Raw genomic sequence first — 72089 nt, 5'->3', positions numbered from 1 at the left:
CTCAGCAAAATGCTATCGAATTGGTTTTAAGATGACGAGGAATGTGATTGTTGTACAAGGTACATCTTTGCTGAGTGTGAATGCATCAATTCTTTATAATAGCATTGGTTTTGTTCTTTTTAACCATTCAATTTATTTCATCTTGTTGAACTGCTCGAGAATCAAAAGCGAGGATTTTTCTTTCCAGGTCCTCTTCTTGGTTGTACAATAACAGGAGTATAGTCAAAAGTTTAAGAATGAGGATATAAGATTAAACAAATACTTCTCAGTTTGTATAATTGTGTGACTGTTCCAATGGTGATAAAATAAGACCACGAAGTTAGTTTGTTATGCATGTGCTTCAGTTCTTAATCGCTAAACGGGTTAAGTTGATCTTTATCCTGATTCAATAACGTATTTACTCGTAAATCAATGGTGTTAAAATAAGAGTATGATGTTAGTTTGTCGTGGATGTGCTTAAGTTCTTGAATACTAAACGCGTTAAGTTGATAGTTCGTTAATCTTTATCCTGATACGATAGCGTATTTGATCGTCTTACCCATAAAAAAGCACACACTTGTGACGATAAAGATCTTTATCGTTTGCTCTCCTTATCAGTATTGACCAAACTCTCGTTCATTAATGTTTGATGAATGGAAATATCTTTGCTTGAGCGAAAGAAATATGGATTCACTTGAGCAGCTTTTATGGTCATTTGAAGGAAGTTTAGGTTATCTACTTTTGCATGAAATGTAATTTTTCATGGCTATGATTCTATTTAAATCATACTTAAAATTACCATTCAAAAATAAACACTAAAAAGGAATAGTTTACTGAGGTCAACACAACCTCTACATTCGTCTGAACGACATAAACTGACTAAAACGACTCAGCTTGCATCCCTAACAGTAATATGATTTGCAAGTTCATTATTAATATAATTGCTAATCTTTTTTACGTGTTTCATAAAAAACTAAATAGCGACACTTCTTGAACAAAATGTCAGGACAGGTGGTGATGAAACAGCCATACATCGACTATTTTTTGGGTCATCTCATCTGTCACTATTATATTCGCACGTGGTCTATGTTCTAACTAATTAATTGGTAAGACAGGTATCTAGTCCACAATAAAGGAATGGTAGATTACATAACGGACAATTTTCGTGTCATTTATTTTAGGGATAATTCCTAATATATGGTTTATTTATATGAACAACTTTTGTATTTTATGTAATTATAAAAATTATCTATGAGAGTCAAAAAGTAGGGGAATTTATTTAAAAATTGCCAAAAAAATATAACTATTTAAAAAATTGAACAAACAAATACTTGATGAAATTGAGCAAGATTGGTCTTGTTGGAATCGTCTGGACGACAGGATTCGAACGGCTATGGTCTTAATTTGTGATTCGTCCTCACGGTGGAGAAATGGCAGCAAACAGTTTCAGCGCGAATTCTCGACGGAAAAACTTCAAATTTTCATATTTTAACAAATATTTAATAAAATTGAACTAGGTTGGTCTCGTTAGAACCGTTAGGTCGAGGCGAGTCCAGTGGCGGTGGTTCGTGATCGTTGGAATCGTCTGGACGACAGGATTCGAACGGCTATGGTCTTAATTTGTGATTCGTCCTCACGGTGGAGAAATGGCAGCAAACAGTTTTCAGCGCAATTCTCGACGGAAAAACTTCAAATTTTCATATTTTAACAAATATTTAATAAAATTGAACTAGGTTGGTCTCGTTAGAACCGTTAGGTCGAGGCGAGTCCAGTGGTGGTGGTTTGTGATCGTGGGTCGCTCCGGTGGCGGCGAATCGACGGCCGAAAGGTGCCGTGTTCGTACTAAAAATTCATTATTTACGATTGATAAAACTTGAAATTGTTTGTGGGGAAATGTTCGTCTCATCAAGGGGAGTCGAACGGTATATTTGATGGTTGACAACTCGCCATGAGGAATTTTGTTTTTTTAAATAAAAAATTGTGGCACTGCGGTGCTACTTACTTTTCTAACACATTCAGTTTCACTCTATTTTACTAATTTTTTATTTTTTTGGCATTTTTTTAAATAAATTCCCCTACTTTTTGACTCTCATAGATAATTTTTATAATTACATAAAATACAAAAGTTGTTCATATAAATAAACCATAAATTAGGAATTATCCTAAAATAAATGACACGAAAATTGTCCGTTATGTGATCTACCATTCCTTTATTGTGGACTAGATACCTGTCTTACCAATTAATTAATAATACCATTCCTTTATTATGGACTATAAATAAACCATATATTAGGAATTACCCCTAAAACCGTGGCGCCACTTACTTTTCTAACACTTTCATTTTCACCCTATTTTATTAAATTTTTTTTTTGACATTTTTTTAATAAATTCCCCCAAAAAGTATGGGTGATTTTGGAGAATGATGTTTATATTTTTTAAAATATATATATAATTTTTTAAAAGATGAGAGTGATTAGTGTAAATAGACCAATAGGTCATCTCTATTTACGTACTCAAAAAAATCCATATTTTTCTTTGAAGAATTGTATTTTAATTTCACTTATTTATGTAGGCGATGTTAATGCTACATTTAGTTTTATTACTTTTTGATATGATAAAAGTTCTCAATATTAATACTAATTCATATAATTTATATTTTTCATATATAATATATATATATATATATAGATCTAACTTTCTAAAATATTTTCAATATTCTATTGTTCAGTCTTTGTTATTATTTTATACAATGTGAATTACAATGAGCTCTCCCAAGGTTTGGTATAATTACAAATATTTTATCATTTTTTGTAAATTATCAATACGTTCTGATTTTAGTGATCGTCTAACAATTAACCCAAACCGCTAATTCCTATTAGGTTTTTATCTATTTTTTATGGCGAAGAAATCAAAATGCCCTTGTGTACTAGAATTATAATATTACCTATTTTTTTTAAATTTTTTATAGATTAAGTGGATAGTTTTTTTTATTATAAATTTCCATCCACCTCGTCTATTTTTTTTTAAAAAAGAAAAAAATATAGCAAGACAAGATTTCAGACCTCTATTTAAACAGTATATAACTTTATCAAACATTAAAAGATATTTATAATTTTTAAATAATAAATAAAATATTTATAATGATATCAAATTCATGAAAATTGGATGTAATTTACCCTTCATAATATTTAAAAAGATGTACCCTCGTGGCCTGTGCATAACAATATATGCACGAAAAAAAATGTTAAAAGTCCACCAATGACATCTGAGGTTAAGAACAATTGTAAGCCACATGTCGCAGTGGGACTACTTCTCCCACATTTTCCCGAAATGAGCTGCGAATGATACTCGGCAGGTAGGTCTGTACAATTAAAATTTTATTTATTTAATTATCTAAAAAATATAGTGAATAGTTGATGAAAAGTACTTCTAGAAAGGATTAATTTTAAATATGTATGAATAAAAAATTATTAATAAACTAATAATTTTTATTGGGAAAAGTTAAATGTAGTTAGGGACAATTATTTACTGTACAAGTTTTTTATACTCATATAAAGTGAGATAAATAGACACATATTTAATAAAATTAAAATATTTATATTTCGAATTTATTCATGAGATATCAACTTCAACTTCAATAATAACTAAATTAAGACATTATTCAATGATATGTACTCCATTTATGGTGGGAGAGAGTGGAAAATCGAACGGCCAGGAAGGAGTAGGTTTTCCCTTTCGGGAATCAAAGCCGTCTGTTGGGCGTGAAAGCAGGATGTCCAACTAAGTGTTAAGATATTGTTCCTTTTGTTTGTACATGCAATTCAAATCAAGGTTTTCTTTCACGTGTTCATGTCCAGTGGTTTTTTTTTTGTCCGGTGGTTTATCATCCATTAAAGTTCGCTCCTCTTTTTTTTTTTTTTTAATAAAAATAATTGAAGTCTATTCAAGAAATGAATATTAATCTTTTATTTAAAGAGGGTTTTGAGCTCATGCATTTTTAAGTTCATAAGATATTAAATTTTAATTTTAGGATTAATGTTTAAAATGCTGATAAAATAAAATTATGGGACTTATCAAATGCTAGTTTTGAATATATAAAGTTGGTTAGCATTTATATATTGACATTTCATCTAATTTTGTGTGTTTTTCTTTTTTCTATAAAATTAAATATAGGAATTTAATGGATGGACGAATTAGATATTGTCATGTGTGAATCAAGTAATTTAAGAAAATTCAAATTATATCTCGTCAATAAAGTTTTGAAGAAATGAAGTTATAGTTAAGAAAATTCAAATTATGTGTGTGTTTAAAGAAGTGAATGCAAAGGGTAAATGTTATAGTTAATTACCTAAGTATGTGTTTTGAATAATTTTAGTATTTCAATTTCATTTCTTAATGTTATCATTATTAAACTTTTGTTTTTGTCTCAAATTATGTTTTTTTTTTACCGTTTCTCAACAAAATTATGTAACTGACACATGGCTTATTTTGTAAATTTTGTTTAAAATATGAAACGCGTTCTTATTGTGTTTACTAGACAAGCACATTCTGCATCCAAATAGGGTATTACAAGCCCATGCCATGTTTCGCAACACGATGATGTTCTTTGATTCGGACTTTCAATGCACGAACATATCAAAACACACCCAAGCTGTGTTCTACCTCCAAAATTTTGTTTTCATTCTAAAATCACGCTTTTATCATAATTCCACGTCACAAACACAAACGAAAGCTACTACTAAAAATATTTTAACACGTTTCTATGCTTTTTGAAAATTGTGTGCATAACGCCCCAAATTTTCACTTTTCACAGTAGGCCAAAAGTAATTTGTTTAGCACATTTGTTCATCATCGGGTCATACCATACAAAAGAACACAAAACAATGACAAATTCTATAATTTTACCAATTTGAGAGACTAAAATGACACAATCGAATTTAAATTGGTAATTTTACCTTACAAAAATCATAACCCGGCCATATTTTTGTTGAATAATGGTTAGAGTGATTAATGCGAGACAAAAACTAAAAACTAGAATGTTAATATCGAAAAATGAATTTTAAACACATAATTAATAAACCAACTGTATTTAATTACCGAACACAAATCAAGAAAGAAGATTTGGGAGGTGTCTGAGCTCTCTCGTTCAAGTCCACCAAATCAAATATTCATGGTGTTGCGAAGGTAAAACTATTGAGTGTCGTGCACGAAGCTCAACATAATTCTGCATTTATGGCATGATTGTGGTGCTAAATCCACGAATTACCATTACCGAAGATCAAACATCAACTTCATCGTCAACTTGTCGACTTATAATGAGTTTATTATATTAAAATCCTATATAACTTCTTCATAATGATCTGTTTCGATTTTAGATTATTTTTGTGTGTTTTATGGAGATAAAGAGAGAAAAATAGAAATAAATTAGTATTTGTTAGAAATAGTGTGTATGTTAGAATTTATTTTTGGAGATAACTTAAGATTGTGTAAAATAGGTGTTGTATGTTTTATTTTGTATCTTGAGAACAAAATTTAGTATTTATTGTCAAATCACATCTATTTTATATATATTTGTCATTGTACATATATTATTTTGTTGGTAAGGGGCTGAATTATATGTATATTATTGTGTATATATATATTTGGATGAAATATATTTGCGAGACAAAATTCATTGTTTATCGTCAAATTATATTTTATTCAAATTTTAAAAAACTCAAAACCTACAAAAATACACAATTAAAAGTGAAAAAAAATCCACTCAAATTAAATTTTGATCGCTTTCTTTAGATTATAAATCAATCATATCCGATTAAACTCGAATTGGGTTAGAATTTTCGAATTGAAGTGTTGATTTCTCTTCTTAAAATCTATTGGAGATAGAGTTATTATATACAAATGTATGTCGTAATTAGTTGTAGGATGAGTTTATCTTTCAGATAATCACCAATGCAAGGATAAGGCCTCATCATCCTGATGCAAATTTCTTACCAGCAAACCACATATATTATATAAAAATTATATTCCAGACCACCTGATGGTGATAGAGATTTTCAGCCTACTCCAGAAAAATAGTACTGTAACAGAACAGCCACATTCTTGGAGCTATACTTGGAACTTAATGATGATGATGATCATAAGAGACGTCCTTCAGCGCAGCCACCATCTCTCACTGCTACTTCTTTCACTAACATTGGCGAAATTGAAAACCAAGACTTGTTGATGAAACTGATGATCAGCACCAAATCTCAGGTGATGTCTGCATAGAGGACAAGTCCAGTGCCCGTATCCAATCCACCGGTCGAAGCAAGCTCTGTGGAAAACATGGCCGCACATCAACTCCCTGATTTCCTCCCCTTCACGGATGCTGCACAGACAGACCGTGCATTCGTCTGAGCCGGTTTTGCACGTTGATCGCCTTGTGACGGTGTAGGGTTCAACATTTGGTACTATTGTGTTTGGAGCAGAGGAAGAGTGGAAGAATGATTGGTGGAGGAGGAAATCCCAAGCCCCCTTCATGTGGGAGAAGATGAGAATTATTTTGTTAAGCATGATGAGTGGTTTGTGGAACTGTGGGAGCATGGTTGAGGGTTTGGTGACAGTAGATCGATGAATATGGAGAAGTTCTTGGAATTGTTGCAAATACTCTAGAGTATTTATACACGCAAACGAGTGAAATTAGAATTAAAGTTTGAAAAATTGAAAACGTTATAACGCACATAAAAACAAACATCATGTTTAATGTGTTTTATTCCATCACCTGAGTGGGATCAGGGAGTAGTGGCGGCTGATGTAATAATTATTTTGAACTCCACTGTTATGCGTTGGTAGGCTATCGACTCAATCTAATCACCACCATAAGAAATTCGAACTAATGTCACATCTTCTACTTTAACAAAACAGGTAAGTAGTTGACGAGGTCTCATTTCCTGACTCCCACCGCTGTCCTTCCTTGTGTGTCGGAGATATAAAGCGAGTGCACCGGAAAAGAACGGGAACTGGGAATTGTTGGAGATTTTGTTTTATAACTGAAGTGAAAGGAGCACGTCTTACAATTCTGGATTCTGAGGTTGTTGCTCATCGTAATTACAAATGGGTTTGCTTTGAGGATTCTTGTAGGAAAGATGTAATAGGTTGGGCTACAACATAAATTTCAGCTTTGAAGGGAAAAGTCAAGAGTAGATTAATAGTAGATATTCCTGCAATATGAGCCTCACAATTACACAATAGATGCTGATAGGGAACTGGAAGAGATGGGATAGTTTTAGGAAACAAGAGATGCATCTTTTGGAGAAAATTTTGTCTTTTCATTAATTGTAACTATTAAATTTATGGGTATGGCTAGAATTTCAACCCTAAAAAATCTGTGGATATGAATGGTAAGATTTAATGATCTAAATGCATAATGGTGACAACTCCAAAATAGGTTTATAACAGAATTAAATTGAATGTCATAATACTTTAGAAAATGAAAAAGTACATAAGAAATTTAAATTAGTGAAGCTCACCTAACAGATAGAATTGATAGTTCTTTTTGAATTTGAATTGCGACAGAATCTTCATATGGAGGTTCAACGCAAATTTAAATGGACAAGAAAAAGGAAAACAAGGAACAAAAACATTTTTCGTACAGTAATTTAGGGTCTTTAATTTCATTTTTTGTCCCATTGGTTATGAAATTTTCACTTTTGATCCTGTAATTTATAAAAAGTAGCACTTTTGGTCCTATAATACTGCATTTTCGTTATTTGTTTTAATGAAAAATGCCACATGCTTAGCACTTAAAAAGTAGAGTCTTTACACTTTTGATCCTGTATGTCACAGGATTTTTCACTTTTGGTCCCATATGTTACAGAATTTCCACTTTTGTCCCAAAGCTTTTAAAAAGTAACACTTTTGATCCCAAGCAATTAATGGCCACGTGGCCTTCTCTGTTAAACATCTAATAAAAATGTGTCAGGGGACCAAATTGTTAGAATAGGTGACCAAAAAACCAATTGGATTGATCTTTATGTAGTCTGTTCCGACAATTTCGGTGTAATTGTAACATTTTTTATGAATAAAGTGAGTATTTATTATTTGAAAATTATATTTGTTGTGTTCACTAATTAAGTTTATATGCTTAACATTACAATAATGCCCACAAATCAAATTATACAACCTATGTAGTTGGGCTGCGCATTAGATGGTGACCATGAAACCAACTTCTGATGATTAGATTTGAAACGTTCCAAGTCGAGGACCTCGAGATTGAGAATCGAGAGTCCTATTGAGACTTGCGCTAAAATTACATTCATTGGATGAGTGCCGTATTTTATTAGCGATAGACGTTGGATGTCTATGCAATTTTAGTGGGTGATTGACAAGGTTGTCAAGCCGACTCAACTGACTCGTGGAAAGTCGTCATATGGAAGCCTTGGAGGCTTGGTCAGTATGACTAGATCTTCCTGGCTTCGATAGTACGGGATTAGTTCTCGAACTTGAGAAACCATAGCAGTTGCATACATATAATGGTTGTATCTTGGATCTGACGAAAGATGATTGTATATTGGATATGGTCTTATAAGTCTTGTTCAGTGCAATCAGAATATATAGTGAGGACGGTGGGTTCCAAGATAGAACCCGTCACCTATCAGTATATGACAGTCGAGTCTCCTATGTGCTCTAAGATAGTTCGTGCTCTTAAAGTCTGTGGTCACAACAATTGGTTGAGTAGGGAATGGTTTCCTATGTCAACCAATAGAGCAAATGCATCTCGAGTTCTCGAGCATTGTGTCTAGTCCAGGATGGGAACTTACACCCATTTGCTATTAGTAGTCGTTAAATAATATTTGAGTTAGGCCATTAACATTTTATTTGTAATTAATATGTTCAATTTTCTTTTATATATATATATTTAAAATAAATAAAAAAACAAAAATAATAGAATCCATCGGGTTAGACTCGTCTGGATGGATTTTATACTGAGGCAGAACAGGTTCCGAATCCACCCAAACCGACCTCAAAATCGTCCATTTTCATCCTTAGTTGTGAGGCGTCAATGTTAACGATCAAAAGAAGACATAATTGGCAGAATCTTACACGATTTGATCATTTATTTTGTTGTTTGGAGCAAATCTTGGAGAGTTGGAGGATATCATTTGGTGTGGTCATGGTTGTAGCAGCCGTCCAATGTCCTTTTACGATTGGTAAGCCCACTTTCCATCTGGGAATTGGGCCCCAGAATTTGATGCTATTGTCTCTTGATACTGGACACGGGCGCACATGAAATGCGTTTGCATTATGCATATCTATCTATAATAAAATAATAATAATTTAAAATATATATAATTTTTTATTATAATTAATTGATATAATTAAAAAAATAATAAATATTAATTACTTATAGTTACAAATCTATTAGTCATCGTTTCTACAAGTGTCAAACACATTAGCTACAACTAAAAACTATGATAAATATTATGACTATAGGTAAAAATCCTAATAAATGTTAATTAATCCTTGTCAACATTTAAATTTTCATATTGATTCTGTTCGACTGTTGCAAATAATCTTGATTTGCTATTATTTTTAAATTGTAGTAATTTATAATGTAAAATATATATAGTATAGAGAAAAATCTTTTTTTTTTTTTTGTATAGTGTATATATGTTGCAGATTTTATGTATGCGCATAAATTTGTAAAGACATTAAATATAAAATATTATAATAACTTCTTTATTGGTTTATGAATGTACATGATGTTAGGGATAGATGAATTTTAAAGAGGTTTTGAAATGTGATTTTTCTGTCCTTAAAATGAAATTTGTGTCCACTAAATAGTTGCTGCTGGGTGAAAGCAAACTCATTTTTAGGATACAACAAAATTAATCAAAACTTGCCGAATAATAATTTTGGAAGCATCCTTTCAACGGATACTTTTAAACTAATATGAAGTGAAAGAACTTATGGAAATTGAAGTGTTAAATTGGCACTTGATTTCATATCTTTTTTTTTTTTCTCCAAAAAATATGCATCTCTTCGATTATACCTATTTAATTGAAAAATTGCAACCTTTCAGAAAATATCTTTTCTGATCAGATGCTTCTGAAAAGCAACTTTAAAGTTTTGCATAAACGTTCACATTCTTTCGGCAAATACTATGTATTATTTGCAATGTTTTATAAAAGAATAAAATAAATATAAAACGTATTTTTTGTATATATATATAGATTATATTATTATTATATAAATTCCCTTCTTTCTTACCTATTCCTTCCAATTTTTAATTTGTATTTTAAGTTGGATAATTCTTTATTAAACACTTAAAATTTAATTTTAATTTTTTATGTGGGACATAGAATATATATATATATATATATATAAAAGCTATCCAACACTCAGTTCATGATACATGAAAAAATTATAATTTGATAATTAAAATAAATTAATTTAATTTGACTAAAAAGGAAAAAAGTTTGAAATAAAATACGATGGATCAAAGCGGAGAAAAATAGGAAAATTCGAGTAGTCGAATGTAATATCCAGTTATAGTAAGAGAAATTTTTATAATCAAGATATAGTTGTCCGGGATAATCAATAAGATTCTTTCCAATCTACTTCCTTAAGATTTGATATAGTTATAAATATATTTATATTGTTTAAAAAATTATAATTACCCCATTGATTTAGTGTCTGTCTAACAACGAGCTTATTCCATTAATCTTTATTAGATTTCTATCTAATTTTTGATGAATTGACCAAAGTATCCTTTTGAATTATATAATACGAAAAAAATTGATAAATCAAATTTTGTTAGAGGTAATCAATAAGATCCTTTTTAATCCACCTCTTCTAAGTTTTAATATAAATATAAATATATCCTTGTTGTTAAATGACAACTATCCCATTTATTTAAAGACTGTCTACAACGAGCATATTCTATTAGCATAAGTTAGGTTTTTAGTTTTTATTCATTTTTTATGGTGAATTGATCAAAATGTTATTTTGGATTATGAAATATGATTTTATATATTTTTTTAAATTTCTTAAAATATTTTTATGGACAAATATGTTATGTGGATTAGTTACTTTTCCTACCCTCATTTTTTTTTCTTGTTTTACATTTTTACAAATGTTTTGTAAAAGAAAAATAAAATCAACAAGGGTAAAGTAATAATTTCCACCTCATTATCTAGGGATTACATAACTATTTTTTATTTGAGATGGTATTTATAAAAAGAGAGATTAATAATTATGTCAAATTTTAGGAGAAATAAGTATAATTTTATTTTCTCACTAATTCTTGTTCTAAATAGATTTGCATTTATTTTACCGATAAAAAATCATCGTTTCAACTTTAGTTTTACATACTAAAATTACAAACTTCATGTCCTAAAAACACCCACATACATGCCCATAATTTTACGAACATTATCAACTATAGGTCTAAAACAAGACACAAATATCATCAAACACCTCTACCACGTCGCATACTCAACAATGAACGAACAAGTTAGTTACTCCCCATTATTCTTACATCTAAGTTGCCTCAACGTAGCCACCATCTATCACGACCACCATAACCGGAGGCGTGAAAGTTGATCACCACCAATTCTTGGTGGAGCTCCGCCGCTATAGGTGGCAACTTTAGTCTATTCCGGCACGTTGGACAAGTCATGTGGCCGTACCCCAACCACCTGTCCAAGCAAACTCTATGGAAAAAATGGTCGCATCTAAGCTCTCTAACTTCATCGTCTTGGTCGATCTTGCACAAACAAACAGCACATTCGGCTGACTCCCCCGAGTCAACAACATTTTTATAAAATGTAACGTTAAAATCATCGACATGTTCTGGTAACATGATTCCATAAGGGTATTGGAAGAAGGATTGGCAAAGAAGGTAATCCCATGCCCATTTCAAATACATGAGGACCGAAACAACGTAGTTGAATACGACTGATTGTGGTACGATTTGAATCATAGTTACTATCCAAAGTTGCTGACGGCTTATGAGCGGGCAATTTTTTTTTTTTTTTTTTCGGGGGAGGAATGAAATAGAGAAAGGAAGTAGCTAGAGATTGCTTATAATGTTATTGGTGGAGTAGTGGTGATTTGCAATTGTTTTGGGGGTATATATAAAGAGCATGGAAGAATTTTCCAAGTGGGTGCAAGGTGAAATTTTTCGTCTTCTGTCAAACAATTGTATGGAAAAATTCACCTTTGAACATGTTTTATTTTACTTTGTTCAACAGAGGTTATCTGGGAGAAGTAATATCTTTTTTAAACTAGGATTAAAAATTAATATTTGTCTGCTGGTTGACCACCATGTCTTGCTTAGCCAGGGTTTGGTGATGTAGTTAGAGGAATTCAGGCCTCACGTGCCGATGAATAAGAGATGGCATTCTTAGCACGCAACGAAAACCTAGAAAGACATGGATTAACTAGGGGGAAATACAAACATACCCCTCAAAATATTCAAATAGAATAAGGATTCTTTTACACAACTTGATCCGACATGACCCAATAACCCGACATCTTATGACACATAGACCAACCTATACAAGTACAAATAGTTGTCCAATAAATAGTGTAAAGCCATTTGGGACCGAGGTATATTATTTTTTTAGAGTATTTTTCATACCCAACTAATTTAAATATCAAAGGGTGTTAATTAGAAACCTCCAAGCAAGGCCAACAGTTGCTTGTTGCAATTGAAACTAAAGAATAAAGAGAACATATCTCCAATACTCTTGAAACTCGAGGTTGAAAGAAAAAAAATAGTTTATTGTCGATTAAATCTCTGAACAGAATTATTAGTTAATAAAAAAAAAAGAATCAATCTTAGGTTAGGTAAAACATTTGTGAAATTGACTAAAATTTGGATTATCTCAAAAGCATGTGAGATTCAACCCAAAAATACTTTACTGCTATAGCAATATTTCAAAAAAATATCAAGTCCAAAAGATAACTATAGAAATTAAGAAAAATACACAAAATCGACAGAAAAATAGAAAAATATAGAGAATTATGCCCGTGCAGTTCTCGAAATGATAGAATTTCACGATGAACGACAATCCCTCACGAGAGTTGGATTCTCCTCTCGAAAATGATTAAAACAGTGGGTGCATGGCCTTTCGCGCAACTCCAATCAGATCAAAAGTTATGATCACTCGAATTTTCATCGTCAACCATGCAACCAAAGCGCTAAACCCTCGAATTATGTCTATTCAAACACTACTTCAAAAGTGCATCCGCCTCTTGTTTTACATTACCCAGGTTCCAAGCATCTATCTAGATGGGAATAACTCGAGGTTATTGCAGCCTCGAACCCGAATTATCACAATTACAGGGTCGGAAAAGCATTTTCCCGATTACTTAATTAGTCGAGAACTAATAGAGCTGCGTCAAATTTTATTTGGACCCAGTTTACCTCTTCTAATAATATTCTACAAGTCATCTCAGTCGTTAAGGTTATTCGTTGGGTGCATCCACGTTATGATTAGATTGCTATATAGACATGTTGGACTTGGGGAAAATATGTTTGAAAGTTAAACATCACGTCTGCTAATATTGTTTTAGAATAAGTTTGATGGCGATAGTTGTGATAATTGTCCGTTTGCTAATGCTGAAAATAACATCCGTGAAGAGACACAATTTACATATTCAAAAATTACTATTGGTAGATTCAAACCCAACAAGATATTTGTTGGGTTATTGCCATGTTTGGTTTTGTATTCATTTTCAAGTTTAAATGATAAATGTGATTTTAGTTTTGTATAAATTTTTGTGTGAAAATTAGAATATATATTTGAATTATAGTTGATGATTGTTTATATCGTTAATGGTGTCAAATTAATATACTTTTTTATAAGATGAGAATAATAGTTCTATTTTTTAATTGATTTAGAGTTTTTAGTAATATCAATTATGAAAAAAAGGAGGGTTTGTTATTAGTTTATAAAACTAATGAATATTAAAATTCTTTTACATGTATGTAAATATATATATATATAAACTAATGATTCAAATGGGAATGATGGTAAAATATTTTCAGTGAGAATATGTATAAATAATAACTATATTTTCACATTAATTATTATTTCAAAAACTTAAAATTAAAAATGGAAAGAAAACCAAACAAGGAATTTATTATTATTATTATTATTACTATTTATTTACTACTTTTTTTATGTTTTTGCCCTCCTATCCATTTTTTCATTTTTCTTTGTCTATGCTTAATTCCTTTTTCCTTGTAATAAACCAACAAAATTTAGCATAAGATATATCTTATCCAATGGAAAATTGAAAATCTAGACATTCAAACATGCTTTATTCATCTTACCTAATTAAAATACGGTTAACATCAAACTTTAAAATTTTATCGAGTAAAATTTTTAACTTATATTTAAATAAAGATTTTAATCACAGATGCTGACGAACATTAGAGCACTCGACTTCTATATTTTTTAATTAAATTGGTGTCTAGAACCTTATCCTCCTTAATAAACAAGTAATTGCCCTAGCTATTCTATTATTTCTATGTTTATTTTTTCTTTACTTATGTTCTCTTAATTAAAATATATTCATAAAGTAAAAAAAGAATTATTATAAATAAATAATTTATTCAATATTTTGTTATATTATATATTTAAGAAATATGCACGCGCATAGACTGCAATATTTCATTAATTAGCATCAAATATTGAAGAGTAGTTGCTGACATGACTTGCCCTTCAATATAGCAAATGTACTGACTATCACATTTTTCCACTTAGTTTATAAGTGATTAATGACATGGGGAAAAAAAATGTTAGAAACAACCATACGGTGTTAAATATTAAATATTTAATATTTTTTTTCTAACGACTTAAATTTTTAAATGATATCGTTATTTAACATAATATTAAAATCAAATCAAATATGAGATCGTGGATTGAATTTCGTTGCCACTAATTTATAAAAAATATATCTAACAAATAAAATTTACACATAAAAATATACATTAAAATATTAATTATTAAATAATTTTCATCTCCAACAAGTACGTACTACCGTATGTTATTAGACAAAAGTCCTGTGCCGGTGTTGAAGAGAGAAGAATGAAAAAGCAGGCTGTTTCATCTAGATGCGCGACACTGCTTAGTATTATTTAGCAATTCAAGGAGTAATATTTAGTCCACTGGTTAAAGTTCACTGAGTTTAGTCCACATACGCACAAAAATAATTGAATAGTAATATTTAAACAGTTGGAGGAGTGTTTTACAATTAAGAGCTTACGAGTTCGAATCTTACGAGGTATTTTAGTATATATTTTTAATACTAGTATGTCGTTTTTTATTTATTTTAGATTTGATAATTAATTTAAAAATATCGATCGATTTAGAACTATTTATATATTAAAAAAAAATACATAATTGGAAGGAGGCAGGTAAAAGTCGTTGAGTTTTAGTCAAGTCTGTTGATGTCCAATTTAATTTTCTTCCCACTACACTGATAAATATATATCAGAAGGCAGCTTGACTTGGCTAGAAACAAATTGGGCATAATTACTCGTCTATACATTCAATTCTTTTGGAGGGAAACTTAACGTTGCTATATATATATAGTAGGTTTTAATAGAAAAAATTATTCAAGAAATTTAAAATTTTAGACTAATAAACCATATACAAAAAAAGTCTGAATAAAGTTGGCTGTTCGACATCGATTATTTCCCAAAATCAGGTTGCAGTGTAAAACATGTAAGACGACTGAGAAAAGTTCCGAATAGAAATTCTTTAATGCTTAAATCAGAATCAATGTAATTTTCGAGTCGTTTTCTGCTTCCAGATATTGGATGAATATTAATTTGTCTAAGGAATTAAGAAGGTTTAGAAAGTAAGCATTCATAAAATATAATTACTATATACAGAATCGTAAACGTATCAGAATCTAACATCACAAATATCACGTACGTTTTGTAAACAGGAAAACATTAATTAACAAGTTTGAAATCACGTAGGTTTCTAATTGTCATTTGCGTGGTTCTCAATCACAAAAATTAATTATAAGGTGAGTATAATTAATTTTACTTATAAAGTGTTAAAATTAGTTACGACAAAAATCTATTTTTAACACTAGAACAAATATTGCTTTCAATTATAATTAATTATTATAGTTAAAAGTAAAAAAATTGTAGATGATACTAATTAATCAGGGTTGTGCGACGACTATTAGTTGTTGTTTCTACAAGTAAGGGCAAAATATATATTTACTACAGCTAAAAATTATAACAAATTTTAGCCATGAATAAAACTATAACAAATATTGATTAATTATGATTAAAATTTAAATTTTTGTATTAATTTTTATTTAATCGTATTAGATAAAATTGATTTATTATAATTTTAAGCTGTAGTGATTCAGTGCAGAGAATAATCAATTTTTTTGGCATAATTAGAGATTTTGATGGGATAACTACACATATATGTTGAAATTATTTGCCAAGAAAGCGATTGTTGGTCTTGGGAGACTCGGTTTATTTCTTTTCCATGATAGGAACCCTTTTCTTTAGTTTATTTTCCGGGAAATGAAATGGTAAATTTAACATCATACATTCATCAATTATGTAATTATTCCACTGTACTATTTACTTAGAGATCTACGAGAAGAGGTGATAGATAGGTAGGCATCCCCTTTCAATTCTCTAGAATACGATGGGAGTCTGTGTACTTGTCATGTCCTGAGTTTATGGTTAATTTCCGAACTCACTGAATAACATCTTGAAATTTGGACATGAACAATTTGTTTTTTTGGCTGCCCTCCGATGATTTCCCTCTGGGGATGGTTAGGGGAGAGTGGAGAAATGTCAAAAACTGCATTCAATTCAACGCACATAGTTGAACACCCAACCAAATTCCATCCGAGTTTTTTGAAACTTGAGTTTGCAATTTGCATGCACTTGCACTAGACTAGACCATTTCACAAGGAGAGTCAATGGAGGACAACCTGGTTTTGTTGAAAAGTCATCTTAATTAACAGTCCAAATTTAGAGAAAATGGCTCCCCAATTTGGCATTTTGCACCCCTGTGATATTGCGAATGAACATATTGCAACAAAAATACTCAAATTTTCCCATAATTTTAATATCAAATATTACATGAAACAATAAAAAAATTCAGAAGAATTACAAGTCTGTACGTGCTAGATTACGTAGTTTTGATCATCGCAGCCACCATGCACAGCGATCACTGTATCTAGAGGCGGCGCAGAAGTTGATTAGTATGAGTTCCTGGTGGAGGTCCACCGTGCCTGGCGGCAGCCTGAGGTTGCTCCGGCACAAGGGGCATGTCATGTGGCCGTACCCCAACCACCTATCCAAGCAAGCCCTATGAAACGAATGGTTACACCTCAGCTCTCTGACGTCTTCCCTTTCATCAATTTTGCACAAACAAACAGCGCACTCCTCCGAATCATTTTCGTAGCACTTAACGTTAAGGCCATCGGCATATTCAGGCTGCAGTCTCAGGCCATTAGGGTGGGAAAAGGAGTGGAAAAGAAGGCAATCCCAGGCCCACTTCAGACGCAGGCTGATCGCAACCACATAGTTCAGCACAACCCATTGCGGCACCATTTGCAGCATTCTTGGCAACGGCCTGTTTGGTGTTCCAGAAAAATGAGGGCCCAACTTGGAACTGGAAATGGGTTTTGTCTGGCTGTAGTGATATTTGGCAATCAGCATATAGGGTATTTATAGAGGAAAAATATGGGATATGGATGTAATTTTCCCGTCAGACCAAACTGAATTTTCCACTGGACGTACACACGTAGTTTTTTTTTTTCTTCTTATTGTCCAAAATTCAACCTCTGGTCGTAGATGGATAACATGAACATACATATACTTTTCCAACTTGTCCTTCTTTAATTAATAGGAACCCGTTTACCCAAGTGTATAACTATGTATCTAATAAAAATTGGTGTGGATTTTCACGACTATTTTTCCCCCTATGTAACAGATGAAATGGTGGGATGCTACGTGGTAAGACTTGCTTGGATTTGGGGTCTGCGTCGTCAATGCTTTACGAGGACTTGCATTAATTAGAGCATCATCGGGTGTAAACCTTGTAAGTTAAGGTTTATGAACTGGTCAACTACTATAATACATAATTAGAATGTTCTATGCATGTACGTGCGAGGATTAATTGGAAGTCATGTTTAAGGGATTTGTGGATAAGTAACCGCGTCCTGATTTTCTATTATATCTTATGTTTCACTTTACTTAAAAAATTTTAAGTGCAAAAGGTATTTTTAAAATATACACTTAGGTTGTATTCAGATTTTATAAATTTGAATTTGAACGAAGGATTTGAAAAAAAGATTTCAAATGACTCTATTTGAAAAATAACATTTATATTTATCAAAACTTAATTCAAAATTAGAATGAAAATATCTGAAGTCCTTTAAATTTAAAATTGTCCGAACATATTTCAAGAATTTATTATGAAGAATTAAAATCCATGATTTCAAATGGTTCTATCCAAATACAACTTTATCATTTAATTACAACTTAAACAAAAAAAATTAGGATTACCCAACTTCACAAGTATCATTAACTTCTGATTTAAAAATATATTTTTCTAGCAGTTTGAACAAAAGCAGAAATTAACATTCATAACACCTGAAAAGTATTTCATTTTATTTTGGGTTAAATTCACTTTGATCCTCTGTGACAAATTATTAAAAATCCTCCTATGAAAGTTTTATTATAAAAAATCACTCTTATATTACGAATAAATAATCACACTGCCCTTAGTCAATTTCAATCTAACTTTTAGAGACAATGACTAAAATGCCCTTCTACTTAACTGGTCAAACTAAGCCTATTAATATATAATTATTTTAATTTATAATATATATGATTTATAACTATTAAAATATATTTATAATATCACGGGGGTCTCTAAATTTTTCACATTTTATTTTTTTAAGTCAGAAACTAAAAAGTAGTTATCTAGACTTCTCGTAAACACTCCCTTAATATATGGTGGATTTTTTTCAACTAACAATTGACCAGATATGAGATTTAGAGTTAATTTATAATGAGTAATATTAAGTTTATAAATTGAGGGAAGAAAAAAAATGCTTGCACAATAATGGAATGCATGTACACATACATACATATATATGTGTAGACTAAAATATTGGTGGAAAAATAGAATGGATGAGGTGAAGCAAAGGAAGTAGACAACCTCATCTCCAGACACTCATAAATCAACGAATAAGTTAAAAGGTAGAAATCACAAAAGTATATCGATCAACGCAGCCACCATGTGCAGCCATCATCCCTCGACCTGGTGGCGGCGGTGTAAAAGTTGATGACTACCAACTCATGGTGGAGCTCGGCAGCGAACGGAGGCGGCTTCAAGTTATTCCGGCACAGTGGACATGTCACATGCCCGTATCCAATCCACCTATCCAAGCACACCCTGTGAAACAAATGGCCACACCTCAATTCTCTAACTTCATCTCCTTCCTCGATTCTGCACAAACACACAGCACATTCTTCTAATTCCTCGGACTTGGCATCCTTTGTGTAGTGAGTGACGCGGAAGTTGTCAACATGTTCGTGTAACATGATTCCTGCAGCACGAGGTTGAAAGAAAGATTGGTAAAGAATGTAATCCCATGCCCACTTTAGCTGTGTCGCGATCAGAATCATGTAGTTTAGGACAAGTGATTTAGGCATGATTTGAAGCATTTCTTCGTCTGGATTTTGGATTAAGGCGATGAATAAGCTCAAGAATTGGAGTTGCTTTTTTGGTTTGGCAGCTGAGGTGGGGTATTTATAGGCATATGTTATCATTACATTTGGTGGGGTGGGGTGGGGTGGGGTGGGGTGTAGACGAGAGAATTTTTGGTCCAACATATGTTCAAAGAATTCTTGTTTTGTCTTAGAGATGTCATAGTTTGATGTTGGTTTTGTATTAAGGCTGTAGTCTTTGTGGCAGCGGTCCAAGTACGTCTGGGAATAAGCATAACACAGGAAGGTTCGTCCGACCGTTAACTGCTCCAATTTTCACTAGTTAAGCAATGATGTAAATATGGTCAAATTCGATTTGAGTTCAAAATTTTTATATAAATTTTATAGTAAGTGTAATATATTATTTGTGTAATTAGTATATAATTTAGGTAAAAATGACCAAATCATATAAAAGTGTATCACACTTATTTCGTAATTGATTTAATTCGATTAAACTTGATTTGAATAAAAAAATTTATGGCTATAATTATAAATCATTGATTTGATAATTGATAAATTGATAATTAATTAAAATTTATGATGTAATTATAATGGATTCACTTAAAAAAGACAATTTGTAATATTGGAGAAAGGAACTTGACGGTCCAGATATTGGAGTATTAGAAGTTAGGATTAAGAACGGGAAAGGAAAATTGAGGTATATTGGAAACATATAAATAAGATATCAAATAGTTGTAATAATAAATATGGGTTGTTTTGAATTAAAATCTCAGCACAGGCAAATGAACTAAGATGATGTTAAAATATTGAAATTGATGAACGACAGAGAATGATGGACGGAAGATTGGAATATTAATTAATTAAAATAAAAATAAATGACAACGACTGTTTTTTAAATTTATCATAACTATGAATATTTTATTATTATTTAAAAAATTATTAATATTTATAATATTTGATGTGTAATCCTTGAATGGAGGTCTGATTTATAAATTTTGCCCTTGCTTTATTTTTTTATGAATAGAGAATTTTGAAAAAAAAAATGTCCACTTTCTCCATAATTTTTTTAATTTTAAAAAATAATAAATTTATAATTTATAATTTATAAGAACATTTTGATCAATTTACCACAAGTAGAGACTAACGGACTATGCTAGATGTTGGACGTCCAATTAAATCAAAAGAGTATTATTAATTTTTTATATAACAAGAAATATTTATAATTATATTAAATATATGGAGATTTCATTATAATTTAACCTTAATATTAAGTGGATGATGTTGTAATGGTTTTAATTTACTGGTGGGATGCGTTTCGGGTAGCTAGGAATGCGACTTGTCAAATCGTGAATATTTGAAAACAACAAAAGCGAGCTGTTAAGTGCCCAAATCAAAGTATGTGACTTCATTTAGAAAGGACAATATGATGCAACAAAATTGCTCTAGTGGACCTCAACTTCCACATCTATCTTTCTTTCTCTTGCTCTTTTTCTGACTGATTTCTTATATTTTTTATTTATTCGATTATATAATATAATACTATTTTAAATAATAATTCATTTTTAAAATTTAAAATTATACACACACTATGAATGTACAACATATACTAGTATATAATAAACGTGCTCTTCACAATGAGATACATAGAAATGAAAAATAAACATAAATTGAAAAAAAAAAACCCTCCAAAATCCAACATTTATTTTTTTATTAATTAAGGATCAAATAATCATTTTTTTCATAAGATTTATGATTCTGATTTTTAGTTAGTAGGGATGTGGGATGCATGGTTAATATTGGGCTATGATGAATTGGAGATTGGGCTGGTAGGTGCAATGTTGCATGGGTGACCCACCCTGAATTATTAAATCAACATACCATAATATTATCAATAATTAATAAGTAAAAGTCCACATAAACCGCATAGCCAATCTCCTAATGATAAGAATGAAAAATTTCATTTTGCAATTGTCCTTCCATAATACTAACTAGCTAGTTTCACCCGTTATGGGATTATATGGCAAAATTTGGTAAAATTCAATTAAATTAGAACCAATTGCGTGATCAAGGTACTGCACTTGTTAATATATATTGTAATTATAATAATAATAATGTTTCATATAATTAAATCAATATAATAAAACCTAATATATATATATATATATATTTAATAACTGTTTTCTAATTTTGATTTGGTGGTGGTGTACACAGTGAGTGCAGAAAGCAGAGTCTGGAGGGGAGTTGGTTGTTTGGAAAATTTGTATTCGGATTAGGTTTTGGTCGAATCAAATCAATCCAAAATAAGTGTATCATACTTGTTATGTTATTGATTATTTTATTTAAATTGTATATTAATTTTTTAAATTGTATAATAATTACACAACAAATATATTATATTGTATGAATAGTTGAAATTCGTACGACAACTAAAATTTTCCTAAGTTACATTACAGGTAACGTGGTTTAGCTTAGATTTTGGGATGGAATATGTGGCGGTGAGGGTGAGTTGTATTGTGTGGTGTGGTGTGCATAGTGGGAATTGGAAAGGCCCTTTGTTATTACACCGACATCACAATTCCCCACGTCATTATCGGACACGCATGAATTAGGGTGTTGGGTGCTGGCTACGTACGTGTAACGTGCTCTCACTCTTCCTCTCTTTTCCCCTTTTTATACCTTTGTGGTGTGCCTTATTTTTCAATGATCACTCTTTTTTATAATGAAATGATGAGGGTTAGTTCCAACCCCACTTTGATCTCTCATGTCCATGTTCAGATGTTCAACTGTTAACCAACACTAGGTAAATTAATACTGTATGATTGTAATGCAATTATTTCATTTTTAAGGTTGTCATAATACTTTTTAATTAAGTGCACTCGTCCTAGAAAGTTAAAACAACACACAATCACTTAGAACTACAACAAGAGAAAGGCAGGAGGAGAGTTTGGTATTCTGTATTTGAAATGGAAAAACTGATAGAGAGTGAAGGGCTTGTTGTTGAGAGCTTTATGCATGCATACTAATCTCCTCTTCTACTAATCATATAGCATTGAAGGACAGCTAGCTAGGTACCAAATTTTCTCAACTGCAAACCCTCCATAATCTTAGTTATTCTTATCATCTTTTTCTTAGCTATTTTGATAATCTTGAAGCCCTTTATTGGGCATTTAGTAATTGAATTCATATTTTAGTAATATTCATATGTACTTAATGAAGTGTGCCATAATGTCCGAATTCTCATCTTTGATTTGGGTCGAAGATTTCGAACGCCAGACATGTAATTCGGATCGGGTGTTTTGGGATCTAAGAAAGAAGATCATTAGGCTTGTTGGATAGTTTTCAGTAAATATCCTTTGATGCTTAAATTAGTTTGAAAGATTGTAAGAAAAACTTATAACCTAGTGTGAAAGTAGTAGATGGCGTCCCGTTATCCCGAATAGTTTAGGTATTTATAGAGTCAAAAATTCTTATACGGGTGTACGTGTAATCATCTCAAAATTTCAAGTACAGAGACATCGAACGACCTTAATTTTGGGTTCCCGATCAGATCGTGTCCCGACAAACACACGAATACTAGTCAAATCTAATTTTATGTATCATCAATTGAAGTTAAGATTATAGAAGCCGTCCAAAATTCTGCGCTAATACAACTAGGGATCCAATTTGATTAGTCAAATTTGACCTGTATGCTCACAAGTTGAGCTTAAAAAAAAAAAAAGAAAAAAGTTGAAGTTAAATAAATTCTTATGCGATATTAAATAGAGTATTAAATGTTACGATTGTCTTTTAGTTTTAATGGTTAATTAGAGATTTCATCATATATATTTTTTTTGGCCTTAATGCGGTGATATCTAGAGACCAAATGATTACAAACAAGATGTCATAAGTTTGAATTTTACGGGTATAAATATTTAGTTTATTTTTAATAGTAATATGTAAGTGTTGTTTTTATGTTCACTTTAAAGTTATTGACTGATTTAAAAATATTATTATATTACATATTGAATTTTGTAATAATATATTAATTATTTTAAAAATATGGATGTATTTTTTTTTCAACAAAAATTGATCAAATTAGAGAGTGGAATCTCGAAATTGGTTAATTAAAAATTGTGAGCTCAACCTTTGAAATACTGTAGCTTTCTGGCCGCAGTAGGTCATGCATCTTTCGTTGAAAACCGGGCTTTTACACATTATTTTCTGGATAAATTATATCTATATATTTTGAAATTTAACATAATTATACATATTTTTCAATTATTTGAAAAATTATACTTTTCAATGGAAGCAAACATTTATAATTTTTCCAACGAGGGAATATTCATAATTATGTTAAATCTTGGGTGAGAAATAAAACAATTATAATTATACTATGAATTTAATAATCAACAATAAGTATAGATAAAATATGAATATCAATATATGTAACTAATTAATAACTAATATTATTACGGTAGACCAACAAATACTATTAAAGTAAATCGATTTTCACACATTAATGAGATTCGAGCTCATGATTTTTTGGTCACGAATTCTCAACTTCACTAACTAAATTAACCTATATATATTATTTTATTAATGATTTATATTTTTCTTGGATGAAGATTTATAATTAGTATTTGTATATAATTATATATATAAATTAAACAAATGTTGATTTTGAAGCTTGTGCCAGTTGTATAGAGTTTAATATTCAAATTAAGACATCAGCCTGCTAAATTAAAATATTTTATTGGAGTGTGATTTGTCTTTGATGAGGAATCAGTCCACTTCATAAATTCATGATGCAAACATTGTTGAATCTAAGGACATTGAAATATTCTAATCAAAGAATTGCACCACAAATAAAAACAAATTAGTCCTTATCAAACCGACAATCTCTCTCTCGCTTTTTCTAAATAAAAACGATAACTGCATGATTTTATTAATATTTTAAGTAAATAAACAATACATTAATTCAATCAATATATTATATAATTAAAAATTATAAAATAAAATCACATTAAATTCAAATAAAATGCCTACACATTTAGTGGGCCTCGAATCCATTACCTCAAATGTGATTTACATTAACTACTAAATTGAAATATTATTGATACCGATCGGGCATTCCTACCTTTAAAGAAAAAAGGTACAATTTTGTACTAATTTCACTAGGAATCTAAAGTTTTTTGGTACTATTAAATTAATAATTATTTAGTGCATTTTTTAAACTGCGATCAAGAAATAAATTAGTGAATATTTTTGTACTTAATTTAGTAGTATTGAATATTATAACAAATGTTAACTCATGAATTATTTATAATATTAATATTTTAGAAAATAATGCATCAAATCAGTTAAAAAATAATAACTGTACTTTTCTACATTTTCTTTTATTGTACGAAAATAGAAAAATAGTGGTGATATCCTGCATATATATTAGGAAGGGTTGTACTTGCGCTATGTTTCTTGTCTAAGGTTCCATATTATCGTCAAGAATCAACGTTTAGTTATTTAAAAATCAACATATAAATCAAGATATACGTTAGACTCAATCAAACGTGTTGGTGGCCTATTACATGGTGGATAATATGATACAAGCTAGAATTTTAGTTGATTATAGGCTGTCAAATTAACTTCAAAATGGGAACTTTTGGACTCATAAGTATAGTGGTTGGACGAACTATTTAGCTATATAAATAAAATTAATGAATTATATTTTAAATTGGAGTTAATTAGTAATGAAATTTATTGCTTTTTGGAGTTTGAGTTGGTGGGTCCTATTCATGTGTGTTCTCACTGTGGTCTTCTGGATTAATTATTTTTTATTATAAAAATTATAAAAATAATATTTTTTAAATGTATGAACAAATTTATGTCGAGTTGTGGACGTTGTCCAAAAAACTCGACACAAATTATTTTTTAAAAAATCTGACCACGACTCGTCAGTGGAATTCTTTTTAAAAAATAAAAGTTGTGTTGTGGACAGCGTCCATGACTCAAGGTTTTTTTTTTTTTTTTAAAAAGATTCTATGTTAAAATTATTTATTATAAATTTAAATGTTATAATTACAATAATTTATTACAAATATTACAATAAAAATAAAAATATTTAAAATGTCCGTCTGTTCCACAATTGCGTCTATGACATTGACGCCGAGGTCTTCTTATTTTCTCGTTCATATTTTGTATTGGCTCATTTTGTTCATCATTATCATCACCACCATAATTAATGTGCAACCGACTTGATGATGTTGTAGAACTAGACTCCACATTATCACGATATGCACTAAATGATGAGAATGAAATTGACAAAATGTTATATCATGGTGCATATGGTTGACTAATGCCAAAACCAAAATCAAGATCGACATATGAAGAATAAGCTTCTACATGGTTTGGCATATATGAAGCCAAATGAAACTAATATCTTATGGCGGTTGAGGCATGTGTAATGTTGAAGAGTATCCACTGTAGAAGGATCAACAATATCCACCTTAACATCATCACATTCGACTAGAACTTCTCCTTTGCCTGTAGGATGTGGTGGGAGCATTATCAGATGACATTGCAATTTGTTGTGGCTGATGTGTTAAGACTTCTTTGATAATTTGTAATACGTGTGCGAACGGTCCACCAATTGGCGGTACCCTTCAATATCTAGTAGTTTAGATTGACAAATTGTTTCAAGAGCATTTATCTTTTATCTGAAAAATACAGAAAAATAATGAATTTTAGTGTAAAACAAAAGTGTTTAAAATAAAGCATGTGATATTATATAACATACAACAATTTACAACATAGGTGCATCTCCAGGTTGCTATCCGGTTTTCACATGCCTGTCAGCAGATGGCGCTACAAAATGACGTATTATATTGTTGTACAAATTCTAATACCCTCGTTATGTATCTCTTCTGTGAAAAATGGGTGGCCTTGTACGATCGTGTCATATCGTCTTTGTCATCTAATGATGTATTGTATGTATTGCAGGTTCCAATCTGTGTCGTACGATTGGGATGAGAGATTTTATGCAGGTCCATGTCCCGAGTATCTGCCGTTTTTGAAATATTTTACCTCATCCCGAATTGGCAAAAGACCCATTGGAGATGATGATTTTCATTATTACATAGAATATTAAAGGAAACGTTGATGTCCACATCTGGGAGTTAAAATCAGCAATGTAGGCCATAATGAAATCTGAGTTCATGTCATACGGCTGTCAGATAAACTATAATAAATAAAATGATGTAAGTTAATGTGCTTTTCATATTCGTACTGATATATGTAATATCTTAAATGTAATATACCTGATCAGACTATAACTCATCTAATATATCTTTTATAACACGGACAGTTGCTCGTACTGTTTGGGTGAAGTTGTGCTCACAGTTCCATATTGCACCATATGGTGTTGCTGGTAGCAAATGATTATTATTTATTTGGACTTGGCCCATATATACATGTTTCAGACCAAGTCCAGGATAAAGTGGAATTATAATGTATGAACTATTGTTGAATGAGAACACATAACATTCTAATAGTCAACTAGTGGATACATGATAGGATACGTCTTCTGGGGGTTCAAACCGTATATCGAAGGGTTTCAATTCTGTTGTAAAATTATTGTAGATGGGACCCATTTATACATAAAGTACAAGCACAAAATGTTGATTGCAGCTGCCATGGATGGGAATCAATAGATACTCTCTCTTGCATTTGTAATCGTCAACGAAGAATCCTATTCATCTTAGAAGTGGTTTCTTCAACAATTGAGTAGACATGTTATAAGAGGACGAAGTGGGATGTGCCTTATTTCTGATCGTTAACCTGGTATCATTAAAGCAATAAGCAAAAGTTCAAACATTGTGCCACCTCACGGGGTGTATCAATATTGCTTGAGGCACGTGTGTTTTAATTTCAATAGTCGTTACAAAAATATAGTATTGAAGGGTATTTATTAGAGAACTGGCTCTGAATATCAAATTAGAAAGTTCAATCGAATTATGGAAGAGATAAAGAACCAAAAACTAGATGCGTTTACATTCTTAGACCAGATTAACAAGGTGGATGGCGATGCAATATTTTGTCAATCAACATGTCAGAATGCATCAATAGAATTCTGAAAGGGGCTCGTCGCCTGCTGGTGACTGCAATAGTTGAAATAACACTTCAAAGTACTGTCCATTATTTTGTGCGAGGGAGGCGAAGACTCGTGTAATGTTGAGTAACAACCAACTATGGACGGTTTTTGCATACAAGATGTTCACACGTTGGCAAGAAAAATCTGTTGAGCATACGGTCACGAAATACCATCACCTTTATCAGTCTGCCTCGGTCGTTACAAAATGCTAGTATGGACATTGACTCAACACCTGTATTGTCAAAATTGCCAACCCAGAATGTTCATACGACAAGTAGACTCAATCTCACATCCATTGCTCTCACGCTAAAAAAGTATGTGTTGCATCAATGGTTAAGGATTATTATGATCTGATGACTTATAAAAATACATATTCTAAGTTTTTGAACCTATGCAATCAGAAGATTATTGGGATGTCTCGGAATCTGAATTTTTGAATCGGTTCACGACACTATTATTCATATCTCTATACATCATGGTCGGACCAAACATCACGTATTCAGAACGAGATAGATTGGCCCCAAACGCGTGAAAGACAATAAGTCCAACAAAGAGGAGATTCTTCAAAATGATCAAATGTGCTAGTGCAAGGTTGTCTATAATAATGTATTTTTGTATTTGTATAAAAAAATTGTACACATATTTTTATAGATAAATTGTATTTTTTTTAATAAAATTTTAACATTCTGATTTATTATAGTTTACTATTTAAATTTGTAATTGTATGTTTTTTATTTATTAAACATATAATTATTTAAAAAAAAAAAAACGAGCTATGGATGGAGACCACGACTCGGAGTCGTGGATGTAACCACGATGCTGAGTCGTGTATAACCATTAATTTAAAAAAGAAAAATTGTGTAGAGTCGTGGATGTTGTCTACGACTCGACATTTTAATTTTTTTTAAAAAAAAATTCATGACTAGTCGTGGACACAATTATATTATAATATTAAAAACATATTATTTTTATAATAAATAAATAATTGAGCCCTGGTCTTCAACTTCAAGATCCCATCACACAGCACCATTTTCTATTTTCTTTCTTTTTTCCCCCTTAATTTCCTTTTTCTTTTTTGGCTCTTGTTGTGTATATATATATATATATATACACGCATATATTTTGAACAAGTTATTAAGTACCATTATTATTATTTTAGTGATAAGGAATTTTCTCACATGTTATGTTTATTTACTTTTATGATACAAAGGTGCAAATCAAGCGTCTCTTTTAATATGGCTAAATTTCTTTTTTGTTTTTCGACTTATATTATTTAATCAATGAATTTCTGTAGTAGCATGATTTCATTATATTTCAGGTACAAAACAAAACAAATGAATAATAAAAAATATTAAATTAAAATACTAGGCACAAGGAAAATATCACGACAAAAAAAAAAAAAAACATAAAATTAAAAGATTATGAAATTCTGAAAAGAAAAGAGTTCTTTTAGCAATAAGTCCAATAATAGTTGGGATCGATTAAAACATCAACATAACAAGAATAATAAAATAAATCATAATAAATTTATATAAAATAAAATTATATATATAAGTTCTACAAAACTTAATCTCGAATTTATTTATGATACTGAAGTTTTAATCACCCAACTAAGACGTTATTAGTAAAAAAAAGGGTTCACCCAAATCAATTTTGTGTTTAGAGTTAGAAAAAAAAAAAAATACTTTGGAGCAATAAATCAAGTAAAAAATTATGAAATATGTTGTAATAATATGACATAAATCACAGAAATCAAAGCGAAACTTTTCTTTAGAAACACCCAAAAATCAATTAAAAAAATATAACGGACCCCTCAATCAAAGTCAAAATAAAAAAAAATAAAAGGAAAAAATAGAATTTATAAACAGAACATGCCTCGAAAATAAAAGTTTGATAATTGGGGGCTGACCCTCTTCTCTTCCCCGTATATGCATTAGCCGCAACGTTGCGTAATCTCTTTTCTCATACTTGGATAAATATAAATATAAACACAAATACTTTGATCTCGACGTTGGACTGGAGCAGTAATCCCCATCGCTCATCAGAACATAATCATAATTGACTATGACCGTATTATTTTCCAAATCTCAAACATATACTCCTTCGAAATTTACAAAGATATTCACATTCAAACAGTGGGACAATAAGGAGCTTATATTCCAGTATTTGTCTGGAAGAGTCCCTGTCAGCAATTGCCATTTTCATTTCTGCAATTTTTGACGACAGACCCCATTTTCCGTGTTTTTTGTTTTGTGGGTTCAAAGTTCCAAGAACTGGAAGAAGCTTCCAATTTTTGTGAGTTCATCAGAATCTGGTTGCTTTCTGTACTCTCCAAATTTGCTGATGATGGCTGTGCTGAGAATTTTGAGAGGGGGATAAGGAAAGGTGATGAATCCTGTGGGATTGTAAGAACATCTGTTGTCTGTTCTATGGCCCTTTTGTGACGGGTTCTTTTTTGCATGTTGCTTTTGGATATTGTAAAGAGCACTCAAGAAAAGTGATTGTGCGTGTGAAAAGGGTTATTGTGATTTTGTGTATCTGAAATCGAAGTGTGAGATTTGGGCCTTTTGTTTTCTTTACTTTTCTCTTTTTTTTTAAGTTTGAGTTCCTGTTTATGGTGTTAACGCTGGGATTTTTTTTAGTAAAATCTTCAGTGATTTTAGGATTGTGGGTTTTGCTGTAAGAGAAATTATATGATCCGGGTTGACTGGGTCTTTCTTCTTCTGATTTCAGTTGATGTGGGTGATTGAGATCTTTTGTTTGCTGAAAGATAGGTGAGATTTGAGCAATTAGGATAGTATTGAACTGGAGTTGATTACTGGGGTCTGTCCAAGATTTGATTTTCGGGCATTACCGCGTTGGTTTTAGGTGAATTTCATCAAAGATTGAATCTTTGTGCAATTTGGGATGTACTTAGTTGATTTTTGGAAAGTATGAAAGTGATTTAAAGCATTGATGAACTGTTTGAGACGAATCTTGGTCTGGGAAGAAGTTTTGATGTTCTCAGTACTGTGATTGTTGAAGAAGTAAACGGTATCTCGGTGCATTGTGAGTTTGGGGTGGATTTCTTGTATACGCACATGGAAGTTTAATTAGATGTGCTGGTGTTTTGGTAGAAATGGTAAAAGTGGATTGATTTAGCGGCTTGTGTGATGTCATCTACATCTCCATCCCCAAATTCTCCGGTTGCTGCTTCCCCACCATCTTCCTCCAACTCTCCACCAACCCAGTCTTCTTCTCCGCCTCCTAATCTATCAAATTCTTCCCCACCTGACCCTCCTAGTGCACCCCCACCAGACCCTCCCAGCACGCCACCACCAGACCCTCCTAATGCACCACCACCTCAGCTGAATTCTCCTCCACCGCAACCTCCTAGTGCACCTCCACCTCAGCTTAATTCTCCTCCGCCCACCGTCACACCACCACAACAATCCCCTCCCTCCACCAGTGCACCACCACCTCCTTCTATGGATTCTCCGCCACCTTCATCCTCGCCACCTCCTCCAGTCAATGTACCACCGCCATCTGTAAGTCCGCCTCCTCAACCATCTAGTCCACCTCCAACATCATCTCCGCCTCCACCTGATCCACCAGCTACCTCAACCCCACCCCCTCCACCATCTGATCCTCCTAGTTCACCTCCTTCACCTTCAACTAGTCCACCTCCACCCCCACCACCTATAGCCCCCAGAAGTCCACCTCCACCTCCGTCGTTGCCGCCAAGTAGTGCCCCACCTCCGCCAACTAGGGGACCACCAGAGAATTCACCTCCACCGCCACAGCCTCCAGCTAATTCACCACCACCACCGTCACCTAGGCCGCCTGAAAGTTCCCCTCCACCACCACTTGTGCCACCCCCTAACCCTGCCACACCTCCTGCCCCTCATTCTCCGCCATCATCTCCACCATCTTCAAATACTCCTCCAAGATCACCACCGCCACCTGCAATACGAATTTCACCACCTCCTCCCTCCATCATCTCTCCACCACCACATTCTCCTCCTTCACCATCCCTAGCTCCACCAGGTAATAAAAGCACCAATACATCTAGTGGAGTACCAGAAAGTTCACAATCCACAAATGGTGGAGGTATTGGTACTGGAGGCATAGTGGCAATCGTTGTGATAGTTGGTTTCCTATTGCTCGGTATATTTGGAATTGCAGCTTGCTGTGTGTGGAAGCGAAAGAAAAAGGCTTCTGGACATAGTGGTGGTATTTTGCCAACCTCTATTGGTTCTTCTCCACAATCAGGTAAATATCTCAGCACTTGAATATTAATTTATCTGCAAAGACATATATCTTTCTCCTTATGGAGGCAATTTAAGAAGTAATTTCTAATCAGATTCTGGCTTACTAAAAGTGCACATATCAAGACCCAATGATGGGAATGGCTCTGGCAATGGTATTACCTATTCACCCCGTGACCCTGGTGGCTTGGGCAACTCAAGGTCGTGGTTCCCCTATGATGAACTAGTTGATGCCACCAATGGATTTTCATCCCAAAATCTCTTAGGTGCCGGCGGGTTTGGTTCTGTGTACAAAGGACGTCTTGCAGATGGTAGAGAAGTAGCGGTTAAGCAGTTAAAGATTGGTGGAGGGCAGGGAGATCGAGAATTCAGATCTGAAGTCGAGATAATAAGTCGTGTACATCATCGCCATTTGGTTTCACTTGTAGGTTATTGCATTTCTGAGGACAAAAGGCTGCTTGTATATGATTATCTCCCCAATAATACCCTCTACTTCCATCTTCATGGTAAATATTAGTGCTTAAAATGGAACAATGGGTTTTTTCTGAGGAGATGGTTATTGAGATTACTCCTTTCAGGTGAAGGGAGGCCTGTTATGGATTGGGCTACACGTGTAAGGATCGCTGTTGGTGCAGCTAGAGGAATAGCTTACCTGCACGAAGACTGTAAGATGTTTAAAATTTTCTTCCTTTTACATCTTTAGATTTATTGATATATGCCTCCATACTATCTATCATTCAACAGAATGTCCTCTATTTATCTCTGCTCCTTTCTCAATCATGATAGATCCTGCATCTGATTTATTTGAATGCCTTCTATTGTGATTAAAACTATATTGCGAATGCACATACATGATTTTGAATCGGAATTAAGAATAATGTTAGGAGAATGGCTGACGTGAAACAAAACCTTTAGTGAGACATGCCATACTAATCACATATTTTATATATTGATCATGAATAGGTTATCTAAATACTCATTAGTTTCTCTATCCGAGGGAAATGAAAACTAGGGAAACCTCAATATAGGAGATACTCACATTTTTTCACTCATAGCATAGATGGAAAACTAGGTAAGTGACAACAAGACTCAAGGAACTGCAACTTAAAGTTAAAAGGGATTCTGTGTATATTATGATCATTAATATTGCAGTTTCTGAAATTCAGACTGTTGAATGACGATAGTAGTAGCTTCCTCGTGTACCCCTAGGAATACGAAATTATTTGGAGAAAAATGCATATATATATATATTGGGTTTAAAAGATTGTTTTGTTTCTATTTTCTCTTTTTCTAAGAGTTGTTGAACGGAACTTGGGATGATTTAAGGAACGAATAATACAAGAGATAAAATGTAATTTAATAGCTGCAAAATCAAAGAAATAATTATGCCTTTGTACACTCTAATGCTGCAATTTATTGGTTTTGTAATTCTTTCATGGTTGGCTACTCTTTGTTATCTGTTATGTTTTATTGATGAAAAATATGTTAATTCTCTAACTTAGTTAATCTTTCAGGCCATCCTCGTATTATCCACCGAGATATCAAATCATCAAACATACTTCTAGACAGCAACTTTGAAGCTAGGGTATGACGAATTTCAGGCTAACACTATTCTTATTTGCCTTTAAGAACAACTCTGTAAAAACTGTTTTTCAGGTTTCCGATTTTGGACTTGCTAAATTAGCTATGGATGCAAATACACATATCACCACACGCGTAATGGGGACCTTTGGGTAAGTGGTCATTGAGAACTGGGCTTCAGGTTTAATAAAAGCTAATGGGAGCATGAGCATGAACATATTGTTTTCCATTGTTTATGTGCTTATTCTAATACCTAATATATATGACCGGTTTGGGTTCAGATACATGGCTCCTGAGTATGCATCCAGTGGCAAGTTGACTGAAAAGTCCGACGTGTACTCATTCGGAGTTGTGCTTTTGGAGTTGGTAACTGGACGCAAGCCTGTAGATACATCTCAGCCGCTAGGGGATGAGAGCCTAGTTGAGTGGGTAAGTTCTTTGAGCAAAAATCCTGTTTCTGATCCCATATTACCTGGATTCACTTGTCAACATTTAATTAAGAGAACTCTCAGAGGTAGGTAATTCGAGTCTTGATTAACATTAGCCTCAATCTCAAATCAAGTTAACTCCGGACCCTGACTACAGCTGTAGAATTGGTAGGATGAAACAGAACATGTTCACGATGGAAATCACCATCCAAGATCTTTGTCATCTTTTTATGTCACTTTCAGGCCCGACCTTTATTAAGCCATGCCCTTGAGACGGAGGACTTCAGTGGATTAGCAGATCCAAGGCTTGAAGGAAATTATGTTGGAGGTGAGATGTTCCGACTAATTGAAGCCGCAGCAGCTTGCGTACGCCATTCATCCATGAAGAGACCCACGATGGGACAGGTAAGAATTGTTGCAGGCAGCTAGAACTGAGATTCTGTGTATTTTATTTGGCTGTAATTAATGTTTTTTCTTAATAATAAGTTTATTGATCTTTTCCAGGTTGTGAGGGCTTTTGACAGTATGGCTGCCTCAGATTTGACAAACGGAATGAAAGTCGGGGAAAGTGAAATATTTAACTCTGCACAACAATCTGCAGAAATCAGATTATTCCGGAGGATGGCATTTGGTAGTCAGGATTACAGTACTGATTTTTTCAGTCAAAATAGCTGGAGCAGCAATGGCAACCCGGAACACAGTCGGAGAGATTAATTCATTGATCTCCAAACGGTTTCTTTAACCAAGCTGAATATATTGATGTAAATGAAATGGCAACTCAAGCTGGGAGGTATTGCTACACCTAACCTAGACTGAGTTAAGTTTTCTTGAGATGGTCGTTTACAGCTTATATATTATGTGCTTTCTATTTGTAGGGCAATTTTTTCCTGTAAATAGAGGCAAATTTTTGTTCTGATTAGTATATATTTCTAATAAAGCTTGTTCAGTTTTGCTCTTCAAGTGGCTCGTCATCATCTGATGGGAAATCCTCTCTGTCTTGGATTGATCTCGATATTTCATTGTTACTCATGTAATTATATGGCATCATTGTTTTATTTGTTTCGCTTATATTAACTCATTGAAAACGAAATAGACATGATGATACCGCTTAGAACACAGGATAACACCCATTTTTTTACGTTTTGCTTTTATTATCTGAATCTTGTGCCCGATTATGATCATTATATCGGTGTGGCAAGAAGAGAGATGTCTGTCATGGAATGAGAACATATATCACACTTATGATTCCTATTAATAATGGAATTAGATTTATTTCTATTAAATATATATATGACAAATAATCATGAAACAAAAGAGTGCAGCTGAAAAATGTCATCTGCTCTTCAATAGAAAAGTAAAAAAGTTGTACTTTTACCTCTTAAAGAATATCTAAATTTGAAAGACAAGTTTGTGAGACTTTTTCAGGGGGCCTGTATTCTGAGAATCTATATGAAAATGTGGAATGCAAGTCATCAGGGTGTGACAGCTTGTGTTTTGCTTAGAAAACAATATTGCATTAGCCTGTTACAGCTTTATTACAAGGCCAAAAATCCCATTCTTGATACAATGCAAGAATGTGAAGTCATTGACTATGACTTGTAACTAATTGTTTTTTAGCTTCTCAGCATGCCATTCTCATTGCTTCACACATCATAATACCCTTCCAAGATTACACGAAACTTATTCCTGTCAAGATATGACTTCCATTGATCCCCTCCTCCTTCTTCTCCTCCCCCCCATCCCACCCCCTACCCCATCCCACCCCACAGGTCATAATCCAGCAAATCAACATGGAAGACAGAAACATGCTTGCTGCAGATTGCATTGTCATATGCTGTTGCTGCGAATGCATGATCCTCCAAATCCTCATCCTCATATTGCTGAAACTTCCACATAAACTGCTGAGAAAGACAAAAGAATATGTGAAAAAACTCAGAGCCCGGAAGAGAAGAACCACGATTATGAAGATAGAACTGACCAGATACGAAGAAGACAGCTTCAGAAACCTCAGTAACTCCTTCAGATTCAACATGCAGGATTCTTGCTTAGTTGAATCCCTCGAGTTTGGTTGTTGCATGAATGAAATCGAGAGCGTGTTGGAGGACTTCTCGAGTAGGGGTGAGTTTGCTTTCGGAAGTTTTTGGGGCGGAGAGGTTTCATCAGAAAGGAGTTTCTGTTCATGTCTTAAGGAAGAGGAGCTTGATTACAATAACGTTCCATATCCTTTGATGGAATTATTTGGCGACGCCAACTTCTTTTATCACTAGTTTCTTCCTTGTAATCTTTTCAATCTTCTGCCATTTCATAAGAATGCAGCAATAGAGAATTCAATGCAGGCTCACGCCTTTCCTTGCAGATTTAGCATTGATACCTCAGCCTAGATAAAGCACCATTTACATGGACTATGGAGTACAACATTAGTACATTACTGGCAAAACATGAATTGGACTTAATTTCTAATTAGTCCAGTCTAAATTGGACATGATAACTATCTACATCCAAGGTTGTCTTCTGGTTAAGTTATTTATTTAAACAATGTTGCCCAGACACCAGTTAGGCATTAGCTTCTTGGCTTGAGCGGTCTTAATTTCAGTATGGGATTGCCGAATGAGTCTTGCGGTGAAGTTGACTGACTGTTACTTTGAAAATATTGAAAATACGCACTACTTAGTTTATTTTTGAAAATAAGTATTCTTTTTTTTTTTTTATAACTTTTGCTTTTAAACAATTCAAATTAAGTTGATTTAAGTCAAAAATTATAAACAATTCCTTACTAACTTATGCAATTTATGGGCGAAGTTATAAGTTTGAAGTTATTTTCCAAACACTTATTAAACTTCAACTTTCTAAATTTTTTAATTTTTTAATTTTTTATTTCAACTACTCTCAGTTATTACTGTTGCTTAATTTATAATTTTTTTTACGACTTATTTTCATTACAGAAATTAAAGCTATTGCAAACTTTCTTTACGATGATTCAATATTATGAAAAATAAGGTGGTGAAATTATCTCTTGAAATTAGTGTATCAAGAAATCCAGTTGCATTCCAGTGATTAGGGTTTGATTGGTTGGAGTTGGGGGTGAGGAAGAAACTCAGCAGTTGCTTAAAAGCTAAAAGTACTACTACCCCTACATTGTATTCTTTCTTGCTACCCCCCCCCCCCCCAAAAAAAAAAAAAAAAACAAAAAAGATTCCAAGTTGAGAAAGCCAAGATCGCCAGTTGTTTGTCTCTGAAATTGTTTATGTGCTTTTTTTTTTAATTATTTTTTGTTTTCAATGATTAATTTGAATATTTTATTTGTGAAATAATGGACTGGGAATGCAGCTTCCTTCATCTGCCAGGCGGTGCTCAAATTATTGAACACAATAAAATACTACTCATTAATCATTTTTTAGGCAAGTTACAATCAATTTTATTACATTTCATATAATTACAAATATATTTTCATTTTTTGGTAAATCACCGGTATTCCATTAATGATTGATGAAGTTACATAGTTCTTGGACGGATGCTTAAAATCGTCCATTTTGATATTATTGTAATGTTGCAAGTTTTTTTAATATTAAAAAATTTAAAAACTTGTAAAATAGTGGGACGATCTGAAAAGAAAAATTTGAAAAATTATAAAAAATCTGTCCACTTTCCATAAAAAAAGTTTTAAAAAAATTCTAAGAGATAAGTAAAACTATACATTTTTGTTCACGAGATCATTTTGATCAATGTATCATAATAAGTGAATGATAATCTAAAGAAGGCTAACAGATTGGATTAATTGTTGGACGATCATTAACATTAAAAATGATTAGATAATTTTTCAAATCATGAGAAGGTAATTGTAATTATGCTAAATTTTATAAGAGCTGACTGTAATTTACCCTCATTTATTCATTTTTATGTGAATTAGGAATAAACTGCAGCATAATGAAATTTAATTTGTATCTTTAGTTATTTTATAATATAATAAATTAGATTTATGTATTCTATTTGAAATAAAAACCGAAGCTTTCCCATAGAGACACGCGGTCTGAAGTTTGGATCATTCATTCATTCATTGTATGTCATTGTGAAGACTAACGACAGCCCCACAACATTAAACGGACCAAAATACCAATTTACAACACAACCTAAGGAAAAAAAAAAAGAAATTATTGTCTCTCTCGATCTTCTCATCTCCTCCTCCCACCACCACCACCGCCACCGTCATCGCCACCACCCCCACCCCCACGTTGATGGCTACGTTCCGTGACACCGATCAGCTCAAACAGTTAAAAGACATCTTTGACCGGTTCGACATGGACCGAGACGGCAGCCTCACCCAGCTCGAGCTGGCCGCCCTCCTCCGCTCCCTCGGCCTACGTCCCACCGGCGATCAAGTCCACATCTTGTTGGCCAAAATGGACGCCAACGGCAATGGCTTCATCGAGTTCGAGGAATTGGTGGAGGCCATATTGCCCGATATAACCGAGCAAGTGTTGATCAACCAAGAACAGCTAATGGGGCAAATGGCTAAGATGGGACAACCGCTGACGTACCACGAGTTGACGGAGATGATGCAAGAGGCCGACACGAATGGGGACGGTGTTATTAGCTTTAATGAGTTCGCAACCGTTTTGGCGAGGTCTGCGGTTGATTACCTTGGGCTGCCTGTGTCGTAGTTGAGGTTGGTTTAGATTAATGTACGTTGTTGTTCGTGGTGGTTCATGATCAGTTAATCTTGTAAATGCCGTTCTTGATGATGATGATGATGATAACTGAGGTTTTTCTTGGTTGTACCAATGTAAGATTGATGATGAGTTTGTGTGTGTGTGTGTGTGCGTGTTTTTTTTCCTATCAAGAAATAAAATAGGCTTTTTTGGGATGTGCATGGAGAATTTGTCAGAGTATAATTAGTAACTAGTGAAATTTTTTCCGGTTGAAGTTATTTCTGGCATTGTTGAGTATGTACTGTTTATGATAAAATCATACTTTTTGTCGATGAAATCTTTTCTCAAATATATAAATAATCTAGATTTTATAGACATAGCATTTATATTAAATGTAGTACGAGATGTACTGGAATTTACACTAAGTAGTTCATGGTTTAAATATTGCATCAAACTAGAACTTAACTTATTATTAGATTGAGGGTCTGCTCCAATATTACATCCAAATCCAACAATTATTTCTCAAAAATTGATATTTGTCGAGCATTTTGCACTTACTAAGTGCAAAAATCTCACCTAAAAGAAAATATACACATTTACATGCCGGCTCGTTAAACTTCTTTATTTTTTTTTTTTTGTCCTCATATCGTGCCAAATAATATAAAATGCCCCCCCTCCTCCTCCCCTAAAAAAGAAACAAAAATTGTTGTTAGTGAATTGTTAACATTGATAGAGTGGTTGGAATTAGCATGAATTCAACTCATTGGATATCTGAAAATAGAATAAGAATGTTGAGAAGTACGCACACTGAATATGTGTGCAAATCCTTTGTATATATATACTTATCAATTATTTCTAATACTCTAATACCAAGAATGAAATGAACAAAAAAGGAGAAGAAGCAAGCTGATATCTTGAGCATCAACTTGTAGATTAATGGTAATAGTGCGAACATGAGAAATAAATAAATTGCATGGCCTTCCTTCAGCAAATTGGCCTCATCACTCTTGCTCATCATCCACTTCATGGAAAGGAAGTGGTACTGTTTTCACAGCTCTGTATTTGCCTGCGTTGTTTAGATGCTCATTCTCCAACCTGTTCACCATTTCCAATATTATTCTCATTTCTATCTGAAAATATACAGATGTTAACTTCATCGACATTGTCGAATTCTTGAAGTTTACCTGTAAAAATTCCAATGCCCTCTTCTCACAACTTCAAGTGCTGCTAGAAACAGCATTGTTACTCTGTAATCTACTTTTTCAAAATTATAGTGAAAAACAGTTTGTAGCCAGGCGAGCCGGAGAAGAAGGTTTAGTCCCTGCATCAAGTAATATACTTTCTTCAGTTCAGCACTGTGTTAGAATGAAACCAGATTTTGATCTTGAAAGGGATATAAAGAGAGAGGACTTCCACAGACCATGGAGAAAAAATATATGGATTTTCGTCGAAGCATTAGTTCGTCTCGTAGCCATGGATTCTTGGAGTTCAACTGGAGCAAACCCCAATCCTTTACAAAGTCCCAGTAGAGTTGGTACAGAGTTGCACCACTCGACACTACTACAACTAGACAAAGCCATCCTGTGCTCTTTTCCTTCTCGTACGCCACTTTGGCCCCTGCAGCCAGCATTGCAGACACGTATTTTCCAAGGTTTACTAGGTGGCTTTTATGGCCTTCATCAAACCATCGTCGAGCACACTGAAAATTAGAATCACAAATTTCTCAGTAAAAGTTTGGTAAATTCTTGCGTCTTCAATAGTTTGAATAAGGATTGTAGCTAGACCTGCATTGCTCTCCAGTAATATGGTAGGAAGGAAACTGCATAAGCAAGGTCCCTGTAGTAAGTTGTTCTCATGCAGTATCGATAATCCTGAGTTTTGTAGCTTCCAGTTGCATAGTAGCACGCCATATACTCTAGGTCCCTGAGCATGGGCACCTGATTGACAGTACACAAATTAAAGCCAATTAGTTGTCTATGAGAAGTTTATGTAGCAGATATAAGTAACTCTAGTGCTTGAAATTTCACCGTATCTTACCTGGCTACAAAGTTGATCAGCCATGAAAAAATCGAGCATTACAACCTTATACAGGGGAGATAGTATGATGTTTCTTATTATGGAGAGGAAACGGTAGCGACTTGACTTGTAGATGATATTGAAGGGGCACACCAGCACTAAAAAGAAGCCCTGAAAAAGAATTTGTTCTTTTACTTAGTAATGTATAAGTAACTTGTAATGTACAGAGAAAATTTGTACAAGATCAACAAATTACCAGGAAAAGAAGGCCAGGGATGGCTTGAACATGAGCATAAGAGTAGCCTTTTGCAACGAGCGAGAGATGAACAAACAAGATCCCAATTACAGCGGCCATCGATGTTGTACAAATAAAAAATACATCGCTGCATTTTAATTCTTTTGTCAACGACAGTTCAAAGATGAAGCTGTAATTGATTCTCGTCTTTCTCCACATAACTATGTTGCATCCATAGAGGAAGAAATGCAGGAATAACAGGCTAAACATGCTGCAAAATTAGAGTTGAAACATTGGTTATTGGCTTTATAGATTGATATCAACGTATATTAAACATGACATTTCATTTTTTAAAATTTCAAGTACTTGCCTAAGGACCGGATAGACTGTTTCCATGTACATTGCGTCTGATCTAGGTCCGTACATTCCTGTAATATGTGCCATGATGACATATCCAACGAGAAGTGCAAGGAAACAACCAGTGAATAGACCTGGTTAATAAGCAGAATAAGCCAAGTGTCAGTTGAATTGTTCACAACATTAACCCGTATATCAAAATAAGGTTCAAGCTACTCAGGGAGAAATTTGTGTTTATGTTATAAAGTTACTCCCAAGAACAGTTATCAATTGTTTTGTTGCATCAGATAATACAAACACTTAAAACTCAATGTTCATAACTGAATGCACTAACTAAAACTTCTTATAACACTCATTATGTTACTAGCTATGGATCGATGGAACTCTCTGTGTTGTGAAATCAAATGAGGAACAGGAACTGGACATGTTTCCGTTTTCCGTCGATAAAGCATTAGGACATTATTTTAGATGGACAGAGAACAGTCACCTAGGTAGCACACTTTTGAGATTAATTTGGAGCTGCCTTTTTTGGTTCCTTAAAGTTTCAGTCAATCAAGTTATCATGGCTTTCTTTAATTCTTTTCTTTATAGTCCACTTCCAAATAATTGACCCCTTTTCTTTATGATTTAGTAGCTGATTAAAGGTCATCAGTTTGTCGTATAGGGTCCAATCTCTACGTTTCACTCTTTGATTTCGCATTTTATCTGGAAAGGAAAATGGTTGATTAGAGATCTCCACCTGAACTAGTTACACATAAAAGGAAACTAATATTGAATGTTATCTTGGCATTCTTCATTCTTTTTCAGCTTTCGGTTATTGCATGAAACTTACCAATTGAAAATGTCACACAATGTGATTCTTTTCTCTGAGTTGGTTTTAGGTATTTCATGGCCTTTCTTCGATCATCTCCACCAAAATGCTTGACAAAAAGTTCCTCAACCTCGTCGGCCAGCTTCAGAGCCTGTCACAGTACTCAAACTCAGACAGATTTTTCAGGTAGTGTGGGACAAGAATATCTGAGACACCATGAATGGAAATCTAGGCAATAGCATAAATTCAGTAAATGCCGTCTACGGCTGATCACCACTTAAAACTGTCCAAGAATAATCTGGTGATGGGATGCATCCGGAACCCCACATCCAATCATCCTCCAATCAGAAATTTTACATCTGTGGAGTTCTTGGTTTTTCTTTTTTCACCGGATAAGACTTTGTGGCTGAGTAGTTTTTACCTTATCTGAGCTGTTGAAGTAGGAGCTTTCAACCACTTTTAAGTAAATGGGAAGAACTTGTTTATTTGTCACCTGAAAACACATAAAAGTTCGTTGGCCATGATTAAAGTAAAGGGAAATAATGCATGTCCACTCATCGTGTATGCTTACTTTGTCGAACTTCTTCAAAATCTTTACAAAAGCAAGCATGTTCAAATTCCTGAAAGAATTTAAAGGAGATAGTTAACAATTTTTTTCTCTAACATCACAAGAAAAATTAAATAACAGCAAGCTAAATATAACAGATGATCATCCTACCTATAAGTTTTGAGGTATCCTAATCCTTTATAGAGCTCAATAAATGCTCCCCTGATCATTTTTTCTGCATGAAGCAACTTTTTTTTACTGACATGCAAGCAACTTCCCTCTGTACCACATTTCTTGGAGGACTGATTTACTAAATCATCCCAAAGCAAATAAGAGATAGCTGAGAATGTGCTAGTTGGATTCGTTAGAGGAATATGGATTCTTAAGCTTTTCCCTCGAAAGTTTATAACACGGCCCGAGAGAGACCTCAGTTTCCCTTCTTCTTTCTTCATTGTAATGGATTTTCCTAGTTCATCAGATCCTAGAGAGTCTGAGAATTCGACTTGGTGATTGTCCAAATCGTCTGTTGAGTTCTCCAACCCCTGCTCCTCGTCTGCACTCTCTTTAATGGACTCTTCGTCTATACAAGTAATAGACATATCATAAGTAGGTATAAATGAAACTCATCAGGACCAATAAAAACGTCAGCGAGAAAAGGTAGAAAAATTCATCACTTCTTTGTATAGTCTAGATTTTAGAATTACATAATAAATGACAGATTGATGCCCATTTTGGTAGTAGATAATTGATCATTTTCTAGTGAATATCCATATATATATAATTGGAAAACAGAACAAAACGTTACCAAAATCGTTTGTAATGCTTAAATGACTATTTGTCACCTTGCATGGGGAAACAGAGGAAATTTGTCTGATTACCGCATAATATGGTGCCTGATATCGAATCATCCTCCTGAGAAGAAGGGCCTTTAGCTTGCTTCTGCTTTACTGCGGTTTTGAGCTCCATGAGTATCTCCATTTGATTCTTCAACAAGTCGCCCCTCTCAAGAAACTCTTTCTCTTTCATTCTGAAGAATTGATTCACTTTGTTGAGTTGAAGATCCAAACGTGCGAAAAATTCAATAGCCGCATCAGTATCAGCAAATTGCTCCAGCAGTTCCGTCTCGTACAAGTCCCCCTTACTAGCTGAGACTGCCAGCTTCCGATGAACCTGAATCACAAACAAGGAAAGAAGTTCGTTCAATGCAGTCAAATTGAACTAAGAAAAAGGAAAGTGTAATGCAGAGGCAGGAGTTACTCGAATGACTCTATTCTCTCCTTGCTTATGTTGAAGAAAAGTGTATTTTCTCAAAGATTGAAAAAATGTGTTGGGAAAAGAACTCTTCTGTTGCTCGTTGCTCGTGTTGTGGTTGCTGAGGAGATGGATTTTCTTGAGGTCCTTCTTGAGTTGCTTGTAGTCGACAAACGCCTCTTTCCATTCAGGCACTAACTGACCCTCAAATTGCTTAGAGAATTTCATCTTGGCTATTGTACTTGCTCAGCAATATCCAAGAAAAATGGTCTAAAAAACTGTCTTAGCTTGAGACAGAAGGAGTATCTGAATAGAGTACTATGATCACATATTTATGGAGATGAAAGGAATTTTTCGTTTGATGATGCGTGTCATAATGCACGACAGAACATTCTGTTATTGCATCTTTATCCTATGCTCATTCCACTAGGAAAAAATATGCAGGTTTGGTTCGTCGGAGAATTACCAAACTGCAGCCAAATCTTGCAATTTCTATCAGCCAACCTTCTGCATGAGAGCCTTGCTAAGGTAGGAATTTAAAGTGGATGAAAAAGGGACCAAACATATTTCAAGTATTGTGGGATACCTGTACAAATTGACTATGACAACCTTCTCAATATTCATTAAGGTTGCAAGAAATGAAGGGCAAGATAGAGATTTACCCACTGCTTCAAGAGCTGCTGCTCATTTATAATGAAAGCTTATTGGCTAAATCATTAGCAATCACACAAAGGCTGTCTCTAATTAGACCAGCCTGAAATCCACTAGATTGAAGATAACATAAAGGCTTTGCAATAACTTTCACTGGGAGAAAGATTTGCCTTTTGAAATAAAAAAGAAGGGCTGAAATCTAAGTGCATTTTGAGTCCAAATAACAACAATTTCGACACCTTTAGTGCACGTAAAGAACATCGATCTTTACGACTCATCAATATTTTTGTCTAGCGATGAAAAGAAAGGTGAATGAACCGTGTGCAGAATCGATCATAATCTCTCAATAAATCTGATCCATCAATGTCAATCAAGAGCAAATATATCTCAAGTTACAAATGACAGCTTCCCTTTTATTCTTTTGTTTATGCCAAATTAAACCGAAAAATTGTTCAGAAGAGTGCTACTACTACTGCAAGTAATAGTTTGTACTGATTAAGGTTCTATGTCCTATGTTGTATGTTGTATTCTTCCTAGTAATAATAGTCCTATTCCCCCAACCAACTTGTCCTCATGATACCTTCCATCATAACACAAAGAAATCGAAATCACTAGTGTTTTCTGTCTGGCCCCCTCAACACCCATTCCCTCTCTCTGTTGAGTAGGATATCAACACCTAATGATGTTACATATGTGGAGAACCGAAAACGCTCATATTTACTTTTCATCCCTCTTTTTTATCGCACGTCTGACTAGGCACGCGCATATATATAATGGTCTGAAATGATCCTTTATATGTGGGGACTGAGACGTTCAAATTGAGACAAAGGTTTGCAATTTCAAATGTTAAATGAGGCTGTTGTATGAATGCAACTGATGACTTCTTCATAGGCAGATTCTATGGTCGTGCAGGCAATTAATGCATGTGGGGACTTAGATTCTTGGCTAATTCTACTAATCTATTTTTCGCATGAGATCACTTACTAATCGACCTTGAATTTAACAGTTTCAATCTTGTATTTCATGTTACACTTCACTTCATATATTCAAATACTTCACGGGAAATACATCTTAAATACATAAATCACGAGGATTGAAACTCTATCTAAAACAGATCCAAACCAAAACAACTATTTAAAATTTCTTATAGAGTTCACTTGCAATACACCTAAGATCGTCTCAAATGGATTCATCAATTTTCTTAAGTAGAATAACATAGTTTTAGTCCTACGTTAATATGATCTCGTTTTAATAGCATAAACCCACGATCTAATATAAATTTTTTGATTTATGTAGTTTACGATTCGATCGTTGTCCTTTGCACAAGATTTTATCTATTTTGACTTCACATAAATTTATTCTGAAAAGTTGTTTTGCGAGGAAGGAAAAATTTTGAAATTTATAAGATGCCCAAGCTTAATTAAGATATTTACATACATCATTATGACATCGCATTAATAGCAAAAACCCGCGATGTAACATAAATTATTGGAGTTTTGTAAAGGAAAGGTGTTTGAATTTGGTAAAACATGATTACACGAGTAAAGGGAATGAATGAGAAAGAAAGAGGACACGAAATGTAAGGCTTTAATGGTCAATGGCAGCAGCTATGACAAAGTTAAGAAAATGATGGTATGAGTAGGATGTCATTTTTTTGTGGGTGCGCCCTCGTAAGCTTACCCCACTTATTTAATAATAATTTTTTTTTTAAAAAAAAAGAAAAACCCTAAGTTTTAACCTCCTCTGAATTATCTTTTTGCCCTCTTGAATTTTCTCTTTACTATGCTGGAAAATTGTATCTTCTGAACAAAGGAAATAAATATTTTAATTATTTATAATTAGTAATAATAAATTTATAAGTTAATTTATTTTAAGAAAACAAAAGAGTAATAATCTGATCATGCGTACGTAAATATTGGGAGTGTTGGACCCGTCCCCTCCAGGAATTCCACCGTGGTTTTATTTGTGTTATCTATTTCTTTGTTAATTGTTAGTGTAATATTGCATTAATATTGATATATTAATTAATTAAATTTTACATCTTTTAACACGTGTACTCGCATTCTTGTTTTTTGAAAAATTACAGTAAAAATTAGAATAAAGACAAAAATAAAATGTTCCTTACCCATTTAAATTTAGTAAATTATTCATCTTTCTTTAATTAGGAGAAGGAAAATAATAAATAAATAAAAAAAGATATTTACTAGCTACTCCATGCACAATGCATTAGTTTAATTAGGCTGAGGCTGAGGCTGATCCATTAATTCCCACTCAAAATTCTCGTCCCATCGTGTCAGCTAATATATATATATATATATATATATATGTACACCAGATTAAGATTAATTAATATTAAAAATAATGTGTGTGTATATATATATATATATATATATTAGCTTGGAATGTACAATAATTGCAAGCATATGATTCTGGATTGAGATTCCAAGCAAAATGCCCTTATAATATTATTGGTAAATGTTGATATCAATTAAGAATATCCCATTCCTAATTGCAGAAAAATCTCATAAGCCGAATTAAATTAGTACGTAGGCTTGGAATAATGATTCATTCAGGACATATACTGCTCACGAGTGCCATATTCTTTTCTTGAGTCATATTAGGATGGCAAATATATAGTGGCCACCATGAAATGCCTATCTTTACGTAAATACAGTTAAATATTAAAAGTTGATTAAATACATTCATAATTCCAGAACAATTACATTTGAGGATGTTGTGCCGAAACTCGGGTTAATTTAGAGATTTGCTAACCACCAAACCATAATATGTCTTGAATCTCTTAGCTGAGAATTCTAGAAATAAACCACGACCAGTCCACGTAGGAAATTAAGGCCCCCATTATAGTTTTCCAATTCAATGCTTAACTTAGATAAGTCATAAGAATAAGATAAGTAAAGATCATCAAGATGCTAAGGTTACGAAATTTGTACTTGCTACATGGGGGCGATTATTTATTTCTCTCAGTTATAAGATTTCAGGTGAATCACAATTCACATACACCAAAATAATTAAATTATCACTATAAATTCATACATATTAGGGTTTAGGATATACTGGGACTGAGTCGTATAGAACTAGATCAGTGATATGGATCCAAAACTTGTTTTGAAATTGGAATCATACTGTGGAGAGGTTCTAATACGATCTTCCTAAAATATATATACCCCATGTTAGAGGGGGAATTGTAAAATCTCAATTTTATCATCGAAATAATACTTCATTAATTAGTAAAAATGTATGATTTTTAATTTGTGATCACATTTATATATACCAACACATCAAAATACGAAGGTGAACAGGATGGAATTTCCCTCCTTTTTTGTACGTAGCGCATAATATGAACATGGCTGGTCTGGATTTGATTCTGGCAGAAATCTCAAGAACCACATAAGATTTAAGAAGGGGTCGAATCAGAAAACAATGGGAATATTAGGTACTTACATGTATGAGGTTGATGAAAAACCTTACATAATTTGATCGATCCAGGATATAGTTATGCTGTTTTCGAGCAAGCGACAAAATGAATTCTTTGACATTACGTTTCACTACGTACGTGTCAAGCATGAATTTGTATGTGTGTAGATCATATTGATGTGATACTTAGCATCAGGCTTAGGTGTCCTATATATTCTATTAATATTTATGAAAGAATCTAATATTCTAATATAAATTATAATATATATATATATATATATATATATTACTAATTTTTAATTTAATACTGATTGGAATCAAGATCAATTCCCTTCTTTTGCATGACAATATGACACCTCTCCTGAAAATTAATTTTTTAAGCCCTCAAAATGCACGAGATGTTGAAAATTAGAGACATACGCGTCATGCTAATTATCAACTAAAATCCTTCAATATTTAAATCAGGAGCTGTAATGGGAGTTGAGTAGACAGAGGGTAAAGAGGTAGAGCCTATTGAAATGAATGCATACCGAAATGGACGAATGGCTAAGGAAGGTGTGATGAGCAGCAGCATCTCTTGTACTAAAAATATCCGATCTCAATGGTCGTAGAATTGAGGAGTGACGAGGTTGGTGGGGTTGCTGGAGGGGAGTGGGACTTCCATATGTATGGAATAGAATACAATTTGATGCAATGAGTAGAACGAATTAATACCATTTGTCTACCCACATTCTTAAACTACACCACTTCGTACTAAGTATTAAGCCTTTACATGTCATTCAGGATTGAGTTGATCAGAATTGGTTGGATTTTATTCTGCAAGTATGACTATTTGTCATGATCAGACACGGGTAGAACACAAACAGCTTGGATAATCTTTCCCCCCAAAGCACTTCAACTTCAAGATGTGTATCAAATGAGTGCAGTATTCTCCCTGCCTTTCTTCTTGGAAACTGTGTTAGCAACATAAAGAATTGGTTCCTCACAAGGAAAGAAAAGTTGTGAGTTTGAGTACTGTGAATAAAGGTATATTAGTCTACTTTTATAAATAGTTGTTTCTTATTTCTTTGTTTTTTTTTTAATTTTTGTTGGCTTAAAATATTGATGTGTTGAATCAATTGTGAGTTTAAATGTATCAATTAATATAAGGAATTGAACTTTATAAAAAATAAATAAAAACATAAAGAAATGGTTCACGAGCTATATACATTAATTAATAATTTCACTTTTCTCATATGCTATTAGGGTTTTTAATGATTGAAATTTAAGAACTATATATTTAAGGGAAAAATGCAAGCAATTCCTTACAATATTACAAATGATATAATAATCTCTTCGTACATTACTTAAATAGGACAAAAGCCAATATAGTATTTGGATTCGTTTTCTGATTGTTTTGTTGTGTTTTGTGGAGATAGAGAGAAAAAAATAAAAATAAATAAGCATGTGTTAGAGGTAGTATGTATGTTTGGATTTGTTTTTTAAGATAATTTAAAATAACTATTGTATGTTTAATGTTATGTTTTGGGAAACAGTGTCTCTTTTATATATATTTATGTATATATATGTGTATATATATGTGTATATATATGTATGTATCCATACTAAAACAGTTAAAAACATACAAATAAGATGTTTCTGTATGATAACAAAGCTTAGATATGGTTCTAACTCATTAAATTCACATGGGATTGAACTTAAGTGGTGAACAGATGATCCGGATCGCTTGTCTCCGAGAATTGTAGACACAGTTGGTTACGTTGCTTCCGACATTGGGACGACATGAACAATTCCTACATATATTGGATCAACCTCTTTAGACCTCATTATATTTCCAATTACCCTAATAATTAATATTTCTTTGAGTTGAGGTGAGGAACTCTCCGCACCAATTAACCCACGTTGCCCCTCCTAATTCCACACAAATCAGGCTGCTAAGTGCTAATCAAAAGCGCATTACAGGAACAACGTATGTGCGTACGTACTTATCCATGCACACAAGAAGCGCACTTGACAGATTTGAGTTTTTATCCGCCACCGCCACTACACCATATTGCGCGCTAATTGTTTCTTAAACGTAACTGCTACTGCTGAAGCAATGACTCCTACTACTGCCCTTTGTTTCATTTCAAAGCCAGAGAGAGCCTAACCTCATTTATCATATTGAATGAATTAAAAATAAAGTCAACTTTTAAGGTTTTCTTTTTCATACGTGTGTTTTGTGTCTGATATGCGGACCACACACATTTTTTAAAATGACTAAATAACTTCAGGATTTGTATTGTTTTTCTTTAAGGCGATTGGATCTGAACTCGATCCAAACATGATCAAATAATATACTTGATTTTGATGACCTTATGATCGAAGCTAAATCAACGCTTGGTTCATAAACTAGTTGTACAATCGATCATTTCCTATAAATATCATATGCTAGAAAATATTATTTTATCGCTTTAAATTCTGCACAAACACCTTTGTCTTATATTAATCTTACTGACTTAAATATTGAAGTAGATATAAACTTAACCTCAAACTCATATTTCAGATCACTATATGCAAATTTATACATGCACCTCTGTTGTGTTTTATTTTTCAGAAACATTTGGTCTGGATCTGGTCAAAACACTGACAATCACATAGTATATGAACTCTCGGCAGTGTATACTGTACAGTCAGTTCATGATAATTATCAAATTATAAATATAATAACTTTTATGACATAATTAATTAAATGTAATAGAATCTGATTTGAATTTCCAAAAAATAAAAACAAAATCCAACTTTCGGAGGTTTATCGTGACCACCCACAAATATCAGTAATCAAATCTATAAATATTGGGCTTGAGCAGATTTATGCCATACCACTTAATTGCTTTGCTGGGCTTTAAGTCAGAGAAGTTTACACAAACCAATGAGTTCGACCCATAAAAAATTAGACAAGGCACAACCAGTCGCCTGAATATGAATATAGAAACGATGATTACATAATTATATTAATATTTTAATAATGAATTCACATACTTGTAAGATAAATATCCATGTATAAATAAAATGGAACTCAAATTCTTGATATTAAAGTTGTTCATAATACCTCAATATTTAATGTATCATCTGATGAGTACGATAATGATTCTAACATTCTGAAACGCCGACCGTCTGGGCACAAATTGGAATCGTGTCTTGAGGACAACTTACCAATTAATCGACGGCGTTTTGTGTTTAAAAACTAACTATATGTGGGCTATTAAAATATTTCTACGACAATAGTCTTGAATGCATGTCTAATTTCACCATATGTAATGGAAAAGAAATTAGACAGATTCCAATCTGATATTATAATGCCAATTTCGCTGTCAAGACATAATTAAAGTTGGTGTCACATACCGTACATTGTAAGTTCTTGAAAAAAGTATTATGGGGTTCAATGTGCACAGGACCACACGCTTTGGACTCATTCACACTGTGTAATTAACAACACCACCAAATTAAAGTTATTGCATAAAACACCAAAAATGTTGGGGCCATTACATTACCCGTTCAAGACGGCTAGACTTCTCCTTGACAGACACCCTCGTTTCTAACGTTTCAAAAGTGAGACTTGTTCTTGTTGCTTAGATTAGATTAGTGGTGTTCAAAAAACGGTGATAATTGGTTGGATCAAATTTTTGGTTCGGATCGAAAATCGAATCAAAAAATTCGATTCGGTGTTAGGTTTTCTTTTTTTTTAAAAAAAATGGTTATTTAATTCGATTTTTAGTAATCAACATTCGGTGATCGAATCGAATCGAAAAATTGAATTTTTTAATATTATATTAAATAAAATATATTATTATTTTGTTTGATTCATTAAATGTGTGCTTGACCTTGCAAAAACAAGTGAAATTGTTTGTAGGCTTGTAACTTCTTGTAAAAAATAAGGGGGGAAAATTACAGTAGATAAAGTAAATATATATTTCTATCTAGGTCAAGCCTTCTTTTAAGGGTAAGTTTTGGTAAAAGGGTTTCAATATTCATGAAAGCTTTGAGTTCTTGTGCTGGGGAAGCTGAGTACTCTAGATGTGGAGGAGCTTGTATTAAAGTGATTTTACACGTCAAAATTATTTATATGTACATTATTTTAAAAAATAGTTTTTTGGTTTTTTAATCGAAAAAACCAAACTTTTTCGATTTTAATCGAACCAACCGATTTTCAGTTCTTAAAACTGTCGAATCGAATTTTCGATTAACTAAAAAATTCGATTTGGTGAACCAAAATGCATAGACATAGATTAGATCCAGTAAAAAAATTGGATGTTTTTATTTACAACGAATCCTATGATAAATGTTAATAGACATATCACTTCAAATTAAATACGTATTTTTTGGTGAGGCGCTATTTGGCTGGTAAAGTTAAAATTTTATAATCAAAAGATTATAGGTTCGAGTTATGTATTTAATGTGAATATATATCTATTTTTATAATATTTTCTTTATTTTTGTTTGGTTTGAACATTTTTATTGATTTGAGTTATTAATGTATTCAATCAATTTTAAATATCAAATATATAATGAATCATGGATTATAAAAGAAAATAAATAAATAGACATTTATTTATGAAAAAATCTGCACAAAACTGAATTGAGTAATGAATAATTTAGGCGAGTGGTCAATCAACATAGGATTTGAAATGTGGTGAAGTTGGACCACGCGCTGGTAGATTAAGACATTATTTTGTCGAATTAGTGATTTCGCTGTATACAACGACATACAATTTCAATTATTTATACAAATAGTAGCTCGCACGTGATTCTATTTTTTATATATATAGTGGTTTTAAATAAAATTTTCATATTACTATCCATAATACCATGATATCCAACTCATTTTTTTTTTTAAAAAAAATGTTGCTAGATAATTAATTAAAATACTGTACTTATTCATAAAAATAGGCAAAAGAAGTAGCCCAGTGGTTGAGGCTAAAATTAAGGTATCATGAATAAGTTCGAGGTCATGAGTTTAAGTCTCATCAAACGTGTGGATATTTATCTCACTTTATGTGAGTGCTTTTAATTTGTTTACCGTCATTATTAATTATTAATTAAATAAAAAATTCCTATAATTTGTTGTATATTTTTAATATATTAATGTATTGGTTGAATTGATGTAATATTAAAAAAAAAATAGTAAGAATGAGAATGAGATATATGGCATGTCTGGGAGCACTTTGGCAAAATGATTTTCAACTTTTGGTTCTAAAAAAATATTTTTGAAGTGTTTGAGATGCTACAACTTGCTAAAAAAACGCTTTTAAGCCCCAGGGTAATTCCACCTGCTTTGATTTTTTTTTGAAAAGTAAATTCAAATCTCACTATAATAATTATAATTCAATTTTGTTATTTTTAATTTATTTTTAAAAATTGTATATTTAAAGTTGATATTGAAATTTTCAAGCAATTTAATAATTTAACAATAATCAAATTTACACTTTCAGATAGAATTTTTATATTTTATTCGCTATATTATCTAATTATATTATTCCTAAATCATAAAAAAAATATAAATTAAATAGCAATGATTAATTAATAAAATATTTTTCGAATCATGCAAGTTTAATTATTGTGTGCGAATCAACAATTACATTGCTTAATTGGGAACATTATTAAATTAAAAATTCAGTTTTCTATTAATATTTTTAAAAAAAATTAAATATCAAATATAGTAATCAATATAAAATTTATTATTTTTCATAAAAAAATAATTATTATTTACAAAAAAATTACAAAAAATAGTATATTTTTTAACACATGAGGACAATGATTTTTACTTAATTAAGTTTATTTTATAAGCAATTTTTTTGGAATAATATTTAATTTAATTTTTATCTATTTTTTAATTTTTTTCTATAAATACTACTTATTTTAAATTCTGCTATAACATCTATTTTTTACAAAATTTCAGTTTTATAAAAATAATTATATTTACAAGCACTCCCTATTGCATCAATATTGGGAGTGGTGGGGCTCCATGTTATCTGCATGGAATATCGTGTGTTTGGAGTCTGGAAATGAAAGACTGCCATTCCCCAATACTAAGATTTATGCAAAACTGCAATTCCTTTTGTCGTTGCCCTTTTCCAGATATATAGATATGCATTTTTCAAGATTTTAGCTGCTTTCTTTTTTAATATTCTTTTCCCTGCTCCTATAAACGCCAAATATTTCACTCTAAAATAATAATAATAATAATTTATAATTTCACTTTAAAAAAACCCCACTTGTGTCTTACAACCTGATCAGAGATTCTTGATGATTCTCATATATAATCCATTGCCAGAACAACTACATATATATATATATATATATATATATAACTAGGAGAAAATGTACCATTTACTATAATTTTATTGATTATGATCTTAAATCATACTAAAATCATTGTTAAATAAAAATTGATGAAAAAATAGATTATTCATCGTAAAGATTATTTTTATCATGGCTTAAATGTTTTTGTCATGGATTTTAGCCATGACAAACGGTTTAGTCACACTCGCAAAAACTATTGCCAACAATCGTTATGATTAATAACTACTCATTATGAGTATTTATTATTAACTATAACAATTAATTATGATTAAATGTTAAATTTCTTTTGATATATTATATAATGACATGCGCCTGTTGACGTTATGTGCATGAGAGTATCCGAACAAGATTTTTTTTTTATTATATTTGCTTTTCACTTTTCAATGATAGCAAAATATTATATTACAAATTGAAATAGTTAGGTGTTAACCATCATCAACATCCTTATCATTGATTGAGGTAATGGGCATGAAAGAGAAGTAAAGAGTTTGTTTCTACGTGCCATGATAATATCTTCACCCTAATTTATCTTCAATATTATTTTTTTTTATTAAAATTGAAACGTAAATATATACGTACATTGACCCTGTAGAGATTTGTACTCGATTTGTATAATTTAAATTAATAAAATTAAAGTTTAAGCGAAAACGTATGTGCATATATATAGAGATTTTAGGAAATTATATATCGCTATTTTCTGATTATAATTATCAACAAATGGATGAAAGTCTTATTTTGAGAAGCAAATGGAGGAAGGAATGCACCAATCGAGAAAAGTCAAGATTTGGTTTGGCAAAATATCTGCCCATTTGATTGAGATAATTATCAACATTTTTTCATTTGTCCTTACTACTTTACATACTCTCAATTTTTACTACTATCCAATTTATATTTTATACAACGTATTTCCGCCATAAAAGTGAAAATTATGGCAAACATCCCTTAACTTATTTTAAGTGAAAAAAAATAACAATATCAATTATTAGGGTAAATAACCTTAATTAAACTTTACCATTTTAATTTATTTTTAAAATTATATATTTAAAGTTGATATTGGAGTTTTCAAATAATTTGTTAACAATAATTAAATTTATACTTTCATATATTTACTATTTTAATTTATATTTTATTTAATATCTCATCTAATTATATTATTTTGTTCGTATATTATTATTTGATTAATTAATAAAAAGATATATTTTGTAATAATGCAAGTTTAATTATTGTGTATGAATAAATAATTATTTTACTTAGTGGGAGCATTGTTAAATCAAATATATTTTTTTAATATTTTTAACAAATAAATATAAAATATATTAATCGAAATAAAATTTATTACTTTTGTGAAAAAATAATTATTAGTGACAAACAACAAGTAAAATAATAAGCAAAAAGTAGTATCTTTTTAATACATAGGACCAAGACAGTCTTTGATCAATTAAGTTTATTTTAGAAGTGATTTTTCTCCGAACACTATTCAATTTAACTTTTATTTTATTTTTATTCTTTTTCCAAACACTACTCACTTTTTATACACTACAATTTTTAATTTTTCTACAAAAATTATAATCAATAATAATAAAAAATATATATAAACATAGACGACGGCAACCGGGGCCTGCCCGCAGCCGGTCAATTAAACTGTGCAGCTGCATTGTAACTGCAGGCCGACTCGCTGTATATTCACCTGCAGCTTAGGTGGCCTTCTAGTTCATTGCGCATGTATTAATTAATCTTATTTATAGTATATCGCATTCAGAATATCTAATAATGATCAATTAATTAATAACATTACAAGAGAACCTCCGCTTGTTAATTAATCATAATAATTAATAAAAGTGACATTAAACTCTCTCACATGCATTAGCGTGTAAAGTTGTATAGGACTAGTAAATTTATTTGGCCTGCAATAAGTCAGTCGAGGGTAAATATATATGGGTCTTCATTCAATTTTTTTGCTAATATCAACAAATTCGATGAATCTTAACTAATTACTGAAAGATTTATTTATTAGACATAAACAAACATCGGGAGATATTAAATATAATTTTTCAAGTCACAAAAAATTAATATATAATTACATCAGATCTTATAAAAACACCGTGCAATTATACCTTATTTTTCATTTCAAAGACGAAATAAGAGACGAGGTTCTACATGCATATTGTGAGAAAAATGTATTTTACGATGTCTCACAATTTAGTTTCTTTTTTATTTTTGGTTTTATTATTTCCAAATTAATTGTATCCCATAATTCTAAAATAATTATAGTTATATGACAAATGTTTTAGCAACCCTCACAAATACCACGGCTAACAACCATTGCATTGATGTGGTCAATGACTATTTGCTATGGTTGTTTATCATTAAATGACAATTAGCCATGATTAAATATTATATTTTTTATAGTATAATTATGCCATCAATTTTAATTATCAATGAGTAATATATCAATTTTTAATGTCAAGTACCTATAATTAATTAACAATTATTATTAATTATAATAGAGTTAGTAGCAACTACTATTAAAATAAAATGATCAAACAATCATGATGCCACACCTTCTTTAATTGAACTATGTCTCATTAACTAATCTCTTTCGGATCTTGAAGCATTGTGATAGGAGTTGGACATTTGGAGATCTTTAAGACACTACAAGAAAATTGCTGGATAGCTACGGAAAAAAGAAATTGATGCTAATATCAACATCGAGCTAATTAGTAAATAAAAATTTCATTCCTAATATATATTATTTAATATACATTTTAAAAAATTCATCGCTAAATAGCAAGTAAATTTTTGTTGCTGAATTCATTAGCAAGTAAATCTTCGTAGCTGAATTCAACAGCAAATAATTTTTTTGTAAAGTAATGTAGACTAACAACAAGAACTTTACTTACTAACTAATTTGACGCTAATTTGTTTTCGTTGCTATTAAACTATTCTTTTATAGTGAGAAAATTAAAAAATATTAATCAAAAGAACTATTAGAAAATTTTATAGCCCATGAAGCTACACGTTATTCTTTTAGTGGAACATGCTGGAAATTTTGAGTGGTGGATTAAAAATTTATTCGTTTATAGATGTTGTGGAATTGGAGTCAACATATTTGTAATTTGTTTTAAAACTATTTGCATGGTTGTAATTAATTCAATAATTAGATTTGAATTGTACCAAAGTACGTATCTAGAAGTGATGATTCAACAATATTTAATAAACATAGCAAAAATGGCAACTCTACTTTCTTTGCTTTAAATGTCAACTCTTTCCTATGCATTTTCATATTGTAATCGTACGATGTCATTAATGATCATGCAATCCGGTCAAAGAAAAATTTGTTGATAACTTGATAGAAAATAACCAAGTCAACTTTGGATTACCACTTTTAATTATGGTAATTACGTGTATTTAGTAGCACGTAATAGCTAATTGCATGCTCATGCTTGGGAATCAAGGTTGTATTACTTGTTACAATAACTGGAGATGCAAACAAATCGAGCTGAATTGATATCATCACTTATTTTAATGTAATGATATAATTATAATTTTTATATGATAATAAACAACGAGTCTTGATTTCACCGATATGTAAATATTAATTTACTTTAATAATAATTATTGTTCAATTTTATATATTTAATATTGATAATTAACTTGTATATATTAATAGTTGATAATTAAAATTATGAATATAACTATAACGATTCATCTAAAAAAAAATAAAAAATAAAATGGTTTCTGGTATCAATTCTGTATTAATGATCTTGATTAGTCAATTCAAGCAGTCCGTAATATTAATACTGATGAGCGCTATAGAATTTCTAGAAATTAAGCAGAAGAATAGGCATAAATTCAGGACTTTAAATAAAATTTGAAAAACAATTACAGGGTTGAAATTTTCAATATATATTTGGTGGGAGATTAAGGGTGGAAATTCAGGACATAAGAATCTGCATGGCCTTTACAAGGCGGATGTTTCTAGAAGCGTCATGGACTGTAATAATGACGTCATATAATGTCTTCAGACAGTCTACGCTACGTACGAGTAGGACCCATGCATGATACACGCTGCCTCCTTGATATTATTATATATTGTATAATCAAATAAATATCGAAGTACGTGAAAATTAATAATTGTGTATGTGTAAATAAAATTAAAGTTATATTGAGTAAAATATAATTAATTAGTAAAAGGAATAACGTATTGAAGAACTGAGTATAACAAACTTTATTTATGTAAAATTGAATATTTATAAGAATAAAATGTATGTGTATTTTGAATGGGAATGAATTAATGCATAAGCAGTGACGTCATGGAGTGGTAGTTGGAAGAGAGAGCTGAGGACATGAATATGAATATGAAAATGGTTGCAGTCCAGCAGTTAAAACTTGGATGATGAAAGAGGGAGGAGTTTGACTGTTTGAGTGTAAGACGAGATGACGCACGTTGCAGCCTCTCCGACATGTTGGGGCATATCTTCCTTTCTTACCTTTGGCCCACATTCATTTCTTTTTCTTGTCTTTTTTTTTTTTTTTTAAATTCCAATAAATTTGTTAGATTAATAATTATTTTAATAATGTTCCGAAAATCGGGTTAATCAAGAAAATTTTCATATATGCATGCGTAAAAGTTTTGTATGTTCGTTTTGTCTTTTTGTCTTCTGAATCTTGTTCCTGCAGACAGAAATCAGAAAGAGAAGACCAAACCCAGAAAGCCAAAAAACCAGAGGGAAAAATCCACATGCATTCTTGGGAAATTTTACTTCCCGCGAAATTTCCCAGCTTTTTCTTGTCAAATTAAAGCACCCCACTTTTCTATTTCATCCCTTTTCTTTTCTTAATTTTTTAATTTTCAAATTCTTGTTTCATTTTCGCATTAGTTTTATATAAAGATTTGGTTTTTACAAATCTGAATTCTTGTTTTTCGCTTCTTTTTTTTTTCTTTTTTCTTTTTGATAATGGATGGATGAATAGTAGTCGAGTATGGTGAATTTCTTGTAAGCAATGCGCGTGGCCGGAGGCTAGAAATCCAACGGCCGTGGAAGTCAAACCATCAGATCCAAGTCAATGTTCAAAGCTTTTGTGCCATGCGATAAAATCAAATGCCTGAATAATCACATTCTTTCTGTGTATTTCCCTCCTCCTCTTTCTCTACACGTTCCTTAAAACAATTATATTTATATATATTTCACATATCAATCATATATATATATATATATATATTTGACTTGAGATAATGAGTTGTTCTTGTTTTTATTTTTCACTTGGATTTGTTTCAGCTGGACTCAGACAGGGGCGTTAAAATTGCAAATCATATTCTGGGTCAGGGCCATTCTTTTTGAAGTACAAGATTGAAGCTTTTTGAGATTAGCTGGATTATACCTCCTGGAGTTTTTGTGGGTTGTGTTTGGTTTTGTCTGAATCTTGTAGGCCTTCTCTTTCAAACATTCTCATACATATCACTTTTTTTCTTTCTTTTTTTACCCTATGCCCCTTCTTTCTCCACATTGTATTTGGTGAACTTCTTCTTCAACCTCTGTTCTAGTTTTCTTTTTCTAAAAGTTCTTCAGACAATTGGGTTTTCGAGTTATTGGGTTTGAGGCCTTTTCTTGGGGTTGGGAGAAAGGATTGATTTTATATAGTTTTTTGGTTTTTTGTGTATTTTATTAAAAGTAGTTTCTGGGTGGGATTATCAGTGCATTTAGCCACTGGTATAAACTATAAAGAAGGCATATAGATTTGGAGGTTGAAGATTTGAAGAGTTTGAAGTAGAATGAGAACTGGTAGGAAAAAGAGGATACATTTCAGCAAGATCTACTCATTCAAATGTGTCAAAGGAGGATTCCAAGATGACCATTTACAGATTGGAGGACCAGGTTTCTCAAGAGTGGTTTTTTGCAATGAGTCAGATGGTTCAGAGGCCAGTCTCAGGAGGAATTATGCTACCAATTATGTTAGGACTACTAAGTATACAGCTCTAACTTTCTTGCCTAAGTCTCTGTTTGAGCAGTTTAGGAGACCGGCTAATTTTTACTTCCTTGTCACTGGTATCTTGTCTTTCACATCCCTTGCACCTTATTCTGCCGTCAGCTCCATCATTCCACTATTTATAGTTATCGGAGCAACAATGATTAAAGAAGGTATTGAAGATTGGCAACGGAAGCAGCAGGTAGTTTGAAGGGTGTATTTTGCTTTATTGATTATTTTCCATTCCCTCATCTCTTTCCAGTTATGCAAGTCTTGCTTTCTGTGTTGGATATTAATTTATCTTGGTTTAGATTATTCGATATTTATAGGAGTTGTTGATATTCAATGTTGTACTTTCTGGAAGTATATTGTGGAATTCTCCACCGCGCATATGCAGAAAATAGCTGAAGTGGTTGATGGCGTAGGAATGTTTTCCTTTCCAATAGTTGAAAACTTCAAGAAAATGATTTTGACAGTTGCCTTAACTCGTTTTTGTTTCCAACAAATTGAAGAACTTTTCTTATTATACCTGCGATTTGCTTCTGATTATGCGTATTATACTTGAGACATAAATGTTTAAATTGCCTATTCTGAGATGCATATATTGCATTATAGTTTCCAGAGTAAATGTTTCTTTAATGCAATAGTGCATGTTTAGTAGGACTTTTTAGGAAGCTTCTTATCCTCAGGTTGATAATGATCCGTTTCTGAAATATTTAGGATATCGAGATGAACAATAGAAAGGTTAAGGTGCATCAAGGTGGTGGGACTTTTGTGCAAACTGAATGGAGACATCTGAAAGTGGGTGATTTAGTGAAGGTGGAGAAGGATGAATTCTTTCCAGCAGACTTACTTTTGCTTTCGTCCAGTTATGAAGATGGTGTCTGCTATGTTGAGACGATGAACCTTGACGGCGAGACAAATTTGAAACTGAAACAAGCATTAGAAGCAACTTCCTTGTTAACCGAGGAGCAGAACTTCAAAGATTTCAAGGGTGTTGTTAAATGTGAAGATCCTAATGCTAATTTGTATGGTTTTGTTGGAAGTATGGAGTTTAAAGAAAAACAATATCCTCTTTCTCCTCAACAACTGCTACTTAGGGACTCTAAACTGCGGAACACGGACTACATATATGGAGCTGTTATCTTTACTGGCCATGATACAAAGGTTATGCAAAACTCTACCGCAGCTCCGTCCAAGAGAAGCAGGATTGAGAAGAAAATGGATAAGATCATCTACTTCTTATTTGGAGTTCTCTTCTTGATCGCTTTTGTTGGATCAGTTTACTTTGGTATTGCAACCAAAGATGACCTTGAAGGTAGTAGAGTCAAAAGATGGTATCTCAGACCTGATGAAGCTGATATTTTTTTTGATCCAGCAAGAGCCGCAATTGCTGCTGTATATCACTTTTTGACAGCATCGTTGCTTTACAGCTACTTGATTCCCATTTCTTTGTATGTCTCCATAGAAGTTGTTAAAGTCCTTCAGAGCATTTTCATTAATCAAGATGTTCATATGTACCATGAGGAAACTGACAAACCAGCTCATGCCCGCACCTCAAATCTGAATGAGGAACTTGGCCAAGTTTATACAATACTTTCAGATAAGACAGGCACATTGACTTGTAATTCCATGGAGTTCATTAAGTGCTCAGTGGCTGGTACTGCTTATGGATATGGAGTCACGGAGGTCGAAAGAGCTATGGCTAAAAGAAAAGGGACTGTAAATGGAAAATATGTTGAGACTCCCTTATCTGATAGCCCTAAAAGATCATCTGTCAAAGGTTTCAATTTTGATGATGACAGAATCATGAATGGGAACTGGGTAAATGAGAAGCATGCAGATGTCATCCAGAAATTCTGTCGCTTACTGGCGGTCTGCCATACAGCCATACCTGACATCGATGAAAACACAGGGAATGTCACATATGAAGCTGAATCACCAGATGAGGCTGCCTTTGTTATTGCAGCTAGAGAACTTGGCTTTGAATTCTTCAAAAGAACACAAACAAGTGTCTCTATCAATGAGTTGAACCCTGTCTCTGGAAAAACAGTTGAACGGTCAGTATCTCGAACTTTGCTACCTTCAAGTTGTCTACCCTTTGTTGTTTCAGAAAGTTCTCTTACACTCTGGCTGCACATAAGCAACATTATTGGAATGATGAAATATTGCTTCAGCTCTTGTTTGCTATTGCATTACCATTTGATCACAATCCATGGAAATATTGTCACGGTATCTAAAAGAATTTTCTTTGATGCAGAACGTACAAGCTGTTAAATGTTCTGGAGTTTAATAGTACAAGAAAGCGAATGTCTGTAATAGTAAGGGATGAGGAGGGGAAAGTGCTCCTACTCTGCAAAGGAGCTGACAGGTTGGTTGTTTGCAACTTGTTAAAGCCTAGAATCCGATATTTTCTATATATCAGTGCTTTTAACTCTGCTTTCAGCTGTTTTCAGCAATTCGACCTTCATTTAACATCATTGTGTCTGTCTGCTCTGTTTTTGACCTGATTCCAGTGTCATGTTCGAGAGGCTTGCTAAAAGTGGAAGGGAGTATGAAGAGAAAACCAGAGAACATGTAAATGAATATGCTGATGCAGGCTTGAGGACCTTGATACTTGGTTATCGGGAACTCAGCGAAGATGAATATAAAGTGTTTGATGAAAAGTTTTCAGAGGCCAAAACCTCAGTTAGTACTGATCGTGAGTCTCTGATTGATAATGTGACTAAAGAAGTGGAAAAAGATTTGATTCTCCTCGGTGCGACAGCTGTTGAAGACAAACTCCAACAAGGGGTATGTTAAACAACAATCCATGCATGACCCTTTGGTTGAGTGGCTCATGATAATCAGATGATGTTGAATTTATATTTCTGCTGTTCATGTCAGGTTCCTGAATGCATAGACAAGCTTGCACAAGCAGGACTAAAGATATGGGTTTTGACTGGGGATAAGATGGAAACTGCCATTAATATTGGGTATATTTTCCGCATAATTTCCTGTAAATCAATTTGAGGCACAATGGGACTTTCCAGAGATTTCTGACCGTTCGTATTCACTTTGCAGCTATGCCTGTAGCTTGCTCAGACAAGGAATGAAGCATATTACTATTACCTTGGATACTCCACAGATCACTGCTCTGGAGAAACTGGGAGAGAAAGATGCAATTGCAATGGTAAATTCCTTTATTTTCTTTATTTGAAAAAAAGAATCACTTTCATTTTAATGGAAAATTGAGAATGCTGATAGAAAACCAAGATCTGTAGTAAGTTTTTATATTTAGGAATAACTTTACATGTTGACTGATTCTTTACCCTCTGTAAATCTCATTAAAGAAAGCTTCGGTATGATTTGTTCGGTGGCCTAAACTGCTCAACACTGAGATGCTGCAACTTTGTTTTATTTAATAGGCTTCAAGGGAAACTGTTCTAAGGCAGATCACTAATGGGAAAGCTCAGGTTGCCAAATCAAGCTCTGAGGCTTTTGCCTTGATCATTGATGGGAAAACTCTTGCATATGCATTACAAACTGATATCAAACAATTGTTTCTTGAGCTTGCGATTGGCTGTGCATCTGTAATTTGCTGTCGTTCGTCTCCGAAACAGAAGGCACTGGTGAGTGTATGTAGTATTAACTGCAGTTGACAATCATAACTTGTTCTACAACTAGTAGCCAATTCTGCTTCTATTTCATGCATCACTTTCATTTCATCTCAAAAGAACTTTCAATTTGTACAGAAGAAGTTAAATTGCACTGACTATACAGGTCACAAGACTTGTTAAAGAAGGAACAAAGAAGACGACTTTAGCAATTGGTGATGGGGCCAATGACGTGGGAATGCTTCAAGAAGCAGATATTGGAATTGGCATAAGTGGGGTTGAAGGAATGCAGGTCAGCAAGCTAATTGTTTTGTTGTTTATTTTTCAGAGTTATTGATAGAATGACAAGTATTCTTATTATCTTACATTGTTATCATGCAAATTTAACAGGCGGTCATGTCAAGTGACATTGCAATTGCTCAGTTCAGATTTTTGGAGCGCTTGCTTTTGGTGCATGGACATTGGTGTTACAGGAGGATCGCTACAATGGTAACTCTATTATTGATCTATCAGACTTCTTGGTCCCATTTGACGATTTACGTCCATCATTATTGTATTTAAATGTGCATGCACGCAATAGAATAACTACATGGAGTAAGTTTGATCTCATTTTCTCTTTTCTTGTGCAGATCTGCTACTTTTTCTATAAGAATGTCACTTTTGGTTTCACCGTCTTCTTTTACGAGGCTTATGCATCTTTTTCTGGACAACCTGCATACAATGATTGGTTTTTATCTCTTTATAACGTATTCTTCACATCGTTACCTGTCATTGCTCTTGGGGTCTTTGACCAAGATGTATCTGCTCGATATTGTCTAAAGGTATGTCTCCATACAATATCATGTTATTCTAGGTTTATCCCACTAAGACCTCCATTCGAGATATTTTTCATTGTTGCTTATATTTTTCTTGTCTTGATTTCACATGGCAGTTTCCTTTGCTATATCAAGAAGGCATCCAGAACGTCCTCTTTAGTTGGCGCCGTATAATTGGTTGGATGCTGAATGGGGTTTGTGGTGCCATCATAATCTTCTTCTTCTGCACAAGTGCACTAAATCCTCAAGGATTCAACAAAGAGGGTAAGATTGCTGACTACCAAATTCTTGGAGCAACAATGTACACTTGCGTTGTCTGGGTCGTGAACTGCCAGATGGCTCTCGCCATCAGTTACTTCACCTATATCCAGCATGTCTTTATCTGGGGTGGAATTGCTTTATGGTACCTCTTCCTCTTGGCATATGGAGCTATGCCTCCCAGTATTTCGACAACTGCGTACAAAGTGTTCGTCGAATCTCTTGCCCCAACGCCAAGTTTCTATATAATCACCTTTTTCGTTGTTATCTCAGCCCTTGTACCATATTTCACTTACAATGCAATTGAGATGAGATTCTTCCCAATGTACCATGAAATGATTCAGTGGATGCGGCATGAGGGTCAAGCTGAGGACCCTGAGTTTTGCAATATGGTGAGGCAGAGATCCATAAGACCCACAACTGTTGGGTATACTGCACGTTCGCTGGTAAAAACAAATCCGTTGGAAGATAGCAATAGCAATCACAGATGACATTTTCTGGTGTAATTGTTTGATTCTTTGCTGACTGAATGTTGGTTTCTGAAGCCTGCTTTACCTTTAGAGCTCTCCCATTGTTCATGAACTGGGGCTGGATCTATTTGCGAACGCACACACCCCTAGAGGTTTCAGGACCACAAGGTCTGTACAGAAGTATAAGCCAGATGTACTATATTTTGTACCAACCATTCGTCGGCCTGATTAGTTTGTAAATTTTGACATTAGCTTATGAGCATAGCTCACACATGTTCATTCATTAATTATTTATACATCGAATTGTCCGACAGTTTAATCATATTTAAGGGAGGGATGAATATGTTGTAACTCTGGAATAAGAAATGAGAAAGCTATTGGAGTTATTGTTTATTTTACTTGCCATGAGATTGGTTTTTTTATGCAGTATTATTGTACTGCACATGTGTTTTAATGTGAACTACACGTACAAGTGACCACAGTGCCCTTATGGATATTTGGCCTTAGTGTTCCTAATTTTACTAAGTTTTCATCGATCGACATGCAGAAAGACTTTCTAATATTATTCCATGGTCTCCCAACGCATGCGTAAACTAATAGCCTTCCACTTCATGTATTTCATCTTTATCTTCTCAGACATCTTGGGTACACTCCTTTTTTATCCTTAGTAGTCATCTGCAGATATCAGTTTGGAATCTTGGATTTAGATTTTTTGTGATTATCCCAATCTTTTTCTCTTCCGCTAACAAAAGTAAGAAATACAATCGGTTACTTGAAATGATTGTGATGTAAGAAGGATAGAGTAATCAGTTTCAGTTAATTAGTAGTCAGAACTGATTCAGCTTTAAAGTTTTCTTGTTGGCACAATCCATCAGAATATGACCTTCAGAAATCTATTAAATTTCAATAGAATTAATGAAGATCATGTACAAATAAGTCATGTTGTTGAGGGCACCAACTTATACAAAGTATTGAAAATCTATTTCTACGGACAGGTACAAAAACTCAGGCAATTGTTCCTTTACAGTTACTGATGTAGTCCGAAGCGGAGAGCTACATAGGCCAGGAGCCTATATCCCACCAACATTAGCATCAAAGCAATCACATCCAACCCCATATGATCAATGCCAAGGTACTTTATGGCTGGAAAATCGACCGCCCTGCAAACGTATCCTAATCCGCAGTCGTAAACCTCATTTGGTGAATACTGCACCCCGACAAGAAGCTTGTAGCAGTAGTGACTAAATGAGATGTATTTCAACCAATCAATAAATGGTGGGATATGCTGAATGTAGTATCCGCTGGCTAGTAGAAAGACTAGCATTAACACTGAAGACAGGGTCGTGGCTTGTTTTACGTTCATTAGAACGGCACCAAGGGCTAGCCCAAGTCCCTGAGCCACAAGCACGTTGAGAAGGATGATCCAGAGGGTTAGGAGGAACGTAATGAGGGAAGGCTTTAGGCCACCCATCCAATATGATATTGTTACGAATATGGTTGGAAGGACAAGCTCCATTGGCAAATCACCAACCGTTCTTGCAAAGTAATAGGACGAAAGGCGATACATTCCTGAGGAACACTCTCTTGTGAGCATCGACCACTCTTGTGGGAACACAAATACCGCGCTGAATAGTGGAAAAAAACCCCAGAAAATTGAGAAGAAAAAGAGTAGTCCCACCTGTTGATGAAAAGTGTGAAAATTTTTATTCTTGCCTGAGAAATTTAACCAAAGTGATTGATCATGATAAGGACAAAAACAACTGTCGTACTTACCTGATCTTGAATGTGGTTGGCATCAGAATGCCACCATAGAAGTCCAGAAAGGATTGAAACAGACATGACTTGGAATATCTTTAAACCGGAATACGACTCGTGCTTTCGTTCTTTCAGGCCCCGGCTTAGCAATACCTTGAACTGCAACCACCAACTGTTGGTCCATTGCTTTTCTGAACCTAAAATCAGAGGAGAGAACTAAAATTATTATTAAGTCAAACATACGAAAGTGAATACTTGCACAGGCAGACATCATGTGATCATTGTAATCAATACAAGGTAAAGCATTTGCACCAGGGGCATGCAGAGATTTTTAACATACATCTTTTCAGTGGTGATGGCTTTCCAGAATCTTGGGAGGCCTGATGAATTTCTTCCTTGATCAGAGGGTGTAAATTCTTTTTGTAGGAATATATGAGAAATTGTTTGGTTGAGTTATGATCATCATGGTGGTCTAATTGTCTCCCATGATCAAAGTCATGTTCATGATCATCTTGTCCCGACTCAGGAGTGACACCTGCATGAATGAAATACAAATTGTTCAGTGATAATTGGAGCTAATTACCTTGTTCCAGTTTATTACATACTCTTGTGATAAGTGGGGAATTAAGGAAATAAAAGAAAATAAAAAAAATGGGACCAATATAAAGTAATTAAAGCTTAATAAATAATGGAACCTTTAATTGGTCAAAATTCTCAAAAAATGATATCCACACTTTATTTCTTTATAAATTAATAAAAGAAAAGAAAAACCCTAAATTGGTCAAACTTACGGGTTAAAAGTTGTAAGAATGGATAAAATTGTTTAGGGATTTGGTCCCAATGGGCAAAAAATAATTGATTGATTAGTATCTAAATATGGGCAAGCTAGCTTTTGCATTAATTACCTTTATATATATATATATGTATATATAAGCAGGAAATGATAAAGTTTAGGCTTACAATATGCAAATTATTGGAGGAATATGTTTTTTTATGTCAAATCAAGCATTTCAAAGCTTAGGACAGAATCAAAATAAAGCTTATTCTTTTAAAAAATAACCACAATTGTGTCAACAAAAAATTCTAACTTTTATCCTCAGGAAATATTAAATTTTTAATCATATATGTATATATATATACTGTTAAAATACATAAGCATATATTTTTCGTTTCCTTTATTAGCATTAAGTACTCTTAGCGAATAAAATTTAACATGTCTTCTAATGAATGAATTTTGCTTTCTAATTTCTGAAAAGAATTATGAAAAATGATATATATATATATACTAGGCATTTTCCCTAATTAATTTCTTGACTTATTGATTCTCTAAACATTGACTTCCATTGGTTAAACATAAATAAATAATAAATAAACTTCCTTTTTTTTTGGTGGGCGGGAGACAATGAGAAGTAGGGTGGCACCCCACAGACAAATCATAAATAAACGAGTAAGAGATAGTGCTTCTAAACATTAGATAGGGTGTTAAAAGAAATCCACAAAATCTGCCAACTTCTTTATAATTATAATTTAGACCCCTTCTAACAATTATGATTTTTTTATAATTAGTGAGGATTTAGTTAAGATTTAAATTAAACTTGAAATCTCAATTGGTAAGTAGTATGAAACTCCATACCGTTTGCAAGGTCCAGGAGAAAATCAGCTGGATTCATGAAGTTGAACCCTGGCGCATAACCAATGGAAGCAAAATAATCCATCACTCCGTTTGCACCGCCGCTATATATCGGGCACCCCTCAGCCAACACTATCACCTTATCAAACATCCTGAACAACCTACTCGACGGCTGATGTATGGTGGTTACCACCGTCCTGCCGCCACGAGCCAGCCACCGGAGTGTGGCCACGATCCGCTGCGCCGTGGTGGAGTCCAGCCCGGAGGTGGGCTCATCCACCAACAAAAGGCTGGGATTCACCAACATTTCTTGTCCAATACTCACTCTTTTCCTCTCCCCACCTGATATTCCCCTCAGAAAAGGGCCCCCAACTATACTATTTCTGCACCTTGTCAGCCCAAGTTCCATGATAATCAACTCAGCCTGCTCCATTTTCTCTTTCTTAGTAAGCTTACTTGGTAGCTTCAGCAGGGCAGCATAGGTTAGGGTTTCCAGCACTGTCAGGTGAGGATACAACACGTCGTCCTGCGTAACGAAGCCTGTTTTTCGTTTCATAGAGCTGGAGAAGGCCTGTTCGTTGTACGTGATCGTGCCTGAGAATTTTCCAGGCAGCCTTCCGGCTAGAGCTGTCAAAAGAGTTGTTTTTCCGCTGCCTGACGGGCCAAGCATCGCCAGAAGTTCACCAGGTCGAACGGTTCCACTAACACTATTGAGTATGTTACGTGTTAGCTTAGGTTCAGATGACGAACAGCAACCTCCACGCCTGTTTTGTAACTTAATTGTGTACGATACATCCTCAAACTGCAAATTTCCGTAGGATTAAAAAAACAAAAAAAAAAACAAAGGCAAGTTAAACACATTGATATCAGAACCTTTGAGAAAGGACGTCAAGCAAATGTCAGGATCTTATAAGCTTCTTTAATAATTATACACACACGTCGACTATCTATCGCGTATACTATGAAATTAGTTAAGGATAGTGTCATAAAACATATATACCAAATTAGCCAAGTACCTTAAGAGTGACGGGACGTAAAGATTCGCGTAAAACTGAAGACCTGACAAGAGTGGCGTGATTCTCAGGCACTTGATCATCAGGACAAGGGCTGACATTGCTGGTTGAACCAGGAAGTTCGATTTGCACAGAAATGGTTTGATCAGCTGGATTTTTTGATGTCATGCTGCTGTTTTCTAGCTCAGGAGGCATCATTAGTTCCAATACCGGAAACTATATATATGAAGACTAGAGAGAGGAAGTGAAAACAGCAGAAATTAAAGGGAATATGGAAGAAGAGGGAGTAATAAGAGAAAGTGAAATGGGATTGTTGTTTATATAAAGGTGGAGGGGTAGGCGGAGGATGATGATCACATTCACATGCTGCAGGGAAAAAGGAAGTGTCACCTTTAAAGTGAAAAAGAATGCACGAGAAATGGATTGTGTTGTGACTGCTAATATATAGAGAGGCGTAAGCAAAAGGCATTACTCATATCTCATATAAATATATATATATATATATATATGAAGTCATTAAACCCAAATCCCCTTTTTCACCTTTTTTTTTTTATTTTACTTTATAAGAAATTTCATGTTTTTGTTGTTTTTCTATATGTTAAATATTATTTCATCTGAATAACTGTATTTTTTATACTTTTGCACTTAAACTATTTGCGGTATTTTTTTATACTTTTTCACTTAAAATACTTTAGTTACGTTTTGCCATCAAAAGTACACGAGATTTGTGGAATTTGATCACATGAGTGGCATATACCATATTTTAAACGTATAAACGTCAATTCCAATGCAAGACATCCTTCCTGATTAATCAGAAACGGTTGTGGGAGGACGAATGATTTCAAAAAAATATTTGTAATTGACATTTTTTCTCTTAAAATATAACTTGTAACATGCATGTGATTACTTTCATTTGAAATTTTCTACAAAAAGTGATCTTAGATGGCAAATTGCAAATTTCGTGTATTTTGAATGGTAAAATATGAAAAAGAATAATTATATATAGAAAAGAATAAAATAAAATACCATAATTTGAATAACAAAATATAATTTATCCTTAAATCAATTTCCTTAATTAATCTTTTTAGCTAATTTTAAATTGTCTTTGCCACTTCACCCAAATTTGAATTTAACATCATTACTCTCAGATAGTTAGATTAATCACTCTCACACGTTAGTCTCAATCTACACTGCAGACATGCAATCTATGAATATCTCATTGAAAATAAAGAAAAGGGAAATTGCATTTCAGTACTCCCTAATTCAAATATTGACTAAATCTCTTAAAAGCACAAAGAAAATACCATGCTCCCTCAAAAATTAACATTTGTTGCACTAAACTCCCCAATATATATTTAGAAAATGACACTGTGACTTTGACAAAAATAAACTTTTATCACACTAACCTGAACATAACATTTTAGAGCATTAATATAATGCAATAATATCATTTTGGGGCAATGTGTAACAAATGTGTTTGTGGGCGTGATTAGTCTCGTTTTCGTATTTTTAGAGGAGCTAGTTCAAATACTTAATATTTTTAGGGAGTGAATTACAATTTGCCCTAGATAGAAATATATAAGAATATCTCTAATTGCTTTTCTTTTTTAAAAATTCAAACAATATGTCGGATTGAGGTCGCTGAAGCTAATCTCCGCAGCCCCACAAACACAATTAGATGAAGCATTTTAAGTTGGAGACCACCAACTCATAGTACGTACATTGTCTAAAAGTAACTAACTATACATACACAATGAGGTTGGAGCTCCATACCCCACTAAAACTATCTCTAATAATTAAGGTGAAGAAGATGGTGTCAGAATCCACAGTTAACTTTGTCCGGGGGCAAATAGCAAAAATCAGAAACAAGGGAGGATAAAGTGATATTACTAAAAAAGTAAGGGGGCAAAATGAATGTTACAGAAATCCCTTACACGTGGTAAAACATGGAAAAGCCAAGGTGCATGTACTTAATTGTTCTAAACAGTGCTAACACTAAGGAGATGCCCATTATAAATTAGGCACAATAATGCAAAGGAAAACCTGTGACTATCAGCCACTTGTAACAGCTGCCGAATTCGAACCAAATCTAATTTTCTCTTAACATAGTACTATGTACACGACATATATATATATAGATATATTGGATATTCAAAATATATATATTTTTATTTCTGTGGTTTTTCTTTGAAATATTCTTTAATTTAAAGTTCCATTGAT

At 33.0% G+C, this 72089-nt stretch overlaps 9 protein-coding genes across 12 annotated transcripts in view; 5 read left to right on the top strand and 4 right to left on the bottom strand.

Annotated features, from left to right (window-relative positions):
- LOC105161502 (importin-9) overlaps nt 1-344 on the top strand; it is a 13170-nt gene extending 12826 nt beyond the window's left edge. For 2 of the 3 annotated variants that reach the window (XM_011079221.2, XM_011079206.2), the window contains exon 33: nt 1-344. This exon is cut by the window's left edge and continues 13 nt beyond it. In XM_011079221.2, the coding sequence (XP_011077523.1) occupies nt 1-35 (35 nt within the window). In that variant the 3' untranslated portion in view covers nt 36-344. The other variant, XM_011079214.2, reaches the window with a different exon arrangement.
- On the bottom strand, nt 17159-17677 carry LOC105162218 (RING-H2 finger protein ATL14). Its single transcript, XM_011080214.1, has one exon. It carries the CDS (start codon nt 17675-17677, stop codon nt 17159-17161), a length of 519 nt encoding a protein of 172 aa, XP_011078516.1.
- LOC105162211 (RING-H2 finger protein ATL3-like) lies at nt 19025-19761 on the bottom strand. Its single transcript, XM_011080204.2, has one exon. It carries the CDS (start codon nt 19691-19693, stop codon nt 19250-19252), a length of 444 nt encoding a protein of 147 aa, XP_011078506.2. The 5' UTR covers nt 19694-19761; the 3' UTR covers nt 19025-19249.
- Nucleotides 29843-35034, top strand: LOC105161489 (proline-rich receptor-like protein kinase PERK9). Of its 2 annotated transcripts, none has more exons than XM_011079194.2 (8): nt 29843-32069; nt 32179-32571; nt 32644-32730; nt 33580-33650; nt 33722-33798; nt 33928-34075; nt 34318-34479; nt 34579-35034. In XM_011079194.2, the coding sequence occupies exons 1-8, from the start codon at nt 30971-30973 to the stop codon at nt 34786-34788; spliced, it is 2247 nt and encodes a 748-aa protein (XP_011077496.1). In that variant the 5' UTR covers nt 29843-30970; the 3' UTR covers nt 34789-35034. The 2 variants fall into 2 exon arrangements, with proteins under 2 accessions (XP_011077496.1, XP_011077492.1); XM_011079190.2 differs by having other exon boundaries at nt 29844-32069; nt 32161-32571.
- LOC105161478 lies at nt 35844-36476 on the top strand. Its single transcript, XM_011079179.2, has one exon. The coding sequence runs from the start codon at nt 35865-35867 to the stop codon at nt 36339-36341; it is 477 nt and encodes a 158-aa protein (XP_011077481.1). The 5' UTR covers nt 35844-35864; the 3' UTR covers nt 36342-36476.
- On the top strand, nt 38048-38941 carry LOC105161469 (probable calcium-binding protein CML15). Its single transcript, XM_011079171.2, has one exon. It carries the CDS (start codon nt 38307-38309, stop codon nt 38730-38732), a length of 426 nt encoding a protein of 141 aa, XP_011077473.1. The 5' UTR covers nt 38048-38306; the 3' UTR covers nt 38733-38941.
- On the bottom strand, nt 39510-44582 carry LOC105161461 (phosphate transporter PHO1 homolog 1). The gene is made up of 13 exons (XM_011079159.2): nt 43944-44582; nt 43565-43856; nt 42858-43266; nt 42711-42759; nt 42561-42632; nt 42161-42290; nt 41342-41462; nt 40993-41242; nt 40758-40907; nt 40505-40657; nt 40141-40419; nt 39905-40041; nt 39510-39815 (listed from the first exon to the last, which is right to left on the bottom strand). Exons 1-13 carry the CDS (start codon nt 44163-44165, stop codon nt 39722-39724), a joined length of 2358 nt encoding a protein of 785 aa, XP_011077461.1. The 5' UTR covers nt 44166-44582; the 3' UTR covers nt 39510-39721.
- LOC105161452 (putative phospholipid-transporting ATPase 9) lies at nt 58972-65864 on the top strand. The gene is made up of 12 exons (XM_011079147.2): nt 58972-59494; nt 59645-60534; nt 61053-62392; nt 62593-62703; nt 62849-63125; nt 63219-63307; nt 63396-63504; nt 63740-63943; nt 64095-64220; nt 64319-64417; nt 64558-64749; nt 64860-65864. The coding sequence occupies exons 2-12, from the start codon at nt 60139-60141 to the stop codon at nt 65490-65492; spliced, it is 3576 nt and encodes a 1191-aa protein (XP_011077449.1). The 5' UTR covers nt 58972-59494; nt 59645-60138; the 3' UTR covers nt 65493-65864.
- On the bottom strand, nt 66309-70273 carry LOC105161441 (ABC transporter G family member 21). Its single transcript, XM_011079135.2, has 5 exons — nt 69873-70273; nt 68860-69658; nt 67567-67761; nt 67245-67423; nt 66309-67149 (listed from the first exon to the last, which is right to left on the bottom strand). Exons 1-5 carry the CDS (start codon nt 70065-70067, stop codon nt 66499-66501), a joined length of 2019 nt encoding a protein of 672 aa, XP_011077437.1. The 5' UTR covers nt 70068-70273; the 3' UTR covers nt 66309-66498.

The sequence above is a fragment of the Sesamum indicum genome, linkage group LG1, assembly GCF_000512975.1.
Source record: "Sesamum indicum cultivar Zhongzhi No. 13 linkage group LG1, S_indicum_v1.0, whole genome shotgun sequence".
Taxonomy (NCBI): domain Eukaryota; kingdom Viridiplantae; phylum Streptophyta; class Magnoliopsida; order Lamiales; family Pedaliaceae; genus Sesamum; species Sesamum indicum.
The sequence above is the reverse complement of the archived record's forward strand: the minus strand, read 5'-3'. Positions and strand labels throughout refer to the sequence as shown.

Bases quoted from the DNA above. Each gene is read 5' to 3' on its own strand.
- LOC105162211 (XM_011080204.2), bottom strand. From the start codon at position 19,693: ATGCTTCAAATCATGCCTAAATCACTTGTCCTAAACTACATGATTCTG.
- LOC105162218 (XM_011080214.1), bottom strand. From the start codon at position 17,677: ATGCTGATTGCCAAATATCACTACAGCCAGACAAAACCCATTTCCAGT.
- LOC105161461 (XM_011079159.2), bottom strand. From the start codon at position 44,165: ATGAAATTCTCTAAGCAATTTGAGGGTCAGTTAGTGCCTGAATGGAAA. The intron at 40,420-40,504 runs GTCTAGCTACAA...TCTAATTTTCAG, and splicing joins ATTACTGGAGAGCAATGCAG to TGTGCTCGACGATGGTTTGA. The intron at 39,816-39,904 runs GTAAACTTCAAG...AATGGTGAACAG, and splicing joins GGGCATTGGAATTTTTACAG to GTTGGAGAATGAGCATCTAA.
- LOC105161478 (XM_011079179.2), top strand. From the start codon at position 35,865: ATGGAAGACAGAAACATGCTTGCTGCAGATTGCATTGTCATATGCTGT.
- LOC105161469 (XM_011079171.2), top strand. From the start codon at position 38,307: ATGGCTACGTTCCGTGACACCGATCAGCTCAAACAGTTAAAAGACATC.
- LOC105161452 (XM_011079147.2), top strand. From the start codon at position 60,139: ATGAGAACTGGTAGGAAAAAGAGGATACATTTCAGCAAGATCTACTCA. The intron at 63,126-63,218 runs GTATGTTAAACA...TGTTCATGTCAG, and splicing joins AAGACAAACTCCAACAAGGG to GTTCCTGAATGCATAGACAA. The intron at 63,944-64,094 runs GTGAGTGTATGT...CTGACTATACAG, and splicing joins CTCCGAAACAGAAGGCACTG to GTCACAAGACTTGTTAAAGA.
- LOC105161489 (XM_011079190.2), top strand. From the start codon at position 30,971: ATGTCATCTACATCTCCATCCCCAAATTCTCCGGTTGCTGCTTCCCCA. The intron at 32,070-32,160 runs GTAAATATCTCA...ATTTCTAATCAG, and splicing joins TGGTTCTTCTCCACAATCAG to ATTCTGGCTTACTAAAAGTG. The intron at 33,799-33,927 runs GTAAGTGGTCAT...GTTTGGGTTCAG, and splicing joins CGCGTAATGGGGACCTTTGG to ATACATGGCTCCTGAGTATG.
- LOC105161441 (XM_011079135.2), bottom strand. From the start codon at position 70,067: ATGATGCCTCCTGAGCTAGAAAACAGCAGCATGACATCAAAAAATCCA. The intron at 67,762-68,859 runs GTATGGAGTTTC...TCATTCATGCAG, and splicing joins TCTCCTGGACCTTGCAAACG to GTGTCACTCCTGAGTCGGGA. The intron at 67,150-67,244 runs GTAAGTACGACA...TTTCATCAACAG, and splicing joins CCAACCACATTCAAGATCAG to GTGGGACTACTCTTTTTCTT.